The 72,089-nt window shown below is 41.9% G+C and overlaps 2 protein-coding genes across 3 annotated transcripts; both read left to right on the top strand.

Annotated features, from left to right (window-relative positions):
- The first annotated feature begins 43,320 nt into the window (after nt 1–43,320).
- On the top strand, nt 43,321–48,887 carry LOC147465684 (obtusifoliol 14-alpha demethylase-like). 2 transcript variants are annotated; one of them, XM_086521402.1, is made up of 4 exons: nt 43,325–43,482; nt 43,614–44,123; nt 44,853–45,298; nt 48,058–48,887. In XM_086521402.1, the coding sequence occupies exons 2-4, from the start codon at nt 43,629–43,631 to the stop codon at nt 48,614–48,616; spliced, it is 1,500 nt and encodes a 499-aa protein (XP_086377528.1). In that variant the 5' UTR covers nt 43,325–43,482; nt 43,614–43,628; the 3' UTR covers nt 48,617–48,887. The 2 variants fall into 2 exon arrangements, with proteins under 2 accessions (XP_086377521.1, XP_086377528.1); XM_086521395.1 differs by having other exon boundaries at nt 43,321–44,123.
- On the top strand, nt 45,305–48,021 carry LOC147465685 (uncharacterized). The gene is made up of 2 exons (XM_086521383.1): nt 45,305–46,053; nt 46,150–48,021. The coding sequence occupies exons 1-2, from the start codon at nt 45,447–45,449 to the stop codon at nt 47,643–47,645; spliced, it is 2,103 nt and encodes a 700-aa protein (XP_086377509.1). The 5' UTR covers nt 45,305–45,446; the 3' UTR covers nt 47,646–48,021.
- Nucleotides 48,888–72,089: the final 23,202 nt, after the last annotated feature.

Here is a 72,089-nt window from a genome sequence, read left to right as displayed (position 1 = left end):
CTACACCTTCCATGTGCACTAGTGAAAGTTATCACAATCCAAAGGAATTTAAAATCCAAGATGTGCCATAGCTTAAAATTGTTAAAATTCAAGCTATCTCAAATTGAATCATGGGAGGCCGTGGGGCATGCTTGGAAGAATTGAACATGCAACTTTAAATTAATTAAGCCGCTCTTGATCAATGAAAATAAAAAATATTTCATATTTGATTGTAGTTATGCTTTTCCGATTTGCATTAAGATCATTGATTGAATATGTTCGTTCTTGCTATTGACACAATGCATTGGCATTCGACCATTTACATGGTTTTTAATAGATGTATTCCATACAAAAGCCCCACAATTTTTCATACCAATGCCGTGGATACTCCTCTCAAGAAGAGATTCAAAATAAAAATTAAAAAAATGATAAATATCTGAAACCTGTAGCTTTTCTCATGCGTATGCACACTCGATGGCCTTGTTTGCTGGCCCACTTGCTCAGAAAAAGACGCAACACACACATGTTTTCAGAAACAAGACAAAGCGCGCGCGCGCGCGCACACACACACACACAAAGTCTTTCATAGAACAAAAAATCTTAGCTGATAATTATTTCAGGAGACCTTCATCTACATCTCTATTATACCGCCCATTACATGATCACACAAACAGCTGTCACAGTAGAAGCATATGTTTGGATGATCGGCCAAAGGTAGGATACGAGTCGCCAAGACGACCCCATACTCCCGAGTATGGAGTAATGTTAAAATGTCCTCTTAATTGATGACCATAACTACGGTACAAGAAAATCTTATGAGAAGGTAGAAACCGGGCTAGCAGGTATAACCGATCTGAAAAACTTGGCTTTATTGAATATTCTATGTGATAATATTGTGGACCTAGGTCCAGTACCTCAGAAACCATCACCAATCGGATATTGTTTTTGAAATGCTCTCGACCCCATAGAGTCACTCGAATTACTCGGTCCTGATAGGTCCACCACTTGGTTTGAGAAACTGAGGTTCCTAACTTCGGAAATAAATGAAGTTCATAGCGTAGTAAGGTTGCTCTCCGAGTAGATGTACTGGACAGATAAAGATGTGCAGTTGCTATAGAAAAAACCTGTTCTTGATTGTATGCCATAATTTAGTAAATACGACTGGTAAGCAGATTAGCTGAAGATGCTAAACTCCGGAAAGGGTACTCTGGACTTTGTTTTCTGTAAATATATCTCCCATCTTATATAGACCCACTGGTTTTTACTCCTAGAATAGAGAGAATTTTTTATACTCTCACCATTATGATAGGTGGATTTTTTACCCTAGTGATAGCTGAATGACATTAATCTTACTATAGGGTTGGGAAGTAGGTGTAAAACTGCTATGTATGATCATCCGAGGCTTAATACATAAAATTCTCAACTTATTGACGGACCAGGTATCAACTATGGAATAGTTTGGTATACATTACAAATTAGGTATTTGGTGTACAATATGAGCTGTCCGTGCATTCAAACTTTATACTATCTTATCATTGTTCAGAAAATGCTCTGTAGCATGGTTTGTTTCACCAAGTATGCAATGTAGCTGGAGTGGCTTAGGAAAATTGAATTTGGACTTGGTTTTTTTTGAAAAAATAACACTTTCTCTTTTAAACACACTGTATGACCCCGAGACCAAAAGGTAAAATTAAATAGAACTACCCGAAGGGTGGTTTATCTCTCACCTTTTAGTATACCAAGAGCTTATCATATGGTTCGGGGGAATTATATGATTATAGACTCGAGGCCGGTTGCAATCACTCCGACTGGGTGGAGACTATGGAAATGCCTAGTTATTTGGGGGGGCCATAAGGTGGCAGGCACTGCTAGTCCTTGCATGTAACTTAAATCTTTACCTTGTATTAGGGTAAAATTGGGAAATACAGTATGGTGGCTTTTACTCTGAGTGAGCGGGCCTCCTACTACACGCTACCGCGTGTACTGTGAGGGGGGTGTCTGCAGCCGATTAGTGCAAGCAGGATTAGCGCGTAAGGTGCCTGATTCTGTCGGATCTCGTGCTTGATTTAATCCCTAAAGACTTGCCCGCATAATGTGACCTCGATTAGAGGGGCTGGTACTACTGTGGGTCGTGTCTTCTACAGACGACTTCAACTTGTATAAATAAAGGTGAGTACTCATACTCACTTAGCAGCATCGGTTTCGGTTCACCTCTCTGCGTGTGTGAGTTCATTACTGTGTGTGAGAGAGTATCTGCTGAAGCTGTGGTCGCATCATGCCGAAAAAATCTGAAAAATCGATTGTGGAGGTTCCATCGGCTCCTAATCTACAGGTTAACTTAAATTCTATTCTTCTCTTTGAACTGGTGTATTGCCAGAAGTTCTGGCTGTATTAGCAGGTTTTCTCTGTTAAATGGAATGTTTTGGATGGTGTGGAATTTAAAGGGAAAGTGTTTGTATATGGCTGATGATGCGATCTTTTGTAGAATTGTTACGCAGTAGGTGTAATGCAAAGGATACTGTTGGTTTTGAAATATATCAGAAATTCAAAAAAAGTGTGCTGTATTGGGTGTATAAGATTGGTATGAAAATTGTTTGGGCAGTTGTAATACTACAGGTCTTGGTACCATGGGTAAGTGGATAAGACCCCGGACTGTTTTGGGTCCTAGCTAAGGTGCATATTTTTGAATCGGCTAAAGAGGTCATTATGTACTGATTTCGGAAATTGGTGCCCTGTCTTTTGATACTCTGTATGACATTACATATCCTAGTGTGGGAGTAAATATTGGTTTGTGCAAATTGACTCGACCTTTCTTACCGTATTCGTTGCAAGTGAAATCGGACATAGAATCTGCAAAAGATTCTGCATAGTTTTATTTCTCAAAATCGTAGGTACATACTAGTGAGATTGATTTTTTCTAGTGCAGATACCTATCTTACTGTACAGGCTAATAGTTATATTGAAGTCGCAAAAAACCGGCTTCGGATATGTTGACCTGCCTTTAGATATTCTGTAGAAAGTGAGTTGCATCTCAGACCGGACTGTGGTAGTAAAATGCTGGTATCTAATTTACTTGATTTTTTTTGTTGCATCACATGCTAGGATGTTTAGTGAAAGATTCGGGCAGATGGTCACTGATTTAGCATGTAACGTATTTCTGCTGGCCTTGGTTAGCTTGAACCTCAGATATTCGATGAATTATGCTTGCCATCATCTGCTCGCTTCTTAGTATCACTCAAGTATATAAGAGCTGGTCTTTACCTAACATCTAGCAGTACATATAACTAAAAGCTTCTAATTAGTTGGTGTAAAATGGTCTTGATACTATGAGGAAAGTTTTTTTTTTTTCCTTTTAGCTGGTCCGGGCTGTTACTCTTATGTCTTGTCATTCTCAAACGAGGGCTGAGCTGGCTCTAGGTACTAAGTTGTCTATGGTGATTAAGGTATAAAAGAGAAGGTATAACTGGCTTGAGCTACAGTATGTTAGACATGACATAATAACATGGATATTTCTTTAGAAAAGGAAGTGAATATAAAATGTTTTTTTTTAACTAGGGGAGCTCTGGTTTGCAAATTGGTAAATTCTGAGTTTTTTGGAATATCTCAACTTGTTTATATAAGGGTTCTTAAAGGAAGATTTGTTCCAAAAGATAGTCTTTTATATACTTTAAACTATATGGAAGAGGTGGTCCTTAATTAACTAAGATTTGGCTCGAGATTTCTTGTGCCTACCTCTATAGAGGAAAATTCTCTCCAGTCTGATTAAAGTAGAATTTTCTTTCATTAATCTACCTAAAAAATCTCCTATAATCTTAGGTTTGACAAAGAAAGTTTTATAATAAATAAATAAATATATATATTCAAGAAATAACCTGATATATAGCTGCTCTAAGGGGTTTTTTACTCTCCTTTTTCAGTTTGGCAAAAAAGCCAAGGACCTTTGTTTCCAAAAAAACAACAAAATACAAGTTAAGAACTGTGTGTTTTTTTTATGGTGACATGGATAACAACTGGGATGCCCAAGTACATCACCTGCATACAGCCACGTGCTAACGAATTGTTTTCTTGTGGCTATGGGTGCAGGTGAGGGCTACCTTCCTTGATTAAAACGTTCTGTTCTTAACAAATGGTGGATCTCTTATTGTGATGCAAAATTTCCCAGACTTTGGGTTTGAGGATTCCTGAGCTATATTCTGTTATCTTCATTACCTTGTACATAATTTATTTCAACAGCAAAGAGATTACTGTACAAATCCATTGTACTTTTCTAGAATTGTTAGTCTGTGAACAGTTAGTGTTCGTTTGTGTATATATATAGATTTAGAACTACTACACACACAAAATGACAATCGTGTGCAGATTTTCTTGCAAATTGAAGACACACATACCCATGATGCCTGGCTTGGTGGCACACCCCACACATATAGGCACTACGCTGACCGCTTCCCAAGTTCCCTGTTTCTTGCTTGAGCCTTGACACACACACACACACGCACCTCCTGCAAATCTGGCACACACGCACTGCCCTCCCCACCGCTCGACTACAATTCTCGCCACTCAGTCCGCCACAAGCGCGCACACACTCGTGATCATGCAGCTCGCCAACTATGGTGCATAACAAACCATGCTACAACACTATCTCTCTCTCATGCACCCACCATTCCTCCCACGCAGTCACCTTCGATTCGTCTCCACAGGCTGTCACCAACAGGAAAAATATATATATATTTTAAAAAAGAAGCTTAGCATTTTTTGACATTGATACGTGATCCCACCCTGAACCCATACAAACATTTCACCAACCATTGCTGAGGCTTTGATCTAGCCTCATGATTACACTGCTTTTACAAGTAGTAATCATTTGAGTGAGTGGAAGTCGAAGCCCTCTTTTAAGGATGAGGCTATTTGGTTATGTATGCCAAACAATGCTAGGGTAGGAGCTAATCATTTGGGTGAAATTTTTTTGTACCAATGCTACTTTGTCTCTCTTTTCTTGCCTCCAATGTCAAAACTGCTACTTAAGAGCATGAAAATTTCCATTGTGATGATTGTTTGTTTGGAATGCATAAACAATGTGGGCTTTGTTGGTCATGACATCTTTAGTGCATATTTTGGACGCCCAATGCTTTTATCACTAATGGTTGAGCTCTAATTTGAAGGGGTATGGTGAATGGCCTTGCTTGAGCAATTGAGAGAGATGAATAGTCACTTCATCAATTGATATGTATGCCATTTTTGCTATGTAAGAGCAATGTGTGGGCATCGAGTAAAGCGATGATTGTGTGATGATGGCATACCTGGCACTAATAATTTGGATTGTGTGTGGTTTAGTGCTCGTCTTGATTGAAGTTCTCATTGCACTAAATGGCAAGCTCTTTTTGAAATGCACAATTGAGCTTCATTGCCTTGGGTTGAGCATTATGCTAGTGCCTATTTGATTGATTAAAAGGAAAAAAACCTCCCTCTGATATGCATGTAGGCATGAGAGTCACATTGGTGGATGATGAGTTGATGCATGCTTGGGATATTTTGTGCTTGAACATTGCTTGATACATTTCCAGTGCTTGAATTGAATGTAAAAATCATTACATAGCACTAAAATTTGAACTTCTTGAATGATAAAGAGAGAGCAGTAAAATTTCGGGCTTGTGGTTGATTGTGCATTTTTAGTGCTTGTGTTGAAATTCCAAATGCTTAAGAGCACTAATGATTTGAGTTGTTTTGAAGGGATGTGGCAAGTTTGAACTTCTATTGATCCAAGAAGGGATCATCATTACAAAATATTACAAAATTTGGCTACTTAGAGCCATTCCAATTCTTCGAATTAAAAGTTGTATACATGCTAGATCGATGTCGGAAGTACATCGATCAGACATTGTTACTGCTTTCTTGAATGGTGACATATTTGAGGAAGTTTATGTAACACAGCCTCGCGGTTTTGTCATAAAAGGACAAGAGGACAAAGTGTACAGATGTAAGAAGGCTTTGTATGGGTTGAAGCAATCTCCTCGTGCTTGGTATGAGAAAGCTGACACTCATTTGGTCAAACGAGGCTTTCGTAATAGTCCAACAGAAAGCACATTGTATATAAAGCGTGAGGGTGATATACTTCTCATTGTGGTTCTTTATGTCGATGATTTGCTGATCACTGGACCAAATGAGAGACATATTGCTGAATTTAAGGCTGATTTGAATGCTACTTTCAAGATGAAAGATTTTGGGCTGTTGCATCACTACTTGGGTATACAGTTTAAGCAGTGTGATGGTGGTATTGCCTTGTGTTAGAAAAGTTACATAGAGACATTGCTATGTAAGTTTGGACTTGAGGATTGCAAACCTATTGCCACTCCCATGGAAACACGTTTGAATTTGAGTCTACATGATGCTGTTGATCCTGCTGATGTCACTCTTTATCAAACTGCTGTTGGCTGCCTCATTTATGTATGCAACACGAGGCCGGATATTCAGTTTGTAGTCTCACAGGTAAGCAGATTTATGCGTAGCCCAGGGTCTAAGCATTGACAGGCTATCAAGACGATCTTCTGCTACCTTAGTGGCACTTTACATCTTGGCTTGTTTTATCCCAAGGGGGGATCATTGCCGCCAGACTTACATGCTTTTTTGGACTCAGATTGGGCTTGGTTGTTTTGACACGCGAGTGTCCACAAGTGGTTTTTGTTTCATGCTTGGCAGTTCATGTATATCATGGTTGAGTAAGAAGCAACCTATTGTGGCCACTTCGAGTTGTGAGGCTGAGTACAGGGCAGTCTTCACAGCTACGATTGAGTGTGTATGGCTCAGACGCCTTATGGCTGATTTGGGTGTTGGACAGGACACTGCCAACACTATCTACACTGAGAGTCAGAGCGCATTTGCAGTTGCGAGGAACCCAGTTTTTCATGCTCGCACAAAGCACATTGAGGTGCATTACACTATGTCAGGGAGAGGCTTTGAGCAGGAGAGATCAGCTTGGCTTATGTGCCAACACAGGAAAACCTTGCAGATCTTTTCACAAAGGCATTGTCTCGTGAGAATCTTGAAGCTTTTCACAAAGCTTTGGGCTTACTCCCCTTTGTGGGCTGATCATGTCCTCAGGGCATGGCACTTCCCTTAATCATGTGCCAGCTCTCGTTCACCGCATCACTCCAAGGGGGATTTGTTACCATATACATGTGGTAGTGATGTGTGTGAACACAGTAGGACCGCCGGGGCATTTTTCCCCTCTTTAGGAGGTTTTTCCCCCCCAGCATTTTATTTGCGCCCATCACTCTAGGGCTATCTATCTTTGCATTGCACACTAAGTAATGCACTCTCTATTGTGTGCCTTGAGCTTCTTTTTTCTTCTCCAAGCTGTGTGCGTTTCTCTGCAACCCTAATTCCAACACTCATGATGGAAAAAAAAGAGTGCTTAAAAAATGAAACAATGAAGCAAAAAAGTGTCAAGAAAAAGTAGCAAAAATGCTACTAGACACATGAAAAGAAGATTTCTATGTTATGTTGTGTCTATGTGAGGCCTAGTGCCTTATTGACACTTGGTAGGTAAGGGGAATCACCTTGGCTCGCTTGGTCAAGGCACTAAACCAATGCCCTGGGCTGATAGGGGTTAGTCATCGCCTTTGTGGGCTAGTAGGCTTTTGGAACACCTACTTGAGGGTTCAAGGAGCCAAGAATCGTACGTAGACTTGCCTTGGGGTGGTAGCTTTGTGATGTGTTTTACTTTTTTAAGTGTTTTACTTTTTTCAGTGAATGACAAAAACAAACTTCCATGAGCTTCAAAAAAGCTGTGACAATGTACTAATAGATTAGGAGCTTTTTTATAGCCCACAGACATGATAGACTTGAATGATTACCAGGTGATGTTTCCAGATCCTATAAAATTACAGCAATTTGCAGCTACCTTGGAAGGCAAGGCCATGAGCTGGTAGCCAATATGGAATGGCTCACTTTCCTACTTATGCTGCACTTAGTTTGGCTTTTCTACAAAGATTTCGGAAGGAGAAAACTCCTACAGATATTTTAAGCAAGTTACGATGCATCAATCAGGGGACAATGTTGGTAGAAGATTTTGCTCAGAGATTTAGAATATTTGTTGAGAGATTGAAGGGAAATGAAAGGCCAACTAATGAAATGTTGGCAGGCTACTTTCTCAAAGGATTGAGGAGTGGTATTAAAAATGCAGTGGCTAACATTGACATTGGAGGAGGTTTTGATAATTTGGTACAGGCTGCTTCTAGAGTTGAGAAGAGGCTGGGAATGACAAAGTCTAGTAAGAGAGGTGACAAGGAATCGGAAACAGGTTCAGAATCAGATACATCTTCTTCTGAAGAATCGAATACTGGTAGTTCATCTGATGAGGAGGAAATGAAGAAAAAGAAGAGTCCTAAGAAGAAGAAGAAGGACAAAACAGGGGGTGAAGTTGATATAGTTCAGCAATTAAAGAGTATTGGCTATTCAGTCATAGCACCTAAAGAGAAAAGGTACTGTGAGATTTGTGAAAGAGATGGACACACCACTGCTCAATGCTGGTACAACCCTAAACAAAGGGGTAAAACAGGTACAGGTGCTGGGCGGGGTACTACTTCAGCAGAGGCAAATCAGGTGGCTCCATTTAGAGGAAGACCTCCTGGACAGGGATTTCAGAGGGGACCTTGAAGAAACCAGGATAATAACCAAAGAAGGCCTCAAGGAGTTATGCCTTGTGTATATTGTGGTGACCCTACACATTGGGTTGGCCTTCGTTGTGCCTTATGGGTAAAACATCGTGAGGAGAGAGGTGTTCCTGTTGTTCCATTCAATCAGGAGAACCAGCAAGCAGGCCCTCCACAACCACCTCCAAATCAACCACAGGCACAAGAAAATGTGATTATTATCGACATTCCGATTTATCAGGATACCCCTAATAAAACAGCCACAATACTTCCGACTGAGGAGTATGACAATGTGGAGAATGATTGTCAATATCCAGATAATATGGAAGATGAAATTGATGTGCTGGCTGTGACTAGATCCAAGGCTAAAGGTCCTATTGATTGGGAACAACAAAAAGGGGTTAGGTTATCAGGTACAGAAGCAGGTTCAGAAGGAGCAGCAAGGTCAACACTTGGAGGATCATGCAGAATCTTCTGATACACCAGTACAATATAAAAAGCAGGTTGAATTACCTGTACCAGATTGGTTTGAGGTATTAATTAACTCTCCTTTACACTTGTCTTTAGACCAAAAGCTTTCTATAGTTCCAGCATTTAAAGAGATATTGCTACATAAGTTACTGGGTAAGCACTATGAAAGTTCCATACAACAGAAAGAGGAGCCTGGGGTGAATAGCATTCATCCTTCTGATGTGGATTTCATGGTTCCAGTTATCAAGGTGACTTTACAGGATAGGATATTTGAGGAAGTATTGCTGGATGGAGGATCTGGTGTCAATATCTTACCCGAGTCAGTTTATCTCACTATGGTCTTAGGGAGATTGGATCCAGCACCTTTCCAAGTGAAAATGGCTGATCAGAGGAGGGTTCAACCAATTGGAATTTTACGGAACTCTTCTATTCAGATTGCAGGGATGCAATTTCAAGTTAATTTTATTGTTCTCAAAATGAAGGAAGGTGATGCTTCCTATGAGATGTTGTTGGGAAGACCTTGGTTTAGGTTAGCCAAGGTGAAACAGGATTGGGGTGAGAATCAGGTGGTGCTTACCAAAGGGAAACAGATAATCATCATACCTATGTTGGGAAGAAAACACATTCTTGGAAAAGAAAGACCCTTGTTTGCTTAATCAATCAGTCTTGCTGAAGAAGTAGAGGATGATGAGGAGGAAGACTTTTTGCAGGCTAATTCGACGGTCATACCTGTTTTTGAAGTTGATATTGAGGGAATTTTGCAGAAGGATCAAGAAACAGAGGAGCTTTTTGATGAACCTGTCATGGGACAGGAAATTCAGGGTTCCGACATACTAAAACTGATGGATCAGAGTCTATCAACTAGTGTCAAAGAGGAAGTTCAGTAGGAGGAGAAGGATGCCAGAGATATGGTGGAGAAAATTTACAACAAAAGATTTGGAGGATCTAAAAGGGTTTAGCAAGATGAACTAAAAGAATTGAATTTAGGGACTGAAGAAGAACCAAGGATGGTCAAGGTTAGCATTTATGTGGATGGGGAATTCCTACAAGACTTATGGCAGTTATTGTTGGAATACAAAGATGTTTTTGCATGGGATTATGCATATGTAAAAGGTATTGATCCATTACTGCATCAACATCACATTAATCTGAGAGAAGATGCCATTCCGATTGTCCAACAGAGATATCAGATTAATCCCAACTTTGCACAGTAGGTTAAGCAGGAAATTGATAAATTACTGGCAGTTGGGTTCATCAAGCCTATTCATGAAGTCACTTGGCTATCTCCAATCATTGTGGTACCAAAGAAGAATGGGAAGATTAGGGTTTGTGTGGATTACAAGAAGCTAAATGCTGCAACTATTACAGATCCTTTCCCAATGCCCTTTTGTGATGCTATCTTAGATGCAGTAGCAGGGAAAGAGATGTATAGTTTCCTTGATGGTTTCTCAGGGTATAATCAGATTCAGGTTGCTGAGGAGGACCAACATAAAATAGCCTTTATTACAGATTGGGGAGCCTTTGCATCTACTGTTATGAAGTTTGGCCTTAAAAATGGACCACCATCCTTCAATTTTACAGCTTATAAGACATTTGAACCTTATTTGCAGGATTTCATGAGAGTGTTTGTAGATGACTTTTCAGTTTTTGGTCAAAGGGCTTTACACCTTGAGCATCTGAAATTATGTTTTGAAAGATGTAGGATGTTCAGATTGTCCCTGAATCCCTACAAAAGTGTAATGGCTGTCAGGAGTGGTGTGCTATTGGGTCATGTGGTCTCTCAGGACGGGATGTCAATAGATGTGAAGAAGATTGAGGTAATACAATCAGCACAAGCACCTGGCAATATCAAGGAATTGAGCAGGTTTGTGGGACAAGTTAAGTGGCACAACAGGTACATCAGATATCTGGCTAATGTCTGTATGCCTCTTACCCATTTAACCAAGAAGCATGTAGAGTTTGTTTGGTCTGAGACACAGGAAAAAGCATTTCAGCTTCTCAAGAAGATGCTCTCAGTTGCTCCCATATTACAACCTCCAGATTGGGTACTGCCATTTCATGTGTTTGTTGATGCCTCGGATATAGCCATTGGAGCTGTTTTGATGCAGAAGAAGACCCAAGGGTGGTTTAGACCTGTGTACTATGCTAGTAGGGTGGTTACATCTGCTGAGAAAAACTATGCAGTGACTAAGAGGGAGGCATTAGGGATGGTTTATGCTTTAAACAAATTCAGACATTACCTCTTGTGCAATAGGGTCATATTCCATGTGGATCATCAAGCATTGCTCTATCTTATTAAAAAGCCCTTACTTACAGGTAGATTGGCAAGGTGGATGCTATTGTTGCAGGAATTTGATTTCCTTATTGTGCATACACCGGGCAAGCAACATGCAATAGCTGATTACCTAAGTCGGATTGAGACAGGGGAACAACCGACAGGGATTTCGGATCAGTTGCCAGATGCAGATTTATTTGAAGTTCAGAGTTCCCTTTCTGATTCATGGTATGACCAAATGCTGGTGTTTCTAACTGATGGTGTTATGCCAACAGGGTTTACAAAGGAGGAAATTTGCCCTAACAAGCAGACCCTTTTTAGTGATTGCTGGAGCATTATATAGAAAAGGGATTGACCAGGTCATTAGAACGTGTGTACGAGATTATGAACAATCAGTTGTGTTGCAAGAAGCCCATTATGGAGCAGCATGAGGACATTTCTCAGGGGACATTACAGGAAAAAAGATACTCCAAGCTGGTTTGTGGTGGCCAACTGTGTTGAAGGATGCTCATTCATATACAGAAAGTTGTGTGGTGTGTCAATAGTTTGGTCAACCTGATTCTATAGATAATGACAGATCATCCTATACTGCCATTGGAGCCATTTCAAAAATGGGGTATGGATTTTGTAGGACCATGAGTCAAGCCTGCAACAAGTAAAGGATGCAAGTACATTCTAGTAGCTACTGATTACTGTACAAAGTGGGTGGAAGCTGTGGCATTGAAAGATAACAAAGCTCAGCGTGTGGCAAAGTTCTTGTATCACAACATTATGACCAGGTTTGGATGTCCAGTAGAGTTGGTCAGTGATAGAGGTACACATTTTTTGAATGAAGTGATTTCTGAGTTAACAAAAACCCACATGATAATGCATAAGAAATCTACATCCCCAAGCTAATGGACAGGCTGAGAGTACTAATAAGACTCTTATAAAGATTCTGAAAAAGATTGTACAAGAGAATAAGAGGGATTAGGATGTAAAGCTAGATTCTGCCCTATGGTCATTCAGAACAGCTTTCAAGGTAACAACAGGTATGACCCCATTCCGATTGGTGTATGGCTTGGAAGCTGTAGTACCAATGGAGTTTGTGGTCCCTAGTTTGAGGATTACTGCTGAGAAGATGACTCCAAAGTTGTCAGTTCAGCATAGAAGCAAGTATTTAATGCAGCTAAAAGAAGACAAGTTGATCAGCTCCTATATAACAGAAGTCATTCAGAGAAGAAGGAAAGCCTGGGTTAGCATGAATGTCAAGTTTAAGGTTTTCCAGGTAGGTGACTGGGTAATGCTTTACAACTCAAGGTTAGGTCCCCATCCTGAGAAGCTTAATTTAAGGTACAAGGGGCCATATCAGATTATCACAGACCTAGGTCAAGGAACTTTTATTGTAGCAGATGTTTTTGGCACAAGGGTAGAGAAACCTGTTAATGGATTCAGGTTAAAAAAATTTCAGGGCAAGCCACCCCATTTAGATTGGCTCAAACCTACTATACCAGAGGTTGCATTTTGTCAAATGGTGGAGTTCTCTTCAGGTACTATGGACCAGGATACTGTTGATCAATCATCAGCTTACACAGGCTTTGCATTCAGGTCAGGGATCGGATTGTACTACATCGGAGTTTGTTGGCTCGGAGTCTACTGGGTCGGAGTTCACATGATCTGATTACTTAAACAATAATTAAATTTCAAATTTTGCGTCGAAAAGGGTGCAAAGTTCCTTCCACTTAACACCATCATACGAGTAAGGGACAACATCATTTCCTCACACACTTTTAGAGGCCTTAGCGCTTGTGCGATTCACGTAATTAGTGCGCACATGCATACTCCACAACTTGCTAAGCTTTCTCCTACTTCTGCTTCCGCTATGCCTAAGCCTAAAACTATTTCTATCATGAGACCATCGCCGGAAGATGAGTAAGGAGAAGTTGGTAAGCTGCGCCCTCACAGAAAAGGAGTAGTGCTCAGAGTTGATGTATCTGACCTAGAAGACGAGGTCGACGTGCTACCTGAAGAAGAATCAGCACCGATGTCATCAAGCAAAATGCTACAAACTTTAATGGAGCCTTTCACTGATTTCAGGGTGGAAATTGACTGTCAGGCAGAACGGAATGAGAAGTGGTTGAAGGCAACAGGTTTATATGAATTTGCTACTCTACCTTGGGGCCAGTGGAAAGGGACCATTTATGCAAAAACGCAAATGGAGCTATTACGAAAATCCAAAGGTGCCATTTCTGAGAAGGTACATCTTAGTCTAGGAGTGGTAGCTCAGGTATTTCAGCTTCCCTTTACCTCTGTTACTGCAGTACCAAAATGTTCAGATGAAGATCTGAAAAACGAATTTGGACCAAGAGAAGGAGGTAGGCAGTACTTTATGTTGAAGAATGTAGAGTATTGGAGGAGAGAACAACTGAAATGGTTTTTGGAAAGAGTTTGTTTTCTAGCTAAATATGATTACATGTCTAAGGAAAATTGGGCACCATTGTATTTTGCTGAAAATGGGGGGAAGGTCAGTTGGGCACATTGGGTGTATGATAGGATTCATGCAGAAGTCTTTACCTCGGATAGAAGAAAGACCCAGTTGAGTAGCAGATTAGCAGCCTTTCTGTTTGCTTTGTTTGATTTTGCTGAGAAAGTTGATGTAGGGGAGGTCACAATTTCTCTCATTACTCCTATCAATGTGGTCAGTCCTGGGCCGGAACAGGGGAGAATATCTGACAAAGCAGAGTTCAGTAAAAGCGTGGATGAAAAGATGAGGACTATACAGGATTTTATTGAAGCACGATACACTGAGGATGAGGCCAAGATGGCATTGGCTAGTCATGAGCAAAAACTGCTTATGGGGAATTTGCTCAAGAGTTTGGATGTTGAGACACAAACTCCTAGTAGGGTTATAGGCAAAACTTTTAACATGCCCAAAAAGAGGAAGCTGGATAGTGCTTTGCATGAGGTGGCCAAATCATTAGATTTCTCTCCAGCTGGTCCTAGTACTTCTACTAAATCTGATTTGCTTATTTCTGATGTACCAACAGCTCTGAAGATGTTGCAGGAATTACAGGGATTTGTAAGGTATCAGCAGCACAATATGGAGGAACAATTACAAAATATAGCTGAATCTGGTATATCTAAAGCAATGCTGCACCAACAGTCGGAGTTGGTGGAATCCTTGAAGCAGGAATTGGTAGAGCAGAGGGAGAAACATCAACAAGAGATGCAGGATCAGCTGAAACTACATCAACAAGAGATAGCAAAGGTTAAGCTCTCTTTGGGAATGTTTCAAGAATGGACTAAGGAATTGGAAGGCAGAGTCAATTTTGAGTTGGATCAGGTGTTTGGCAGAAATATAGAGTTGCAGGTGGAGAATGAAATGTTACAACAAAGGTTGAAACCTTTGGAAGCTTTGGAAAAGCAGGTATTAGCCCAAGAAGATATCAATGTTTCTGGAGTACTCATGGATGAAGGGGATCTCAATCTGGTAAGGCAACAATTGGTTGAGGGGATGCAGGATGTTTGGAAAGCAATGAGAGAAAGGCTGACATCAGTTATCAAGTATCCCTATGAGGCTGTGAGATCAGGCTTCATCAGTTCTCATGAAGCTACCTTATTAGAGACAATTGAATCTCTGAAGAAAGAAAAAGATGTTTATCAGGAGAAGCTTCAGGAGTTCAAGGATAAACAGTTGCAGGTGGATGAAGAATTTATGGTACAAGGTGGTTCTGCACTTAATAAACTAGTGCATGTTTCTGTTCAAACACTACAAGCTGCTGAGGAAATTCAGAAGTCAAGTGGAGAAGGTTTGCCAATGGAGGTTGAATATCAGAAGGAGCTTCCAGATGCTGCAAATATTGAAGTTCCAGAACTCAGTCCAACAAAGAATGAGGAGACTGTGGTGACTACAATCCAAGAAGTTGATACTGAAACAGTTCTCAAAGATATGTTTTCAAGTTTAGGATGATCAGGAATTCTTTTGTCTATTTCTTACTGATCAAGGGATATGTGGATTCGAGTCAGATTTCAGAGAAATCCACCACCGGGCTGTGCCATGTGTTGACAGGCATATTAGAATGTCAATTTAGTAGTTAGTCGGAAGTGCTTCATCGGATATAGTTAGTCGGATGTTGGTTCGGATGTTGGTTAAATCGGATATTTAACAGTTATGATATATCAAGACTGAGGTTGTTATTACCAGTTTGTTTTGTATGGTGGTTATAAGTCGGAGTTGTGATAGCGCAGGGAGATTCAGAGATGTTGTAGCTCTTCTTGATCAATGAAGCACTCTTGTCATCTTAATTCTGAGTTATCAATTTCTTCTATCTCTTACCTTCAGTATGATGTTAGTACTTCTGTGTATTATTTCCGAGTTATGAGTTGATGAAAGATTTGTGATGTACTAGTATTTCCTGTGTTGATGAACCACAACATGTATCAAGCAGGAGATATGCTATGGTTGTGCATAATATTTTCAACTCACTTTGTATAAGTCTTGGGCTCATTGTGCTACGTAGAGGGCTCAAACTTAAACCCATAGTAGAAGGGATTGTGGTGTACCCATCGTAGTAAGATCCCTGCTCTCCAAATCTAACTAAAATCGATCATAACTAGAGTAAAGATCACCCATAGAGTAGATTGATCTACCTGCAAAGGCCTTACAAAATTCATCCACGATTGGGCCAGTACCCACATTGCGGATTGTTACCTTGTTAATCAGAATGTCCTGTATGAACCTTAAAGTACCATTTTTCTTTGGGACAGTGAACCATCGATTGGAGTGTGGCGCACACGATGGCTCCAAAATTCCCATTTGTGTCTTCTCATTAAGCAAATTAACAAACTTTGGCAAGTGAGCTTTAGGAATTGAAAAGGGACATAAGCTCCGTGGCATGTGAGGAGCAGTGAATATAACCATAGGTGAAACAACACTTGGATCCACACATCCAATCTCTCAAAAGAAAAAGCTTTACCGTGTTTTTTGAGCATACCTTGAAAGCACTTGATTTCCTCTTTGTTGAGAAAACCATCTTCTCCAACCTTAAGATGCTGCAATGTCTCCATAGTTAATTTATGCCCAATGTTCTTTGGATCCCTGAGCATAGGCTGTCGAGAAGCTTCTTAGATCACTCTTTCACTTCCTTCTGGTAGAGATGTAGCCATTGGTCTCACTTTCTTTGCAACTGTCTTGTACTTCGTCTCTACCTGTGCTTCAATTGCTTTACCCAAGCCATCTTCAATATGCATAAGTGCCTCGTACATGTCCAGCTCTTCATACATGTCCACTGAGTGCACTTTAACAACTTCAGTTCCACTTTGTAATCTGTTTTGCCTAATTTCCTCAAGCTCTGACATAGTGTCAACATAAGAAATATCTTCAAAGATTTCTGAAATCACATCATCTGGTCAAGCTCATCACATCCTTGCAATTCACTTGGAATACTTGAAACATATTGTTTCTCCCACTTAGTTAAATAATTAAATTTCCTGTGAGATACTGAACCCTCAGATGTCAATCCCAAAAACCTCGAAGAGAACTTCTCCTCCCGCTTTATAGTGGCACCCCATGAAAATCCTGAGCAAATCTGTGTTCTTTGAACTCTTTTCGTATCTTTGGCATTGGATGATCACGTAAACTGTCTTTATTCCTGGCATGGTCAACACATACAATAAAAAATTGAAGTGCTTTCTTACCATGTTTACTACGAACCCTGGCATAGGCCGATCCATCATCTAGCACCTTGGTTTCCATTCGCACAACCGTAATGTAGGGCTATCCTAAAATCAGTGGGTAGGAGGAATGCTCCTGTATAAAGAAGTTTTGCTCATCACAGACATCCCCAATAGTTACCTTGACGTTTGCACATGCACCATAAAGATCACCTGGAAGCATGTTGGCAGCTCGAATCTGCCACCCGTTGTCCGCATCAATAGGCCACTTCCCCTTCTGGTGCAAATTCTTTGCCATCAGATTGATTTCTGAACCATGGTCTATAAGGGGTAAGACCGGCTTCTCAATGTCGCCAAGCTTTACCACAGTTTCAATTGCTCTTGCCCAATGAGTTCTTGAAAAGTGAATCTTGGGTATAGTTTCTTCATCTTTCCCATATTAAAATGCATGTTTCTTACCTCGGGCACAATCGGGTTTGAAACCACCACAGGCTTTGACTCTTCTTCTTCAAGATCTACCAAATATTCTTTATAATAACCTAAAATTTCTTCAATGTGTTGAACTACTTGGCTCCTAATAACTGATTCTGGCTCTTGCTCACTTGGTATCTCCTTCCTTTTAATGTCGATGATATCCTCATGGAACTCGCACTTGGAAATTCCTAGAATATCCCCCAATATGAGCTCCACTTTACTATTTAGGATACGCTCTTCAAAAACCTTCTTCAGATCTGTAGCCAATTCAATGTCAGATTTAAGCTTATATGACGATCCTTTAGGCTTACCTTGCTTTTTGTACTTTGGAGCCTCCTCCATAGCCACTTCAGGGGCGGGCTTAGGAGCAGGCCCAGGCCCTTCCTCTTTCTTGCTACTGGATCTTGTTGGCCTTTTTGACTTCCCAACAACCTCTGCATCTCTTTTCTGCTTCTCTTCCACCATAGCTTCATTGGCTTGAGCTTTAGCAATATATGCGTATACTGAAAGAGAATCTATTGGATTGGTCCACCCAGTAGTTTTTCAAATTGAATTCGCTACCTGTTGTTGTAACTTCCCATACGTTACCTTACCTGCTTCTATTGTCTTTAAAGAATACGGCAATAGTTGGCCCTTTGTACCTGTACCTTCATCATCTCCCTTACCACAAACCTGCAGCCCATATGTAGCCGCTTCCACAACCACAAGAGCAACATTATGCTGTATTTCTTCCACTAGCTTCTTCATGCCGCCCCTGCCAAAGTTTAAGCGGAGCATCTCTCCTGTTGCCCTGAGATGAATCTTCCTGTCTTTTTAGAAAAACACATTCTTCTTGTAAGCTTCATCAAACTCATCACACTCTTTCACATAACTATGCTCTTCACTATCCACCGCATGCATCGATTATCCCAATTTTTACGTGGTGGTTGCTGCTGCTTAGGTTCAAAAGTAGACGCCTTTGCAACAGACCTTTCAAATTTAACAGTTATGAAATTTAAATTTAGCTCTTGAATACCTTTTACCAGATCATCAAGAACATGCCCTCCCACCTTGGGTAATGTAGAGGATGGATTCTCTTTAGTTTCTTCTTCCATAACATCCATGACATCTGCCACAATCAGCTTATCAACTCTCTTCTGCCGTTTCACTATCATGTTTACCGCTTCAGTGACTATCTTCCAATCAGACGTAAATCCCAGTTCACCTGTTGGATCCTCCACCAGTTGTACCAAGCCTTTTTGAAGTCATTGATCAGTAGCTTGAATAAACAATTCGACCTTTTGGTCCTTCATCAAATGCGGCTCTACTGTAGATAGCTGGTCAAATTTCTATTTAACTTCAATCTCTAGCTAATGATGATGATGGAAATTTTCTTCAACTACCCTTGGATTTTGCAACCTTCAAGTCTGAAAACGGCCTCTTCCTTCATCTCCATGCTTGTCCGAGAATGAGAGAGAGAGTGTGGCTACCCCTTGGTCCTGCACGCCCTCACCCTCTTCCTCTGTCCAAAAAAAACTCTATATCACCCTCACCCTCTTCTTCTGTCCAGCTGGTGTTGGACACTGGACACTGGTGTAATGGGCACTGAAATGACCGCACCACTGACTCTCGAGACTCTGATGCTCGAGACACTGGCACTCAACACAAGCCTGACTAGAATTGACACTAACACTGGAGCTTTTGTAGATGGCACCAATCATAGAAGAGGGTAGTGATAATGATACCTCTTTTGACGAATCATATCAGTGTGGATGGCTAACCAACAACTTGGAGGTTTCCAACAGCAAGGGACTATGGGTGGTAGCACCTCCCAAAAACCCTTAGATATACCAAAACACATAGCAATCTTCCTAAAAGGAAAAAACAGCCATCGAGCCCTAGTGTATGCTGATGTTTGAGGATGTCAATGCATTTGTACTGAAGAACGGCCAGCAAGTGGATTGGCAGTAATCATGGTAAACAACGATGGTGATAGGTTCCGCGATGAGGAGAATCACTACCTCATTGTCAAAGACCCAAAAAATTACAATTGATATGGAGACAATGTAGCAAAAGCGAAGATGGTTATGGAGACCCAAGAATTTCCTCCTAAGCTCACTCTTCTTGCAACATTCTACATTCATGACAAGAGAGTAGTGATAGTGGCTACAAATAACAAAAATATTGGGATTTACAAGCACGTGGAGGGAAGAGTCGCCTCTTACTACCATTGCATGGAACCCCATGTGAATGAATTAAGCAAATTCAAAGTCTTGTACTTGTTTTCGTATGATTATGCAACTGGAACCCATATCATTTTTGTCAATAAGTATGGACGAGAATGAAGCCAATTCATCCAAAAGATGTTGGGAGAGGGATAATGCCAAAACCGTTGGTGTAGGCTTTTGAGGAGAAGCAAAAGTTCGTAGAAACCCCTAGTGAATCTATGAATCCCTTCTCTGATGATTATGACACCACATTGCAATCAAATAGGCAGTTATTGCCCAACCCTCAGAACTCTCAAACATCACCACTATCATTTCAAGCATGGCTTGAATAGTTTGCAGCACCGGACCTGAACACAAAAGGAGGTGGATATCAAGCCATGTCAAGGCTAAAAGCACCACCAAAACCACCACCCCATCAACAATACCAAGATGAGAGTAGAATGAGAATGTCAAATCCGACCAAGACTGAAGCACCACATACACAATGAGAATGAGAAGAAAGGGGTCGGGCAGAGGATCGATCGCTTGCTAGGCCAATCAGGAATTATGGATTAGGATCTCATAGAGGAGGAATGGGGAATCCTATGCTTAGATTGATGGATCAGCGCAGGATCAAACCATCTCAACTTAAAAAACGTGTTTACAATTTTTTTTTCAAAAATTGGGACCCAAGGGATCATGTGGCAGCATTTGTGCGTGTCATTAAAGCTAAGGAAGTCCTAGACTTTCCCACACAGTTCATAGGATTCGGGTTAACTCTAGAGGAGGATACTGCCATATGGTTTGATTCTGTTGAACATAGAGACTTTGAGTCAATGGAGGAGGTATTTGATGAGTTTATCGAGGAATTCTCTCAAAGAGGGATAGCTCACAATACGGTCTCACAAATCCATAAGTTCAAGCAAAAAGAAGGAGGATCTGTACAAAAAGCAACTTTAAGGCTGAAATGCTACGTAAAATTCTTCGCTATGGAAGACTTACCAGCACAGTCCAGACTCATATTGATATTCATCCAAAGACTGAGGAATGCAGACCTTCAGAAGGATCTACATATGAAGAGGAGCACAACGCTAAACAAGTTGACCAAAGAAGCTTTATACCTAGTAGACAATTGTGTTGTCTAGAAGGAAGGTGATTATAAAGACTTAGATGATGATTTTTCATCACAGTATAGTGGCTCTAAGTCCACAAAATCATCACAAAAGAGCGAGGTAGTCGTAAGTCAGGAGCAACTTATTTAAGAAGTGCTCAAAAGGAAAAGCTCATTTGCTAAGCCACTGCCTAAGCAACCCAAGTGGTGTGTCATCGAGCAAAAATGGACTAATCATGAGATAGAAGAGTGTTACTACAACAAGGGCTATGTGAGAGAGAGACAATATGCCCCACCAGCCTAGGTATCACCTCCTCACTGAGTACCACCAATGCCTAGGTATACAAAAGTGATTTTTCCAAGACCAGTAGGGTTTGAACGACCATAAGCAGTTCTGGGGAAACAACCACCTCTTCTAGGAGCAAGACCAATAGACATTAGGTATGCACCCACTATAAAAGAACCAAAGGAATAAGCCTTGGTGCCTGTGCCCCATATTACAAAGAGCCGAGTGGATATATGGCTAGTTCAACATACTATCCACCCAAAGAGCAAAAAGCACCAGAACCTTGGAGCATGATTGGGAATGTTGGACCATCAACAACAACTCAAGCTGCATGAGAAGGTAGATACATCTTAGATGAGAGAACATTATTCTTTATAGCCAATGGTGGATTAACAGAACAAAGGCCATCCTATTAGCAAAGAGCGGCTCCAAGAGCACCTCGACAACCATTAGGACCGTGCTACAAGTGTGGTGGCAACCACCTTATGGAAGATTATCCTCATACGGAGATCATTAGAGTGAATGTATATTGTCCAGATTGTGGCATCACTCATTTGATTAGTGACTGCTCAAAAAACCCAAATAAAACGGTGGAGACAATGTTGAACATGTTAGAGGCGATCCCGTCAAGTAGTGGTTCAAAAAATGAAACGATGATACCTATACATATTATCACAAGAGCACAAGCTCAAAAAGAAATGGAAGGACCAATAATTGAGGAACGTAAAACAGATACACCTAGTCTTGAACCAATAAGTCATCGCAATACTTGGAAGGCTAGGAAAGCACGCATGAAAGCTAGAAAGGAACAAGAACAAACTTCCTTAGATGAGGAGCTGAAAAAAACCAAGGAAAAACTGAGAAAACTAGAAGAAGAAGCCAACAAGGAAAAGGAGACCCCTAAGAAAAGCTTGAGAAGAATGAGGAACCAAAAAGTGCAACTTTGGGAGGATCTGTCTGTTAACCCTCACGCACATTCCTATCACCTACGACGGACATTGTATTATTTATTTGGTAGAGTCAGGGACCGGGCTTGTCGCTCCAATAGGAGAAGGGTAAGAGTGATCGCCGATGAGAGGTGAGCTCATATAAACGTCAACTAAACTTAAATTCACTCATTCTCTCATTTGTGCAATTGAAGAGTGCTCTTGCTCCATCTCCATCTTCTTCTTCTTCATCTCCTTGTGTGTGTGTATGTATGCATGAGAGTGAGAGAGAGAGAGAGAGAGAGAGAGAGAGAGAGAGAGAGAGAGAGAGAGAGAGAGAGAGAGAGAGAGAAGTCTCCCTCTTCTTCGCGGTGAGGAATCCTCCACGAAGCAAGCGTAGAGCGGTGAGTGACACACCATCTCCATCTTTGAGCTTACTAGTTTAGGCTTGTTGTGTGCTTGGAGCCATTTGTGGCTACATGGTGTATCGGTAAGTACCTTGCATTGACACGTGCGACATACGCACACATTTTTGGCGCCGTTGCCGGGGAATGCCATACACTAAGCTTGAATGGCACTCTGTGCTTCTTTTGTGGTGCAATTTCAATTGTAGGAAAGGTAAGGAAGGAGGGTGTGTGTGTTGAGAAGAAGGATTTTGTGTATATTGTATATTTTTTTTGTTAATGGAGTTTACAAAGGTACTGTGTTTATTCTCTGTGTATTAAGGTTGTTAGTTTTCTTTTTCAATGGAGTTTTCAAAGGTACTGTGTTTATTCTTTGTGTATTAAGGTTGTTAGTTTTCTGTGTACAGTAAGTAGGAAGTAGATCTGTGAGAGCTAATAGAGTGTGTTAGTGTGTAACAGTAGGTGTATTAGTTAGAAGTAGGTGGATAGAGTGTGTGTGCTCTCGCGCAGGCCGCGGCAACCTTATCATTTAAAAATAAAAATAAAAATAATATATATATATAAAATTTAAAGGTAGGACCGGGATCAGGAATATCTCCCAGACCCAAGCCCAGACCCAAGCCCAAGCTCACGCTCAGGCTTAGGCCTCAGTCGCCTTTTAAAATTACGAATTTTAGCTTCACACGTAGCTAAAAATCGTTTTTTTGAGGACCAACAGAACTTCAGATGCTCGAAAATTGTGCTGTAAAGCACACAACGACCCTCTAAGAGATACGCTCGTTTCGAGCTATCACACACTTTAATAAAAAATCAAACATTAAAAAACATTAAAAACATAAAAAACACGAGTGAAAACGGACGCTTAAAAGAGATAAGCGGTTAACCTTCGAGGTTATTCGCTGACGCTTGTAGGGTGCCAAAGGCACATGCATCTGCGCTCTGGTCGTGTGCTAGAGATGGAGCAACTAGAGAGAATTTTGACTTACGTGAGGTCTCAATATCCACCTACTTTAGGTTCCGGGCCCTCGGCGGGGACCCAAGGTAGTACAAACCAAGACCCGAACATAGCGGCAAGTGACTCTTCCTCTGACTATGACGTCATGGAGGGTTTCCCATGCCTAATCCCAATAGCTCAAGCCAAGACATGCATGCCACGAGCCGACGGTCCAGGCCGAGCGTGCTTAGCCGCCTGAAGGAAACCTTTAGTAGAGCCACTCGCTTCGAACATGGAGCTAATGATGTAAATGAAGGGGGTGGGGAAGTAAATTCTCCATTCGTGACCAATGTAGACCCTATACGGTTAGAGAATGTGCACGTGAATACTTCATTCACTGCACCTCCTGACTCTTCAGAGTTATTTCCCTCCGAGGTCATATTACCCGATGGTAGAAGCCTTGCCGAAGTGCAAGATGTTGAGCGATATATCCTTGCAGCGAGGGAAAAGTAAGTCGAGAGCTTATGTAAAGTGGAGCAACAAAGAGAGTTAAAAGCGAAAGCCCCTATGTCATATCCTTGCTAAGAGAGCAATCAAGTGCTCTTGACTTAGCAACCGCTAAGGGCCAACCCCTAGAAAGCAACATTGCATCTAGCTCAAAGGACACCCCTAGCACCTCAATCCTAGATGGAGTGTTCTTAAATGAGAATTGGGAGTACGAACTAAAAACCGACCTATACACAGATCACACCTATCACGTGGGTTGGTTAGATGTTCTACAATCCACAATGGGTGCTACTAGTGTGGAGGATCAACAACAAAGAGTTTGTGAGGTCATCCATAGGGTCATTGAGTTAGAGAGACAGAACAAGGGGATCAACATGCCTTCAACGGGTCTCATGAGATTCTTGGATACAGGGAAGGCTAAACAACCGACCTTATCGCAAATGGAGACTCGGTAAGTCCGATGGATCCCCCATATGTTGTTTCGCCAGGGTTCTCAGTGCAATCTGAGCCCACAAGTGATAGCTTCACCTTTCCAAGTCTAGCTCATCTTTCCCTTGATGACACCACGGCTACCACGCCTACCCCAATGATGGGCATTCCGAGAAACACGCCATGGACCTCATTTGTTAGTAAAGCACCACTACATGGTAGCTCAATGCCTGCAACAGTACCTACAAGTGTGTACCAATCGTATGCACCTATGGGTCATCGCACTCATGTAGTCCCTACCCCTCCCATTGTTTCAACAACGTATGCTCCACAACCACAATACACAAGTTCTCATTTCCATGGGACTATACCGGCTAGCATTAGCATGTCACATCCGACGTCTGCTATGCCTAGGGCCACTCATATGAACTATGGACCACCACATGGCACAACATCGTACCCAACGTGGAACCCAAGGGCTTCCTATGCGCCAAGCCCAATGCCAATACCTACTCCACATGTAGTCTCTGGAGTGCCTTCACCCATGGTACCTGCTCACTTAGGTGACTTGGAAACATTTGCTCAAGCTATTGGTCAATCTATTGCTGAGAATATGCGTAACACGCCTGATAGAGAGCCTAGAAGAAAGGCAGTACAAATAGCCAAGCTCACACAAAAATTTAGTGGAGACGGGGATGTGAGAAAGCATATCGAAGTGTTTGAACAAATATGCGATTCTCTAGGAGAACACAATGACCTACATAAGAGAAATTCTTTAAGCCTAACCGTAAGTGGAAAGGCTGGGGATTGGTATAGAACCCTAAGGGTGGAAGAAAAAACGATTTACCCTACTCTTAGGAGACCGTTCTTAAAAGAATACATACGAGAGGGAGTGCTTTGGGGTGTAGCCTCTCAGCTCCAGAAAGCCCAACGAGAGGAAGGAGAGTTGGTGAGAGACTTTATAAGTCGCTTGAAGCATTTGAATTCTCGTTGTAATCCAAATGAGCGCTTCAACAATAACCAATTGCTTGATAGATTCATTAGGGGGTTACGACATGAGGATATCTACAATGGCCTAGTCATTAGAGGTATCACCACTTGGGAAGCAGTCACCACCAATGCGATCCAATTGGAGGATAATTTAATGATTCAAGGAGAAAGAGTGTCTGTTGAGTCTAAATCTATAAGCTCACAAGCATCGGGGCATCAGCCAATGACCCTAAAGCCTATTGCTAAGGAGCCAAAGATATCTGAGATGACTTTAGCAGATCTCACCAAGGCTATTCAAGAGAGTCTTAGAGACAATCATGCTCCGTAGAACAATCATATGTATCGAAGAAGGGAACAACAATGGTTCTCACTATGCTATGGACTGCATAGTACCAGTGAATGCCCTACTTTTAGAGTAAAATTCAATGGGAATTGCAATGCATGTGGAAGGTATGGTCATCAAGCTAAGGATTGCATAGTATTTAAGCACGCGATGGCCAATAAAACAACCTTAGCATGGACAGACACACCTCGAGTGCCTGCATTGATGCCGGCCCCACCTCTTGAACAAACATCACAACACATGGTCCCTAGGGCCCAAAATGTTTTTCAAACAACACCCTTACCACCTCCAGTGCTAGGACCGCAACCACCACATCCGAGAATCACTTCTGTGAATCAAGTGGGTTGCGAGTCATCTATTGCTTGTTTGGAAGGCTATGAGGAAGATATAGATCCTAATAATGCCTATGGGATGGATGTAGTTGAAGAAAGTGCACAATACTACATGGAGGACTATTGGGGACAAGTTAAACCTGTATATCAAGTAGCTGCTCTTGTGGCAAGAGGCCAAAATATCAATTACACTGCTAAGAGACCACCTCTTCAATGCTATGAGTGTGGAGGTCCACATCGTGTAACCGAGTGTCCTATTAGGCTACAAAAGAACGCCACACTAATGCAAACCAATCAAGCGAGCACGTCTACAATGACGATACTCATGTGTAATCGATGTGGCATACATCATTTGATTGCCCAATGTCCAAATAATCCAAATGCACCAAAGATCATTCCATTAAACTTGATTGAAGTTATCGAGGAGCCATCACAACGTACACCTGTGGTACCAGTAAACGTACTCACACGATCGATGCTCCAAAAAAAAAATTATATTCTTGAGGAAAGAGACACGACATCAATTGCCCAATCTTAGAAAAAGAAGAAAACACAAAGAAATTGATCGCAAAAAGCAGCGAAGTCAGACCCCAGTTCAAAGACCAACATAGGGACTAGTGACGACCCCGCATATATGAATGACGCTGAAGAGGATTCTGATTTAGGAGAAACCATGGAGACCAAAACGACCACTAAGATAGAAACCAACAAGGAAGATCTTCATGAGCCACAATGGCCAGGATCCAAGAAGAAGATAGGAACTTATCCAAACCCTACAGAGGAGATTGAGCGAGTCAAGCAATTAAGGAGTTTGGTAGAAGATACCCAAAGGGATCTAGAACTAGCACCTAGGAAGATCCAGATTACCGACAACGTGTTCCCTATGCAACAACAACCTCACCAAGACCATAGACCCTTAGCCATACCTAGTGTCATCCAATAGGAAAGTGACTTAAAGTCATGGGAAAGTGGTCGTACTCACTTCTTGATGGAAAGAATGTTTACAAAGGGACTCCTTGATCTTATCGAAGAAATGGAGATCCCATCTTCCCCACGTCAAGGGAATCAAGGCCAAAAGGTGCCGTTAAACATTACCATGTCATTCGAGTGGATCTTGTGACGGGTCGAGCACATCCCCTAGGAAATAGGTTTATAATTGATCATAGATCTGACACCATAGTTCACTCGTCCCCATTGCAGTATTGTTACACGTGTAAAGCGGACACTAATGTTGGGGAATATTCTCCTTATATGGATGTACTACCTGGGATGACTGAGTCAGACAATGTGGATTGGGTCCACCTATCAGCAACCATAGACACTTGGGGAAATAGGGGGACGACCTGGGTAACACCTGAGGGGGATGAAATGCCCGTACCCTTAAATATGCTACAAGCAATGCATATAGCTTCTGACAAGACTAGTTCTAATATAATGAAGAAAACATACAAGTGGGTCCCTAAAGCTTCTTTAGCGACCATAGCTAGTGCTAAAAAAAAAAGCCTTGTAAGAAACGTCCCACTCGCTCCAAGAAAAGTAAGAAAATGTTGCGATGGATACCTAAACGACTATTGGAAGCCCAAGGCTACTATCAAGGAAATGATCAAATCTGGGTGCCAAAACGTAAATTGTGTTCTTACCTATCACTTGATCCATGTGAGCCCAATACCGTAGCTCCAAAACGAATCAATGATCACGGAAAGAAAGAAATCACAGAATGCTACACACCCGCTCCAGAGCTAGTTTGGGTACCGAAGAAAGAACAATTTGTTCCACCTAGCTCAGGAAGGGGGGAGTCCCTTGAAGCTTCTAGCTCCTCATGTAATGCATCCATAGATGTAAAAGATTCTCCACAGCGTCCACCTACAATAGTGGACCTCCATAAAGCTACAAAGGAATCCACACCTCCCAGTGTTCAAGAATTACCTGATGAACCACTTCAAGTTCGATCCTGGGAGAGTACCTTACTACCCTTGCAACTCGACGAGGCACCTAAAGTAATAGAAAACTAATGGCAAAAATCCTCACCTATTACCAACTAGAACAATTGGTTTCAAAGGCTGACGAGCTCATTTCAAACGGTATAATCTATCCAAGGAAGGGGGGAGTGTTTGCTAACAGTCATCATTCACTTGCTTCTCGCTCAACCTTCCTCCCTGACCTCTCAATCTCCAATTTTAGGGAATGTATATATAAATCCTTATACCCATTAAAAAAATAATAATAAAGAGCAAGAACAATTAGCAAACGAGTGTGCACAATAAAAGTCAAAACATTGACCCAGACCTACACATTTACATCCGGTACATTGAAACAGAAACCTATGTTATCAAACACCTTTGATCCTCATCACTCGAGTGATGGAGGGTAGGTAGGATTAATACGATAGGAGTGTTTCTGTTTTAGAGTTTAATGATTAGCAAAGTTCTTTCTTCCCACTGATGTGCCTCCTAGAGGTATTCTTTGTGTTTCCTAGTGTGTACAAGAACGTGTTGCTGTGGTTAGGATTTGGACCTTCATGGGATATTTCTCTCGTTCACACTTCAAATCAAGCGCGACCATCAACACAAACAGGTGTTTCTTGTCCATTAGCATTGCCCCTTATCTTTTTTGCATCTATGTTTGTCTGCTTTGATTGTGATTGGTAGCATAATATTTAGTGCCTTTGTTTAGCACCAAATATTAAATTCAATGTAATTTTTTGTCATAATCACTTGTCTAGGTTTAAAAATCAAGCAGTCCGACTAAGCTAGTTTGACCAAGCTAGGTGTTAGAGATCTTCTCTTAATACCATGGGGAATGCCTTCCTAATTATCAATGGTTACTTAGGTTCTTAATCCGATTTAAGCAGCATTGTGTGAAATGTACTAGGGATTTCTAGTGGGCTTAGTCCCTATTGACCTTTAGCTTAAGTATATGATAAAGGGAGTTTACTAGTGTGATGAGCCTTGGGAGGTGTAACAGTATCATATGACCCCCCAAAGTTACAAAATTAAAATGCTGAAAATGAACAAACAAAAAATCAAAGTGCCACAATGTAAAATCTTAAACTGGAAGAGAAATCTCAGCTTGATTTGGTACTTCACTCACATGTATCGCCTATGGTACTAGAGCCCTAGAGGTTCCCAGTGTGGGCGCTTTTTCTTGAAAAGCAAAAAACCCAAGGCATACAAAATAAGCACACACATCAAAATTGAATCACTGTGAAAAGACTTTGGGGGGTCAAAGAAAAGGTAATCAGTCAGGTGATGATTTCATGAGAAATTCCTTTTATTATAGCTTAACTACAAGGTCTTCTAGGTATAGCCTCTACCAACCCTCGATAAAAATACTTGGCTCTCGTGATTAAACAACTTAATTGACCAGAGAAAATTAAGAAGCTTACCCATTGTATTAATAGTCGATCTCTAGTGCCTTTTGACCGTTAAATTAGCGACCCCAGACTTGTTTAATTTTCTACCTTTACAACTGTTTATGCATTTGATTATATTGCAATTTAATGTTTATTGCTGACAAATGGTTTAAAATTCTGTTACCAATCAAATTGTCTGCCTACAAATGCATATGCTTTTTAATTGCTTATGAGAATGCAAGAACTGTGCCAATATCGTTTGATTTTGCAGTGAGACTGAAGGAGGCTAAGGACGTTCATCTCAAAAGCTCTTCCACCTCGATGAATGAGATTCAACTCAATAGCTTCTAAGGACGGAATCTACATCAGGAAGGGGGGCATGTTAACCCTCACGCACATTCCTATCACCTACGATGGACATTGTATTATTTATTTGGTAGAGTCAGGTACCGGGCTTGTCAGTCCAATAGGAAAAGGGTAAGAGTGATCGCCGATGAGAGGCGCACTCTAACTGGAACATTCAAGGGATTAGTTGGCTAAGCATGGGCGCCCAAGTGTGAATGGGGTGATCTCATATAAATGTCAACTAAACCTTAAATTCACTCATTCTCTCATTTGTGCAATTGAAGAGTGCTCTTGCTCCATCTCCATCTTCTTCTTCTTCATCTCCTTGTGTGTGTGTGTATGCATGAGAGAGAGAGAGAGAGAGAGAGAGAGAGAGAGAGAGAGCATTGCGGCGGCAGGACGGCGGTGAGGCGGTTGAGCGTGGCGTAGCGGCGTCTCCCTCTTCTTCGCGGCGAGGAATCCTCCGCGAAGCAAGCGTAGAGCGGTGAGTGACACACCATCGCCATCTTTGAGCTTACTAGTTTAGGCTTGTTGTGTGCTTGGAGCCATTTGTGGCTCGCACACGGTGTATCGGCAAGTTCCTTGCATTGACACGTGCAACATATGCGCACACTGTACTAGTTGAAAAAGTGAATGAATCTCTAGACTCACTTTTGAAAGATTATGAAGCACGGCTTAAAACTAACCAGACCTAGAAACAAAGATGGATGATGCAGACATACTTTGAGTTGGAAAATCAAAGGCTAGAGATGTGTCAGAAGATAATCCAAACCTCCCAAGCTTTGTTAGAACCATCAGCAAGGAAACGAGATGGTTGGATGGAGGTTCCAACTCTAGCACTAGTGGTTCCATCAAGATACAAGATTGAAAGGATAACTGAGATTCCCACAACTGCATTAGAACTCATGAAGTTAATAAGAAAACCAAGATTAGTGATGAAGCCATAGATCAGGCTTCTAGTGGTTTCCATCCTATCATACTTGAGATATGCAGAGTAGAAGACGGCTTGGATGAACTTTGGAAACAAATACAAGAAGAAAGCCAAAGCCAATGAGCTCAGTCACAAAGTTAACCAGACCAGTAATGGGGGGGATGTGTTTCTTCCTCATATTGAGGAATTTTAGATAGGATCTCAAGAAGATCTAGATATTCGCTCATATTGGGGGTTAAAGGATCTGTAAGATCTTTGGATAGCCAACCTAAATCCTTGAAAACCTTACCCTCTTACATGGGAGAGTATGAAGCAAAGTCTATTTGAAGGCAGTACCGTTTCAAAGACTCTCCTTAGAAAAGATGATGGACTCTAAAGGATTGATAGACATATTGTCTGCACCTGTGACTTGCACCATTACCTTAGACGAGCTTCTTCAAATATGACCAAACATGTGGGTGACAATTGGAAGTTGGAAAATTTTGGTGTAAAGGATTCGACTTCACAGATACAAGAAGGGATAAGAGAGCTAGAAAAACCTTAGTTATTAAACATGCGACAAATACCCTTAAACAAGGTAGGGGAGTATTGTGAAGGAAAGGATGACAATAATTCACTTCTTGTTGAGTTTCAAGGTGTTACAACCATGGAAATCCTTGCCAAATGAGCGGGTGTGGCTATTGCAACCAAAAAGATATGGAAGAAATGGGGAAAACCTGCCTTGAGAGCCACAAGGATGAAATTGCAGCTTGCAGATGTGTATATGCAAAAACCCCTAGGGCTTCTAGAGAAGGTAATTGTTACTTCTTATGGCATTGAGTATGAACATACCCTTTCTATACTAGATTTTGGCAAGAAGAACAACTACGGCATAATACTTAGACGGCCATTCATGCGACAATTGATGATGGTCCAAGATTGGGGATATGATCATGTATACCTCAAGCACATGGAAACCACTACGTGCATAAACCTTAAAGACCATAGTTATAAAGATGTAACCAGAACACCGATTGAGGAGTTTGACTCAACTACATTAGTAGGGTCAACAATGATATAAGGAGAAGAGAATTGAGTGCAAGGCGCTAGAGAGAATCCAATGCCTAGAATAAGAGGCAAAACACAATTTTTAATGTTTGCAAGAGCAGAACATCGTGTTAAAGACAAGGTTTACCAGAGATTCTCTAGAGCTCAAGATCCAAAGACACGAGAAAGCATAAGCAACCTGAGAAACAAACTCAGAAGTCTAAAACCAAAACAAAGCCCAAGAAAACAAAAGAACCAAAACCAAACGAGTTCGGAGAAATTAAATGGACCAAGGGTGAAAGAAAGAAGAAATAGAGAGTGGTGAAAAAGTGCGTGAGAAAAATGATGACAAAATGAGTGTACCTTCCCACTACAAGGAATTTACTATCCAAGACAAAAAGATAGTGATGAAACAACTCATATGAGAGCGAAAGGACAAGGAGTCATATGACAGGCCACAAGACGCAAAGAAAATAGACTTAGTTGCACCAAAAGAAGAGCTAAGGCCGGTCTATATAGCAATTGATATGAGTCCGGATGAAGAGGAGAAGATCAAAAGTCTTCTCAAGGAGTACAAGGACATGTTTTCTTAGTCATATAAAGACCTAAAAGGAGTAGGTCCATCAATATGCCAGCAAACAATCCCATTAAAACTTGATGCAAAGCCTAGCCGATAGAGACCGTACACGTATAATGATACATTTGCTAAGCGCATCAAGGAAGAGACCGATAAACTGAAAGAAGCTAAGTTCATCTATGAGGTAGAACACACTGATTGGGCATCTCCAATTGTGTTAGTGCCTAAAAAGAATGGTAAACTTTGAGTGTGTGTCAATCTAAATAAGGTTAATGTGTCCACAGTAAGGGACAATTATCCCTTGCCTATCACTAACCATGTTCTCGAACGAGTGGCAGGCAAGTGGGCATATTATTTCTTAGATGGATTCTCTAGCTACAACCATCTTACAATCACTCGTGAAGATCAATATAAGATGGCAGTTCCACAAAATGGGGAATATATGTGCATAGAGTCATGCCCTTTAGATTGACTAATGCCCCAACAATGGCACATGCTTTTAAAGAATACTTGAGGATATTCCTGGAAATTTATATGGATGATCTATGTATACACTCTCTCTTGAGAGGTGAACATACATCGCACATCAAAAAACTATTCCAGAAGTGCATGACGTATAGGATCTACCTTAACCTAAAAAAGTGCATATTCATGGTGAGACAAGATAGAATCTTGGGACATATTGTCTCAAAAAATGGCATATCCATGGATACATATAAGATGAAAGTGATTATAGGAATGTCTAGACCAAACAACACAAAGCAGGTACAATGCTTTATGGGACACTGTGGTTATTACAGGAGGTTTATACACATGTATGTAGCACTCATATCTGCTCTTTTATTAACAACACCAGATTGGGAAAAGATCTTTCATGTTCAAATTGATGCTTCAACATTTTCTATAGGATGCATCTTCGCTCAGTCAGGAGAAGGAAATTTAGATTTCCCAATCTGTTATGCAAGTAGATAGCTTAACAGTGCTAAAAAGAACCACACAACAACTAAGAGACAAGGGCTATTTTGATGATATATGTTGTTAAGAAATTTTGGCATTATCTCCTTGGAAACCAGTTTGTGTTTTTCACTCATCATCAAGCCCTCTTATACCTTGTAAACAAACCATGCAATACCTGAAGAATTGTACTATGGTTCATCATATTGCTGGATTTTGATTTAACAGTAGTGGTTAAAAAGGGGAAGGCACATATTCAAGCAAATCATCTTTCTAGATTTCCAAATGGAGAAGCTCCAGAAGGCATAGACGATGACATCTCTGATGCATATCTGTTCAATGTTGTCTCAAGAGATAGTCAGTTTACTGTCCTATGGAGGAGAGTTTGATAGGACTGAGCAAGAATTTAAACGACAGACGGTTTGGCAATCCAATAATTTTCAATTAATTGGTGGACATTTGTATCATTTAGGCTCAGATAACATTTTACGACTATGCATAAGTCCAGAAGAGTACGATTGCTATCTTTTAGAAGCACATGTTCAGGACTTAGCATTTCATTTCTCGCAAACAAAAACATATCAGCACTTAAAACAATTAAAATTTTATTGGCCAAATATGTGCATTGATGTTCATGAGTATGTTACTAATTGTACTATATGCAGATCTACACCATTTGTAAAACATGCAATGCTGTTTCATGTGACAATTGCACCAAAATGGAGTCAACATATAATTGACTACTTAACAATGTGAATGTTTCCTAAAAATACCTCTAGAGCACATCAACGGGCTATAGAGATAGAGGCTCAAGACTTCACATTGATTGAAACTCAGCTCTATAAGAGAGGAAAAGACAATGAGCTTAGGGTATGTGCAGCGGAAAGCACATACTTGCCAATCCTAGAGCACGCACATGGAGGAATAAGTGGATGCCATTTCTCAGGGGAGAAGACAAAAAAAATTATCGTAACCATGGAAATATGGTGGCCTACCTTACTATGGATGCTGAAGAATACATTAAAAGAAGTGATGCTTGTCAACATACCAAAGTGCCAATCAAGATGGATGAGATTCCTTTAAGGCCAATGACGGGAGCTAGAGATTTTGCTAAGTCGGGCATAGGCTTTGTAGGACCAATTTTACCGCCCACTTACAGGACTTGCGCCCAACATATCATTGTTGCCACGGACTTAGCATTTCATTTCTCGCAAACAAAAACATATCAACGCTTAAAAAAATTAGAAATTTATTGGCCAAATATGTGCGTTGATGTTCATGAGTATATTACTAACTGTGCTACATGCAGATCTACACCACCTGTAGAACATGCAACGCTCTTTCAGATGACAATTGCACCAAAATGGAGTCAACATATAATTGACTACTTAACAACGAGAATGTTTTCTAAAAATACCTTTAGAGCATGTCAATGGGCTATAGAGATAAAGGCTCAAGACTTCACATTGATTGAAACTCAGCTCTATAAGAGAGGAAAAGATAACCAGCTTAGGGTATGTGCAACAGAAAGCACATATTTGCCAATCCTAGAGTAGGCACATGGAGGAATAAGTGTACACCATTTCTGAGGGGAGAAGACAATAAAAAAATTCTTAACCGTGGGAATATGGTGGCCTACATTACTATGGACGCTGAAGAATACGTTAAAAGATGTGATGCTTGTCAGCGTACCAAAGTGCTAATAAAGAGGGATGAGATTTCTTTAAGGCCAATGATGGGAGCTAGAGCTTTTGCTAAGTGGGACATAGACTTTATGGGATCAATTTTAAGGACCGCTTATAGGACTCATGCCCAATATATCATTGTTGCCACGGACTATCTCACTAAATGGATTGAAGCAAAAGCCACACAAAAAGCGGATGCAAGGACCATTGCACAATTTCTTTATGAACATGTCTTTCTTAGATATGGTCTATCAATAGAACTTGTCAATGATCATGGCACACATTTCACTAAATTGAAATTCTTTTAGATGACTTCATCGTAATTCACAAGAAGTTATTGAAATTCTTTTAGATGACTTCATGGTGATTCACAAGAAGTTTGCTACATACCATCCATAGGCAAATGGACAGGTTGATGCTACAAATAAAACCCTCTACACTGTAATGACTAAAATAGCATCTGATTCAAGCACTGATTGGGATCAAAAGTTGCACTCTACATTGTGGGATTATAGAGTAGCTTATAAGACATCTATTGGAACAATAGCTATAACACGGTGTTTGGTGTTAACGCTATCTTGCCCATGGAGTATTTAATCCCAATGCTAAGGGTAGCTAAGCAACTAGAATGGATAGGCCATGAATTGTATTAAAAAATAAATGACCTTGAAAAGCTAGATGAACTCCGCTTATAAGCCGTAGCTTCTATCTGCGCTCAGAAAAGAAGGCAAAAGCAATTTTTTGATAATCATGTACGTTCAAAAGAATTTAAAACATGTGATTATGTTCTGGTCTATACATTGAAACAACATGCCAAGAAACTTAAAAAGCGAGGGATGGGACCCTTTGTGATCAAAGATCTATCACCAAGTGGGGTTGTCAAGCTTGCTACATTAGCTGGTGAATGCCTAACTCGATTAGTGGATGTAGGCTGAAAAAGTATCATTTGCCACTAACCCAAGAAATGCTTCAAAGAATCCATGAGGAGAAGAAACAAATGCAAGAAAAATAACAAATAATCAAAGAAGCTCAAGGAAAAGCAAAGGAGAAAATGGCAAAGAGGAATCTTCTATGACAGAGGCAACAAGAAGGACCACCACTACAGATCAATGCACTCAAAGTAGCAAAATTTGATGAAAAGGATATGGTGGATCAGGCAATCAAAGTCAAGGTTGGAGTAACCAAGTGGAAGCAAGTGCACTTCTAGATTCAAGAGCTAAAGGAAATCTTATTTCCTACAAATTATATAAGCATCTTGCACTTGAGGAAAAGCTCCAATCCACACAACAAAACATTCAAAGCTAGGATGAAACAATTATACTCGTGAAAATTAACCAATATGTCTACCCGCATCAATTTTATGTGGTAGAAGATCAGCCAGCGCAGTATCCATAATTGCTCGGTTAGCCATGGCAGAGATAATACAATGTACAGATTGATTGGAGCTCTGGTATAGTCCACATTCAACATGCAAAGGAAAGCCAGGTTGTTCCATTTGTTGTACACAAAGCTGACAAACCATTGGTAGTGGAGTCAAGAGATAAGGGCAAACAACCCTTCCTTCCAGAAGTTCAACAATGGATACCAAAGAGAACTTCAAAATAGATCACTTCTGCATTTGTTTCACCCAAGGAAGTTACGGCCAACAGAGGAAAACTACTAGTGAGTATGTCAGGGAAACAAACAAGGCAAAAGCCGTTGTCACAGTCCACAATAGTATACCTAAGCATGTCTGGATCAAGAAGGATGAAGTCAAAAAAATTCGGTAGACCATGCTCAAAGTTACCTCTCCAATGACATATGATACACCTAGAAAACTAGACCCACAACATATCACAAAAGTATGGGTGCCAAAGAAGTTGCTTGCAGTCTAAGCCAAGCACGAAAAGCTTTGGATTCCAAGGAGACAAGAGCAGGGAACTCCCTTCATTACAAATACCTAAGATACAAACAAAATCAAAGCCCATCAAAACATAACGAGAAGAAGATACCCTCCTCTCGCACAACATTAATTTTTCCATGCATTGATTGCGTATGCATATAGGGCTACACTACATGTCCTGCATTAGCACAATGTTGATACCCATGCACAACACATACCCTAGGGTGATACAAAAGTATTTGGCACATGTCAAAATTCAGGCCAAGTTACGACGAATCAAAATTGCAAAACCAAGAGGAAATAACGATTAGGTGTCCAAATGATGAGACGTCTAAGCCACAGGTCGTATGACATGAAAAATGTGGTCAAGGTAAGTATGCACATTGCACTCAGGGTAAGTCGGGCACATATAGGCAAAAATGGGCAAATTAGACCTCATTTGCACTCAGTCTCAATCAGAGAGAGAGAGAGAGAGAGAGAGAGAGAGAGAGAGAGAGAGAGAGAGAGAGAGAGAGAGAGAGAGGCCATAGGGTTTCTAGCAAACAAAAAGAGCAACCGTGGCTTTAGGGTCGTAGGGTTTCTAGCTAGCAAAAAGAGCACCCCGTGGCCTTAGGTCCATAGGTTTTCTAGCAGCAAAAAGAGCACCCTGTGGCCTTAGGACCATAGGGTTTCTAGCAAACAAAAAGACCAACATGTGGACTTAGGCCATAGGGTTTCTAGCCAACAAAAAGAGCACCATGTGGACTTTTGGCCATCATGTTTCTAGCTAACCCCTGTGGCCTTAGGGCCATAGCGCTTTTAGCTAACACAAAGAGCATCTATGTTCTTAGCACCATAGGATTTCAGGATATGGGAGGAGGAAACAACCACACTAGTGGGTGGTATTGCCATCTAAGTGCCCCATAAACTATGATGAAGAAGGCCCCTCATTGCCAAAGATGCAGTAAGGCCTCACGACGATCCCACATGCAGCCAAAGCTACCCTGAAGCCTCTCAAACTATCCTCTAAATGTATGGATTGACTCCAACCAAATGTCACATACACACTCTGCCAATGGGACGTGTTGAGTGTCAAAGATGCACAAGCATAAGTCTCTCTAGATGAGCCAAAGCATCAGGCTATAAATGAGCTCTTAACAGTACTCTCTATCTTTGCTCCACTTTTGAGGTACACGCTCTATGGTGGGTGCCCGCTTGTATCATAATCATCTTGCTAACAGAATCCATCTTAAAACAAAGTGATGGGCGTGTGAGGGTGGACCAAGCTACAGTACCAATGGCTAGTTGTCAAAAGTGCAAGCATCAACCAAAGAATTCAAAGCCAAACCTACTATGCCATGGGGCAATCCAGCACACAATGGTGTTGTGCCACAAGTGGGTGGTCACAAGTAGCACATAACGTCGAGTAGCCACTATGCACCAATCAACTCCCAACTGAAGTATCTCGATTGGTGACTAGCCACTAGAACATGATGACTCTCCTTGGCTGTCTACTATCCCATAGGTGTCCCAAAAGTTTATAAAGGACTCGGACATGAGACCCTCCTCTTGTTAATGATCCACTATAGCAGGGGAGCCTCTCTCCGAGCTGCCAGTATGTGATGGCCCAACTATGTTGTGTATTTTAAAGGGAGTCCTTGGGTAATCAACTAGAGTAAAGGGATCCCACCAGAACCACTCCCTCGTGTCCCACTACTTTCACACATGAGAGTAGTTATCCCAAGCCCATAACCGGCGACATATTGTCTCAAGAGTTGACATGTCAAGATCTATCACACAATTCCTCCCACTGATGTCCACAACTCGGATCCGCAAAAGGCAACACTCTGTAACCTTTGGTGCCTTGATAATGACTCTGTGGAGGCACCACTCTCCATGACCCTCACAAAATATGAAGAAGCATGTGTCTGTGCAATCCATAACTCCATTTCCAGCTCCCCCATCTAGCGGGGAGCTGCAAGCTAAAAAGGGGTGAGCCACTCTATGGGTATAGTCTCCTCTAGAATATCATGACACATGCTTTGCACCCCCTAATGTCTTGCATTTGAAGACTTGACTCTCCTCAAGAAGTGCTATAAACTGCAATCAATCCCCAAAAGTGTGGGATGGACCCGTTGTCAGAGGACCCCAAGAGACATGAGGTTGACTACCAACTATGTGGCCTCGTTGTCTGCTGACTAGATGGTTCCATGTAAGTGGATGCCTCAAGCACCCCTCAATGCATGGGGGCTAGTGTTGGTCAAGGCCTCTCTGTAGGTGATCCCAAGAACAAAGTAGGATCAAAGAAAAAAGGTCCTTCCATCTCTTGTTCAATCCCACTGAGGAAGACAAAGATAGGATCTCTGAGGGCCACACAAAGCCTGCATGGTGCCATACACCCAAAATTCTCAAAGTAATACATATGCGCTCCCAAGCAACCAACTCAGCCCCGTGTATCATACCATGGCTATCCCCAATCCAATCTGAAGGGTCCTCAAGAATGTTGAAGTCCATCCTAATGCACCATTTCTCTGCATGAGGCAAAGGTTTCAAAATATGTGACCAAAACTCAACCTGTGCACTTGCATGATTGGGCACATAGATGTTTGAAAAGCCCACAAGTCTATCATGAAACTACATGGTGAACCACGGATGATCCACTTGGCACAATGATACCTCTGTCCACATTGGCCTTTTGCCATGAGTCCACAATAAGCATACATACACCTCTGTAAATGCCTCTAGGCCCAAAGGCAACTGACCAAAATGTCTCATAGCTACCACGCAAGATCTATCCACAACACTGAATATGACTCTCATAAAGATGATGCTCCTAAAGCATATCTATTGTGCAACCCACAAGGCATCTCCATAGCTCTTGACCCCTCTGACAAAGAAACAAGGATTCACCTAGCCTCTACACATTCCATGAGACAATCTACCACGTTCCCTAGCTGCTGCGTCATTTCCTCCTCATCGTCCTCTGTGATGAGCCCAATCTTCTTCCAGCAAGAGAAAGCGAACTATCCCTTCTCGACCAAACTGAGTAAGCTCCGCATAGTGAGTTCCTTGCGGCATTGATAGAGGCGATACACATTGATTGTTGCCTTTAGAGCCTCCCTAAACCAGTCGGCTCCATACAACGCCTCTCCGTTGGGAATGGCTTCCATGGCATCCTACACAGACTTGATTTTATTCTCAAGATAGTCGGTCATCGTGAAAAGTAATAGAGGTGTGCAACGGAAGCTACTGGAAGCTTTCACAAAAATAGATTCAAGCAATGGTAATTTATAGCCATTGTGTTATTCACAATTTGACAAATAAACAACAATTTCCCAAATTAAAAAAAAACTGCAAATCAATGTACCAAAATGTGGCCATCATAAGATAAATTTAGAAACTAGTACAGTTGTCCATTTTGTGAAGCATACTAACAAAAAGTGAGAATTGACAAATGCTATGCATCCATGCCTGGATAGGTCCGGCTTTGGCTCAGTGCCCTGAAGATATCAACATCTGCCAGGATTGGTTGATGGATAAACATGTTCTCATTTTGGCTTAACCCTAGCACACGCAGATAAATAAAATACAAATGTTTACATGCAAGATATGGTTTTTGCTTTGACACTCGTTCCATGAAGTCTAGACATGTGCACGATGGTTGCAAATACAAACTTTGTACACCCCAACATGACCATCTTCACTTTTGGCCTCTACTTTGAAGACCTCATTAACACCATCTGCTGCACATATCTCTTCTACGACCTTCGCTCTCAGGGCTAGTGCTAAACTAATCTTGCGAGTAGCATCCTCAGAAATGGAAGTCCGATACCGTACACACACACCATCTCACACTGTGGCTCTTGCACTGCCTTCAAGAGTGGATGTATCTTTTGACTTGAAAGGAGAGTTGGTCATATTTTGTGCAGGAGAAACCAGCGTTACATTAGATATTCCTTCTTTGCTGAGCTCCACTTGATACCCCCCTTCATGCAATATTTGCACCTCATCCTCCGATAGGTTGGTGCCCACATGCACGGGCCAAGTGTGTGGTGGATGCTGAGGCTGTGGCTCAATGTTATGGTCTACTATATGGCAATGCAAGACATGATCCAGACAAAACCAAAACCATTGACACACCACACCATTTGGATGCTTTCGATATCCTTCAAAAGATGGGGCCGGTATACCAAGGCTAGAACCTGCAACACTGCATCCACACCTTCGTCCTCCTCTTGGCGTGCCGCTACATGTGACCCTACTACCTTGTGGAGTTCGGCGTATGGCCCACATTGCCTCATTGACCTTGCACTCAACTACATACTGCCCACCAGAACCTGTACTTCGTTTTGGGGTTTGTGATATCCCTTCTTCTGCAAAGTTGATCTTATGTGGTCTTCCACACTTCTTGCGATCTTTGGGGGCCTATGCGATGCATCACCTTCCACGTTGATAACCTCATTTGGCTTGCGTCTTTTTCCTTGATGTCTCCTTATCTCCTGTCAATGGAATTGGTTGTTTATACATTGGAGTGCCCTCAATAGCCTCATTCACTGCTCTTATCACTTGGCTGGGACGTTTTTCATGGCGTTCCACAAGCTTTTGTATTGATGGACCCTTCCCAATGTGTTTTCCATGGCTGTATGAAATGGCCTTTGTGCTTTGTAAGATGGGATTTGCAAGGTCGGTTGTACATGCATCATATAAAGAAAACCCTCCCCTGCTAGCCAGCTGCCATGCTTGCTCTCCGCAAGGTTAGTGCGTGGAGTGTTTGGTCCATCAGAGCTACTTTCTACGCGTGTCATAATGCCACCCCAATGTGCAATACGAATTTCCCACCAACTAAGCCATGAATCCATGTATGGAATGTTATGGTCTATGCAATGAACATTACGCCACAATTGGCGTATCAGACGAGCCTTTGTTGCTGCAACCTCTTTTGTTGGTGCTTGCCTCCATTGAGTGTCAGAGCTCAGGTAACTGAGGAACCGAAGCAGGTGACAGAGCAGCTTCATCCGCTGGAGCCACCTTTCCCGACACCACTCAGCAGTCAGGGCGGGGCAGTAGCAGCTCCGTATCCCACTTTCACGGCCCCACTTTTGGCATGGCGTGCAACTGGACCGTCTCCCAATGCATTCATTGCCTCCACATCTGAGGCCCCGCTCGCAGTTGATCCATTGCCTCTTTCACTACCTACACCCCCCCCACATATAGTTCATACCCTCTGCCATTCCCCCCACCGCCCTTCTTTCATCCACCTCACCCATGATGTATCCCCCCCCCATATGTATTTACTTTTGATGCAATGGAACACATAGATTTGGGGTTTGCTATATGAAATAGACCATAACTGTGTGTAAGGAACTTCTGTTTGTCTTATTAATAGTGTATTGAATGCATCCATGGTGTTTTTTGTTTGAATGTAAGTTGGCCGTGAACCGACAATCAAATTTTAGTTAGAGAGAGAGAGAGAGAGAGAGAGAGAGAGAGAGAGAGAGAGAGAGAGAGAGAGGGAGATAGATGGGTACATTATCCCTTCTTTTGGGAATCTGCTCGCCCGATTTTTAAAAAGCGCTCGCCAGAAATTGCTCGCCCAAAAATTGCGCCCGCGGCCAGCTACTCTTTCTTGTTGGTGGCTATGCACGCTATCAACAGAGTTTTGTTCGGACGGCCAAGAGGTGTGCGTGAAGCCGCACCTTTGTGTCCTTGCATGCTGACAACTCAGAAGAGAGAGAGAGAGAGAGAGAGAGAGAGAGAGAGAGAGAGAGAGAGAGAGAGAGGCCACACCTTCCTGTTCTAGCATGCTAACGAACTCACAACCGACACACTAAAACACACACACACACACACACACACACACACACACACACACACACACAAAGCGAGATGACTACTTGGAAATTGTTTGCCAGAGATCATCATAGAGTCAATTATGGCTGTTTGTACGACTACGTGGCAAGTACTTGCCACATATCATCACATAGTCGATTGTGGCTGCTTGTACTGCTCGAGCAAGGACTCTCTCTCTCTCTCTCTCTCTCTCTCTCTCTCTCTCGCGTGTGCGTTGAGATGGTGAGCCGAATTGGTGAGCCAACATATAGCACTAGCCATCATGGGAGGTGAAGAACCGCTAACTGGCGGTTCTTCACCTCCCATGATGGCTAGTGTTGCATGTTGGCTCACCAATTTGCTCCCCTAGTGGACCTTCCCGGGCTCTGTAATAACTGGGGGTTCTTCACCTCTCATGATGGCTAGTGCTGCATGTTGGCTCACCAATTCGCTCCCCTAGTGGACCTTCCCGGGCTCACCACCTCAACGCGAGAGAGAGAGAGAGAGAGAGAGAGAGAGAGAGAGAGAGAGAGAGAGAGAGAGAGAGAGAGAGATTCCTAGCCGTTGCAATCAAGTTTTAGCAGCAGAAGCAAGCGGCCAGACTTCTCATTACAACTGAGAAGAAAAAGGAGTAACTTGGATTCACGCTTTTGTGCTACGTGACCTGCGTGAATTCCCTCTCCATAATAGAGTAGTATAAATAGACACTTCTATGTAAAAAACATAGACGCTTTCTTGATAATAAAAGGTGTCCATGGTTATATTTGTTTGTCACTTTCTGGAGGTGCCCCATGTGGTGTGTTACAATAAATAATGCTAAGGGGGTATAACTGAGCTTGTGGGCTTCACGAATCAACAACACCACCTTTGCGCCCCTGGATTCTTGCTATCAACGAACCATTGTTGCAGGCTCCCTCCTCCATGCATGTTCAGACCCTTAAGAGCAAGATGCAGAAAAAGTAAGGCCATTTAGAGGTAAGTCTCTCACCTGCAAATCCATGGCTTTCGCCTCTTTCTCTAGAGATGGTGATGCCTCTTTAAACATGCAAGCAACGCAATTCTGCAATTTGAAGGCTTGATTCCGATCAAAATTTGGGCTTGTGAAGATTGTAATCCTTGCCATGGATCTCTTCTCCTCTCTGCCGTTGCCTGCACTTGGAAACATGAGCCCCGCCTACAGAGTGGTGCTCCTCATTGTCTCCACTCTTTTGCTCGCCAAGATACTGTCCACCCTCTTTTTCAAGAGTGCCCGCAAGAAGCTGCCACCAAAGGTGCGTGCATTACCTCTTATTGGTGGTGTACGCAAGTTCATGAAGGGTCCCATCAACATGATCCGTGAAGAATACCCACGTCTTGGCAGCGTGTTCACCGTGAAAGTACTCAATCGCAACATCACTTTCCTGCTTGGCCCTGAGGAATCTGTTCACTTCTTCAAGGCCCCCGAGTCTGAAATGAGCCAGCAAGAGGTATATCAGTACAATGTGCCCACTTTTGGCCCTGGAGTTGTCTTCGATGTTGATTATTCTGTGCGCATGGAGCAATTCCGCTTTTTCAGCGAGTCTCTTCGAGTTAGCAGTCTGAAGAGCTATGTGGAGCACATGGTGCATGAGGCAGAGGTATGCAACAATCGCATAACTCTATCTATGTTCTGAAGTCTGATTGTTTGAAGATAGTGGAAATTTAATACACCTTGTCATGTTTCCCCATACTGTTTTCTATTTTTTCTTCTTATAAAATGGTGCATGAACTCTGATGTATGGTATTTTTTCAAGGGGTCTGAATCATACTTTTTCCATAATTTTCGTACTTGTATCTGTATGTCGTATGGCTGGTGTTTGAGAAAACTATGTGTAGGAGTACCAACTATGCAGTGTTATAATGCTTTCTCAGGTTACAAGTTCCCACATGATTGTTTATCGACTTGAGGAGCTGTAAATGTTTATCCATAAACATCTTTGCATTAAATTTTTTCCATAAAATGGTGTATGACTCTCTCATACCGTATTTTCAAGAAGTCTGAATCATACTTTTTTCATGCTTTCATATCTGAATACGTACCCCATATGATTGGCATATGAAAAAACAGCATGTGACACTAGGAGTACCGACTATGGAGTGTTTTAATTCTTTCTCAGGTTACAAGTTTGCATATCATTTTTTATTGTCTTGAACATCTGTAAATGTACATATCATATATATCTTTGCATTGAATCTTACTCGCTTGTCGTAGAACACTTATTTTTGCAATTTAGTCAGATTTGCCACAGGTATCCATGTTTTTATATACATGTTTATACATTTGTTCTAGAATTCATCATTGTAAATCCTGTGGTTATTATGGGCAGAATTTCTTTGCTAAATGGGGCGACGAAGGTGAAGTGGATCTGAAGAGTGAGCTAGAACATCTTATTATCCTCACTGCAAGTCGGTGTCTCTTGGGTAGAGAGGTAAGGGATCAGCTATTTCAGAATGTGAGCGACCTCTTCCATGACCTTGACAATGGGATGCTACCCATCAGTGTTTTGTTTCCTTACCTTCCAATCCCTGCACATAAACGGAGGGATAAAGCACGTAAACAGCTAGCAGACATATTTGCAAAGATTATTCAAAATCGAAGAGCCTCTGGCAAGCGCGAGACAGACATGCTGCAAGCGTTTATTGATTCAAAGTACAGAGCAACAGGGCGTTCTCTTACGGACTACGAGATAACTGGGTTGTTGATAGCTGCTCTCTTTGCTGGCCAGCACACAAGTTCGATTACCTCCACATGGACTGGTGCTTATCTATTAAAGTAAGTTGTTCTCTTCAATAATTTTTATCACATCTCTCTCTCTCTCTCTCTCTCTCTCTCTCTCTCTCATCATATGCTCTTCTTGTCTTCATCTTATCAATGGCTTTTTCCACCATTTCCGTAGTAAAGAAAGTACTAGTAGCAGGGCATGGCTCTAGCGGATCTGGTAGTGGAGGGTCTAGTAGCAGAACATTTGATTCATGCAAGGGATCTACTTTCAGTAGTCCTTGCTCGTCTGTTTAATCGGGTCATGTGTGAAGGATTACCTGAATCTTGGAAATTATATACTATCGTACCTATTTTCAAGTCAGGGGATCCTATGATACCCGGGAACTACCGTACCATTATGGTGGGCCACACATTGACCCGACTGTACGCATCCATTCTGGAACAAAAACTGAGTAGATGGGCAGAGAATGAGGGCATAAGGGCAACAGGACAAGCTGGATTCAGGAGGGGTTATTCCACTCTAGATCATATTCTTACGCTCAGAGCCATTATTGAGGAAGGAAGAGCAAGCGGGAGAAGGATGTATTGTTGCTTTGTGGATTTTCGGAAAGCTTTTGATACAGTACCAAGGGCCAGATTGATGCGCAGGATGCAAGAGTTAGGGGTCCCCAAAGAGATTATCTGGGGGATCATGGCCTTATATGGGTCAGTAACTGGTTATGTACATACTCCAGAAGGGGATTCCGACATTGTTCATTCCACCGTTGGAGTAAAGCAGGGATGTCCATTGTCCCCTACTTTATTTGGTATGTATATAGATGAGGTATCAGATTACATTGATAGAGAGGGTGACAGAGGTGCTCAACTTGCAGGGTCATGGATCCCTTTGTTGTTGTGTGCAGATGATATTGTATTGATAGCAGAATCACCAGATGGAATGCAGAGGCAGCTAGACGCATTACATAAATTCGCGGAGGACAGCGGACTGTCGGTGAATTTGGGTAAAACCAAAGTTATGGTGTTTAACACCACACTGCAATGGGTTAGGAGATCAGCACCTACATTTGCATATGGCCAGGATACAGTAGAGTACACAGATGCATACACATACCTTGGTGTGGTATTTGCAGGACCGAAGTTTACTCTTAAGAAAGCAGCAGAGGCTAGATTGTCCAGAGCCTCTGCGGCCTTGGGAGGGCTGGAGAGGATGTGTTCACAAGTGCAATTTCAGGAACCACGAACAAAACTTTGGCTCTTTGATACTGTGGTGGCTTCGGCTATGCTTTATGGGGTCCAGATTTGGGGACCATCTGTGGATCAGGATAATTGGAAGCCAATGGAGAGACCTTTGGTATCTATGATTTCCCGAATGATTAGAGCCAAGGCCTCCGTACCACACGCGATTATCCGAGCGGAACTAGCTGCCCCTCCGATAGAAATTGAAGCTCTTACCAGATCAGTGTCCTTTATACATGGTTTGTGGGATACAAATAATTGCCGCTATACTAGATTGGCCCTCGGATCCTCTCGACAGTTAGCAATGAAAGGGGATACATCATGCTGGTATGCGCAACTGTCTTCGTGGTTTCAGAGACACGGGTTCAGTATGGAAAGATTACCCCCCTACCAATACTCTCTTGAGGCTCCATCACTGGCAATTACACGAACGGAGATTAATAAAATTATCCGTCAGGATCTTATACAGTTGGATACTAAGAGGACATGGGTAGACCCTACACAAGAATTGGGCACGAAGATGGCCGACTACAAAGAAAACTTCCTACAGCTATCTGAAGATGGATTTGTGACTCGCCCAAGCTACATGGATACCCACCCGTCTCATGGTTTGAGATGTGCTATTGGTCAGATTCGTACATCCTCACACCAGCTGGAAATTGAATTTGGCAGATTTAGGGGAATCCCACCTGAGAGCAGAATTTGCAAGTTATGCGGAATGGAGCCGGAGACAGAATTACACTACATATGCCATTGCACCGTATACTATGAGATACGTGGGCGTTTCCATTGCCTATTTAAAGAAGGCTTTGGACCTCTAGATAGAGTCATGCAATACCAAGATCAAAGATGCTTAGGTTTGTACCTATTGGAAATACATCGGCACAGGGATAATCTAATGAGAAGACAAAGAGCACTACAGCCTCAGAGGCAGATCACAGATTTCTTCGGATCGAGAGAAGCAAGAGGGGAAGGAGAAGCAAGAGACCAGCAGCCAGCGCAAAGGAGTACCCACATCCATACCAAAGGCACCCTCATTGACAGGGCGATTGAGCTTAGGAAATCGAGACGACCACGACCGAGATGCAGAAGCACACTCCACCGGAGGAGGCTACAACAAAGGATTAGAAGCATTCTAGCTAGACACCCAGAATGCTCCTAAGTAGTTTATTTAATACTTTGTATTTAGTTTTCACATTTATTTTCACACTTTCACACTTTTCACACTTAGTACTTTAGTACTAAGGTACCCAGACTTTGTAACACATTCACCACTTTTGTATCAGTTTGGTCTCATAGGTCATTCTGGCCTTTTTGAAGACGTTAATATAACATTTCATTTCATTTCATTTCTCTCTCTCTCTCTCTCCATATACATACATAATACATATATATTGAAAGCTTATCCTCAGCAGGGCTTTCTGTATGTATATATGTATGTATGTATGTATGCATGTGTATGTATGTCGGCTGTGTTGATCCTATGTTTGTATGTTGAAACCTTGTCCTCAGCAGGGCTTTTTATATGTATTTGAATTTTACATTGGCTTGCCTTCTTGTTTTGGATTACGTAGGCATAAGCAATTCTTGGGACCAGTTCTGGATGAGCAGCGAGATGTGATAAAACGCCATGGAGACAAGCTTGACTATGATGTTTTAGGTGAGATGGATGTGCTATACCGGTCTATTAAGGAGGCCCTTCGTCTACATCCACCTCTCATTCTTCTGCTACGCTACACACACAAGGACTTCGCAGTAAAGACTAGAGAGGGTGATGAGTATACCGTGCCAAGGGGGCACATTGTTGCAACATCCCCCGCATTTGCAAACCGATTGCCTTATATATACAGAGATCCTGATAATTATGATCCTGACAGATTTTTGCCAGGTCGTGAGGAAGACAAGGTAGCAGGGGCATTTTCATACATTGCCTTTGGTGGTGGACGACATGGTTGTCTAGGGGAACCCTTTGCGTATCTACAGATAAAGACAATCTGGAGTCACCTTTTTCGCAATTTCGAGCTTGAGTTGGTGTCCCCATTTCCAGAAATCGATTGGGATGCAATGGTTGTGGGCGTGAAAGGGAAAGTAATGGTCAGATATAAGAAGAGGAGTCTGAAGTCTGAGGAGTAGTATGGAGGTTTTTTTAGCAGGTCAGAAAGGGAGGGTTTTTGAAGAGATGGCAGAAGTCTTAGTTTGCTCTGCCTCAGTGCAATAGCGATTGAAACACTGAATTGTTTTATGGTTTCGAGGGCAGAAAGCCCAAGAGCAGCTGAGCGTTGCTTCGGTTTGCTGAAGGGATGTGCCTTTTTTGTAGAATTAAGAGGGCTACTGATATTTTTGACGCAGAAAGGGCTACTGATATTCTTGAAGCTTTCTGCACCAAACAAATTTCTTTGATGCAGGGCATGTGAATCTCTCTCTCTCTCTCTCTCTCTCTCTCTCTCTCGCGCACGCATGCATGTACTTGTGGATATAGGCTGTCCACGTATTAGTATACAAAGGCTGTGCTGCATTGGCTCATTATGTCTCTAATTACAGCTACAATTTAGCTTCCATGTCCTTAAAATAATGCAGGTGGTGTCTTGTTGTGGTGTCTTGTTTTCATGTATAAGACATACTCTATCCTCTTAGCGCCTTCAGTGGAAGGTATATCAATGTTTTTAGATTGTGGTTATGCTGTGTTATGAGGGTAATGAAGAGTTCACAATGTATTGTGCCAACTGGAATGGGTTGTCTAAACACTCACAGATTGCTTTTGAACAACAAAAAACAAAAGCAATCTGTTAGTGTACAAAGTGGAGTGAGCTTTTTAAGTACCAATGCATGTTCAATGGGACAGTTTCCACACAGGTTTAGAACTCTGGAAATGGTCATGGTCTGAGGGTCTCTCACTCCTCATTGACATGTGAGATGTTTGGAAGCCATCTCCGTTCCTGGTGCAGGCAGGAGAATTTTGTGCTGGGAGCGTACATCGATTAGAAACTTGCTCTCATGTATGTATGTATACATACATACATACATACATATACACGTGCCCGTGCACACTCACACACACTTGTCTAACACTAAATAAACCATAATAGGAAAATTCGTATATCAAGGGTTCATCTACACTGATCATCCTTTGCTCACAAAGTCTACCCACAATATAATGCTTCCAAATGGTCGAAATCTACCATAAGCTTCTCCTCAAAGATAGCGACATGCAACTCAAATCTGCAAGTTGTCAAAAGAAACCACTGAAAATTCATATAGCCCGAAGGTCGTGCAAAGGGCTGCCTTATGTACAATGCGTATTTGATGGTAACCCCTCTTTAAATCTATCACAAGAAGATATAGAAATTTTCTCATGTAGGAAAACGGAGTCTTTTCCAGTGTTTTTCATACAATGAATAACATCATGAGCTTCTGCTCGAGAGGCACCGCATACCTAGCTAGGTATGCAGTGCCTTCCTCACAGAATCTCATGATGTTGAGGTAAGTCGCAATGTGGGAATTATTGTGAGAATTTGTCCAAAACTTCTTGTGTATATGGGGCTGAAGGTACCTTTTAGCTTATCAGGGTATCGTTGATTTGTGGAGTTGAAAATTGGTTTTTGATTGTGATCTTGTTTAAAGATCTTTAGTCTACACACACATGAAATGTGCTATCCTTCTTTTGTACCAGAAGAATTGGAGAACAATGCTCAGAAGTACTTTGTAGTACCAGACTCTTCTCCAAAAGTTGCTTCAAAATTATTTCTTGTTGAGTCAAATTCCTTGTATGGGGGTTGGTTTGGAGGACAATGGCCTAGAACTACATCAATGCAATGATCTTCCGGGCGTTTCGGAGGTAGCTTAGCTGGTACTAACTCTATAATACAATCTTCATCAAATTGAAAACAATTTTTATCAATCCTCAAGTGCAAACTCTTGTAGAAATCTCTCTCTCTCTCTCTCTCTCTCTCTCAAAATTCAAATAAGTAGAAAGACACATTATAATTTCCTTCTCAATGAAAACATGGTTTACACTAGCAAATTGTCAATCTAGGGATTGGTAGCATAAGTCTTTATCTTTTTGTCTCTATATCCAATGTGAGGGACTTTTCAACGTAAAAAGGATCTTGGGTATGGCATTCCCAAAAGAATGTCATGTCCTCCAAGGGTTCCATAAAAAATGTTTCTTTGTAATTATACTCGCCAAGCAAAAGATTGAGCTGGCCTTACATTAGAGTTGCATAAGTAGTCAACCCCTCAAAAGGAGAACCTCAAGCAATTAGAGTATCCAACTTTTCGAATATGAGCCACAAATGCTTTGCAATGTTAAGGGATTTTTTTTTAAAAAAATGTGTATCTAGGGACGTAGAGGATCAGAACTCTTTGGTTGCTCAAGCATCCCCATCCTTGAGAAGTTGTCTCTTGCCCTTCTTTTGTCTTGTGTTTCCTTGACCATTAGGGATAGAGTTGGAACTCGCCGGTTTGGGACCGTGTTCCTTCTCTGGAGGCCTTTTTCTTTTTGTTGCTGCTAATAAGACAAACTTGATGTGGCCCTTTTCTCCACATAGAAAGCATCTTCCTTCTCTTCTGAAGGTCTGCAATTGTGCTAATGAGAGATATCGTGATTCTCTTGTTGTTATCTTTGGCTTCTTAGACTATTTTGACTCTCCTAAAGAGCATACACTGCTCTTTGTCTTGCATGGTAGGTGCTTTGCCCCATCTTCCTTGGAATCCTTGTGGATTGTAAGTCCTCACCTATGATCACTGACTCCATCCTCCTCCTAAGGGTAGCATGCGGATACACCTTTATACTCTGGCAAAGTGGGGGTTGAAGACCCGCTTTGAACTTCCTCTTCTTTCTCTTGTCGGAGATGTTTCTAAAGCTGTAACCTTGAAGAGAACTAACCACAAAATTTCCACATAAGTCGTAAATTTCTCATGCTCCTTCTATGCGAGCTAGTCCCATTTCTTTTGAATGTTACTCATAAAACTCAAACTTGAATCGGCTTGTGTGCTTTTGTGAATCTTGGCAAGCCACCAATTTCTTGTTGTCTACTTAAGGTATATTGCTACATGCTCAAATTTGACTTCATAGTGAAGTTTCCATTGACAAAGGAAACCTCAAACTAATTGATGATAGAGAGAGCCTTAGAGACATCTGGTCTTACAATATACCTATCACCTTTTGCCCTTAGAATTGAAGACTTCTCTTGCTGTTGTGCTTGCGCCTTGTCTTCTTGAACTTGGGCTTAGATTGAAACTTATGTAAAGAGATAGTAACAGTAGTACGAGTAGTAGGAGCTTTATAATAAAATAGATAATATATGAGAAGTAGAGAGCAATCTTTGTCCTTGCTTTTGTTCCTCTCATCTTGAGCATTCTCCTCTCAGGATCTCTTATGTTCAAGGGAATTTTCATCACCATTTCTTCCTTGCCATTGGTTTCCCGATCAACAAATACTTGATACTCATTGTCATCCTTCTCTTGGGGATTTTTGAGAGCATCCAAGACTCTTTGAATATGTGGTAGAGCAAACAATTGTTGCACCTTTGAAAATTGAGCTTGTACTTGTTGCTGAAGTACCTCTTTAATGGTTCTATTTTTATTGCAAATGGGAGTGTGCAACAATATCAATAACCTCACATAGAATAAACGAGAGAATAAGAAGTATGAGAGAATATTGGGGAAGAGAAGATTATTTCTCACCCTCTTAAAGAGATACCTTAATTGATAGGAAGAAGCCTTTTTGCAAGCACATGAACCAGGGTGGGGTGCTTCTCCCATGCTCCGTTCTAAATCTCAAATTTGATGGAGTTGATCTACTTTATTGCTTCCCAGTGTTATAGCGACTCACCACTCCCACTACACATTAGGAAAAATATGAACCCTCTAGGGGCCCTTTGGGATTAAGGTTAATTAGAGGCCAACCAATGAGAAGAGGGTAATGGACACACTCTACTCAAAACTATTCCTTAGTCAAAAAGTGATTTTCTCTCTCTAGGACCCCTTTTCTAACCCCTCCTTGGTTGCAATCATCACACTCACCCTCTACTCCAACACTTCCTCTTTACACCATCTCCATTGCTATAGCAAGGAAGCTTCTCTCTCCTCCCCTACCACCTCCCATTGCCACACCAATCAAGGGTTATCCACCTTCTCCTATCTCGATTGCCATAACGCTCCTCCCTCCCCTCTATCACTACCAAATCCCATTGGCACACCAAGCAAAGTCATTCACTTTCTCCCACCTACATTGTAGCAACAAGCAAGGTCCTGCTCCTCCTACTAATTTCCTTTGTTCATCCATGGTCAACTCTACTCCACAAAGGCGATCAAAGGATGAGGTCACATCACTTGCATGCCACAATTCACAAGAAGTATAGATGATGAGTGGGTGCCACAAGAGTTCACCAAAGGTGCTTGGGTGTACATGCAACCATCTGCTATTGGCCCTCATCGTGTGTGAAATCGTGCAAACTTGAATCATTATTAGAAAGGGAAGCTTTTTGGCTTCAAGAATCGCAAAGACAAGGGGACCGTAGCCATTATGCAACATGCTTTCTCAATGTCAAGCATGCAATTGCAACAATTAACTCGATTTCCAATACATTGTAAGTACAGAATACAAAGCTAGGTGTGAAATCACAATGGAATGTTTTTATGGATTCATACTTAAGATTTTCCATGCATTTATATTCATATTTCCATCCACATTGATGGAGGAGAAACCACTATATAGTCTCTCCGACACATTCAATGCTATACATGCGAATATTGGAGCAATAATTTTTGTACATCTTTGTCCAACCAAATTGGTTCAAAGAAGGATTTTCTTCTACTCTCACTCCTATATTGTGCCCACTTCTACACAAGAGTTTGGAAATTTTAAACCCATCAAAGTATCTTCCTTATTAAGTATGGAGTGGCCACAACGAGATTTGTGGTTGGTAGCATCTTTCAAGCAAAAGATGATACTAGATGTCCAAAATTCCTTGAAATATTCTAAAGCTTCTAGGTTTGTGGGCTTGAGTGGGTGTTTGCCTATTCATTGTTTCATGCATATTTTTAAAGAGTTTGGTTTTTTAGAGACTACCACAATGCTTGTATGTAAAGATGTGCATTGTGAGGATTTATGGAGGCTTTTAGAAGAGGACTGTGGTATTTGTGGAGGGTATGCACAATGGGGATAGGTATCGTTGTAAGGTTGGATACTTAGGTATTGGGATGTGCTATTTAAAATCTTGCAACTCGTTATACATACGATTTCACTATGATTGTTGGATGTGAAAGCTTGAAGTGTGGACTCCCGTATAGAGTGTAGATGGCGCTATTACAAGCTTGACATTGCAGTGAGGATGCCCAATGATGCTTTGGAGGCTGTCCAAGTGAACAAGCATTGGACTCTCAGTAATGTTTGGCTATTATGGGTTTTGAGTACCTTCAACAAGCGCAATTTTTTTTACAAGGTCACAAGGTGAGAATGCTTCCACTACATTTTCACTCCATCATAGTTTGACAATCATTGGCTACTTACTGTAATGAATGTCCGCAGATTGGGAAGAGAATGGAAGACAAATTGAAGGTCGAGGAGGATTGGGGCATGGATGGAACTATGCTATCGCTCTTATAGCTTTGTAACTCTTGTAGTCTTGGAAATAATCCCCTATGTAATCAATATGGTTTGCTTCGGCAAATTTAAGACTTTGAATATAATTTTTCACATTGAGATGAAAGTTCATTTATTGTGAAAGTGCCTTCTTTAAAAAAGGGACCATTATAAAAGGGGGGCTTCATAACTCATTCAAACCTTTCACTTTTGCAACCCTTGAGATCCTCCACTCCTATCTGCACCCCGAGCTAGATATAGATGCCTCCACAGCCTTTGCATCTGCACCCACATCCACCTCTTCCTCAAGGACACCAACTATAGTCTACAAAGGGATGTTGGACCTTTACACCTTCTTTACTCGTCTCCCCAACCTTGACGCTACAATTGCCCTTCACATGGATGCATTTGCCAAGATTTCAGTGTTCATAGAGGAGCACATCATAAAATATTCCGAACCTATCTCCCCACATGCAGGGATCTGGGTGCCTTGCGATCTCTTGTGCTACATACACAAAGGTGATCGCCCATTCTCCAAGTGGTTGAGACGGTTCCAAGAAATTGCCACCGATACATGCCATTTCTTGGACGAGCAAGCCCCAGGGTTGTCAGTACTCAAGAAGCGCAAGTTGGGGGTGGAGTACTTTTCTCGACTGGAAACATTCATCTTCTTTGTGAGCGAGGAACCTGATTTGGAGGAGCTCTGCCTACCACACCTTCAGGTTGGGTCCGTTATCAAGGACACCAAGGAGCAGGAGGGTGTCCCCATGAACCTTGCAGCGGAAGGACAGGCACTTCGACTCGAGTACCCCAGCGGGCTCGAGGTGGTGGTTAAGAAATCCATTGTTGTAGCTAGCCCCAGTGACAGTCTAGTGGATGCGCCACTGATGTATGAGTCTATCCCAGAGGTAGAAATCAGTTGCTTCTCCTCAATGGTAGTGGAAGGGAGGAGTATGTCTTTATGCATGACTTGGGGAAAGCATTTGCTATGCGCATGGATGAATGCTTGAGCGTGCTATGCACCAACGCCCAATTTCCCTTAGACAGTGTTCCATATGTCCTTGAAAGCAAGCTCTTCCTAGTGCGTAAATCCCATGAATACACAACATTTGGCACTGGCTTCCATGGCAAAGTGCTTGCCCGCTTTCGTTGGCTCAACTGACCCTCAGGTAATAGCGCACTTCCTCTTGGCCGGGGAGCTGCCTTATGTGTAAGAGAGGAGCTAGGAAATGGCAAAGAATTATGAGCTCCTTAGATGTATGATGTAAAATGAACTTTTTAAAAGTAATAGAATTTATTTTGAATTGCCTCTCTATCTTGTACATTCTTTTCAATGTGATCCCTCAATCTTGTAAATTACTGAAATTGGTGATGTGTTTTAATAAGCAGTGTCCTTTTTGCTTAAAACAACAACTCAGCATAAGTGGGATGCACATGATCACTCACTTCAACTTAACTCAATATATTAAGAAACCAAAAAGGAAAATAATTCTGGGGACAATATAAAAATCATCTGCGTGAAAATAAGAGAAATTTATACAGTCATGTTGCATAAATATCTGCTTTCATTAAATATTAACATTTTTTGGTATCCTAGAGGACAAATAAGCCAAAAAATGCCAAAAAGGGGGTTGCCACAAGGACGCGCAGATGGCCCAAACAGAAGTCCTGGATGGCTCATCTGCGCGCCCTTGTGGCTACCCCCTTTTTTGGCATTTTTTGGCCTTTTTTGCACTTCAAGACCCTAAAAATGGTGAGATAAACCTTAAATTTAACTTTTCATGCACATGATCACTCCCTTCAACTTGAATTAATACTTAAAGAAACTAAAAGGTCAAATCATTTTGGGTACAATATAAAAATCATTTGAGTGAAAAGAAGTGGAATTTCTAATGTCATGTTGCATAAACACCTGCTTTCACTAAATATTAATATTTTTTGGTATCCTAGGGGGCAAACAAGGCCAAAAAATGTCAAAAACGGGGTGGCCACAAGGACGTGCAGATGAGCCATCCAGGAATTCTATGGCCCTTGTGACCACCCCCTTTTTGGCATTTTCTGGCCATGTATGCCTCCTAGGATACCAAAAAAGTTAATATTTGGTCTAAATTCAATTGTTCATGAACATAATCACTTAACTTAAAAACACATGAAGAAGCAAAAAAGGCAAATGAATTTGGAGACAATAGACACAACTCTCAATCATTTTTTCATTGCAAAGTCATCTGAGTACAAAAAGAAGGGTGTGCAATACAAAAAGGGAGGTGTAACTTCAGCTAATGCTCGAAGTTTCACCGCAATCGACATGCAAGCTGCATGTCCTTTGGTTGTATTGTCACTCATTTGTATGTATGGCGCATAGGTTGGTATCTTCCAACACCAAAATGATGTGGGCCTCTGCAGCTTCTTGAATAGCCTCCAACGCCATTGCTTGCATCCTATCTTGATTTCCATAGCTTTGAAGCACCTCCTTCACCGTGTGAGCAAAGGGGGCACTTCAAATTAGAAGCTCGGTAGTATTCTAGTAGTGCCAGATTTCTGCAAATACCCTTGCTATTTTATGACGCCTGAGGTTATCTAGGGGGCACTTGCACATTTGCTGGTGGGCGGCGTTTGGGCCTCTTGGAAAACTTAGATTTGCACATATTTACATACTTTGACGCTAGATGTGCCGCCTCTTCTGAGTCATCCTCCTCTCTTGCCTCTTGATCTTGTGTTGTGGAGAGAGCTCGCTAGTCACGAGGCAACGTCTTCCCCCCCATTGGCACCTGGTGTGTGAGCGGTATTTGAGATCGCTGCCATGGTGGCTCTGTCTCTGATTCAGTATCTGTATGAACCACTTGAGCTCTGGATGGTCCTGCTTGCAATTCATGGCGTGGTAGCTCCTCCCTATCAGACTCTGATGTCTGTTGGCCCTCGTCTTCTTGCCAGCATTGGGAACATTGCTTCACTCTATGTCGACCGAGGTATTTGTTGTTGTACACGTGAAGAATCTTCTGTCCTCGATGACTCTTGGCCCCGACTACCATGCCCACTGCTTGAAGAGTGCATAGAACGGCCAGGTGTTCACAGCCGTTTTCTGTGCCTTTAAGTGATGCCGGCTTTTCACATTCTTGGAGGGTGTTTCTGTTGGAAGGCAAATGCTCTTTGGCGATTTGTTTGATGCACACCATTGGGTATGATAAGAGCTTACCTACGCTTAAGAAATAAGTGGTTTATGAGAGGATCAAATATTTATAAGGGCTCATTTTAAAAGGGCCCTGTTCACACTAATTTTTGCAAAAAAAATTATTATTTTTTAAAAGGATGCGCTAAAATTTATTAAAAGAATATGTAAAGACAAGGTGGACCCTGCGTTCAATCGCACTCCATTGGCGCCATGCAGCATGCTTGGTGGGGCCTTGCGACATTCACCACTTATTGCTGTGATCTTGACCACTCAATTTGCGCACTTCCCTAGCAATCTTGGATTATCGTGCACGCTCCATTGTGAGCTTACGAGTAGATGTTGTGCCAAAAAACCAGTTGAACATCTACTCCAAATAATTGGATTGCACCATTCCACCACCATGTTGAATATTTTTGAAGTACACCCCCCTTGCTCGATAATGGGTCTTCTCCATGCCTTGAGTGCTAAAAAATCTTAAGCGAACCATATTTGCGCATTAAAAAAATGCACTATACGCAAACAAGATATGATGTTCACATGAGAAAATGATGCACATTATTTACTGAAAACAATCCCTTGTAATAAGTTCACTACGTAAAATGGCTTACCATGTAATGTGTGATGTTATTTTCACCCCAAGAAAGGGTGAAGACCTTGGTGAAATCCGCCAAGGCTTCTTGAAATGATTGGCATTGTTCTTCTATTGTGTTGGTAAGGCCCATAAGCTTGACCATTTTATCAAAATGTGCCCAAACTTGCGTGAACTTGTTTACAAGCTCGCCATTTAAATCATTGTCAGTAGTAGCTTTGCATAATTCCTTCTAAAGTTCCCAAAGGTTACCTGCCTTGTGGTTGGAGCTGTTTTGAGCATCATATCGACCTGGCTTTCCTTGGGTTACTTTCTTAAAAAGTGTCTAGCTTTTTGTCCACTCATCAACACTTGTTGGGCAATTTCATGGGCCTCCCCTGTGTTATTTGCAGCAACGATAGACACATCTCCACTGTGACAGCCAATGGAATTCAAGAGTGTCTCCACCCTTTCGATCGCTTCCTGGGACTTTTCCAATGGCTTCATTGTGAAAGCATAGTCAATGTGGAGTTTCAATAGCCTATTAAAAATGCACATGAATACGTGTAATGTACAAAAATGTACATTTGATAGAGTAAATGGAAAGACTGGATTCCGAGCCTGGTCCTTTTGTGCACGATATGGGGCATTGAGCATGTGACATCTCAAAATAGACACTTTCCATTCTCTGCCTTCATCTCTGACATCACGATAGTCCAACCCTTCTTCTCCATCCCCTTGCCATGGAAGCATTGAACCTCCCTTTGCAGAGTCAACCATAAGCTTTTGTGCATCTTCTAAAGTGTTTGCTAGAAGCACTACATCATCTGCATACAACAAAAGCATGATTACTGCATTGCAAATAGTGACCTCTTCAATGCCTTCTTCTTGCATAAAGTCAAGTACCATTTGTTCCAATTGATTGATGCATAGACCAAAGAGAGTTGGTGACAACGGACATCCTTGTTTAACCCCAATAGTGCTTACAAAAATTTCTGAAATTTCTCTTCCCATGCACAATTGACAAATCACCTTTTCAAAGATTCGAGAAACCGCAAGCATAAACTCACTTGTCACTTGGAGTTTTTCCATATTTCTCCACCAATTTTACGTGGAATCATATAAAAAACTTTCTTAAAGTCCACAAAACAACAATACAATTTCTTGCCTTTCAACTAACTTTCCTCCATGAGAACACGAAGAGTGACAAGATGATCAATGGTGCTACTTGTCCTTTTGCACGCTTGTTATTCTCTTGAGCCCAATCACTCAATTTCATCTCCATTATGCACCCAAAAAACTTTTTCATAAGAGACCCAATCATTATAGTCCGGTAGTTGTTTACATTCTTTACATCCCCTCCTTTATGCAAAGGCTTAACCCAATTAGTACTCCAAACATAAGGCATACCATGTTGAAGTGAAAGGTTGAACATATCACACATCCACTCATGGATAATATCTCCCGTCCATTTGATCATCTCCTGCTTGATACCTTGAAGATCTCTCGGTTTACGAGTGGCCAACTTTTCAAGCCCACTACATACATCCTCAATAGTAAAAAAACAGGGCATACATAGGAGTGAACTATAAAATTGTATTTTTTCAGCATTTGCTTGCTACAATTGCCTACAATATGTATATATATCCACAAGACTACAGCTATCAAAAATCTCAACCCGCTTGCCCCTCAAGTTTCTCCAAAATCTTCCACATGCATATGCCTTTTCTTGGACTTGAACAAGTTGTTGCTTTACTTTCCATCTTCTTCTTTTCTTTTGAATCAATGCCTTGTATATATGCAAATGACTTTGATAGTTGTCTTTTGAATCAGTGCCTTGTATGTATGCAAATGACTTTGATAGTTGTCTTTGTCCATAGTTGCATCAAGTTTTATCAAGGACTTTCGAGCATCGTGACATTCTTTATCAAACCATCTTTTGCATGATCTATAATTGTTGATACCATGGAGACGCTTTATGGAAAAGCATTCTTCGGCACAATATAAAATAACTTCCTTGAAAGCTTCCCATTTTGTTCTCAATGATGCGTCATATTGGAGCTTTGTCATCCATAACTTTTGCTCAATCGTTTCAATGTACATTGGTGCCCGTTTGAATCCATACATAATGATAATTTCTCTTCCCTTTGGCTAACATTATCATGCTTAGTTGCTTCTCCACATGAAAGGTCAATACATAAGGTCCGATGGTTGGATCTCGGAGTCCATTGGCCAAACATAAAACTCTTTATGCGATACATGATGGCTTGCGTCTTCGTCCCTCCATGTTAGCCTCATTCCCTCCATGTTGACGAGGATCATTCAATGCAACTGAAAAGAAGAATATCCCTCAATCATTACGAACGAATGTTCAAAAGAGTAAAGAATCTACTTAAAGTACACTTTTTGAACTTTTACCATGAAAGACCCACCTCTATTATTTGCCATATTTTCTAGAGAGAGAGTGCAAAAAATGCATTTTCTTAGAAGGCCCTTGTTAACCCTCACGGCTCACGGACACCTTATCACCTACGACGGCGTTGTAACCTACAGCGGACATTGTATTATTTATTTCGTAGAGTCAGGTACCGGGCTTGTCAGTCCAATATGAAAAGGGTAAGAGTGATCGCCGATGAGAGACGCACTCTAACTGCAACATTCAAGGGATTAGTTGGGCGCCCAAGTGTGAATGGTGTGAGCTCATATAAAAGTCAACGAAACCTAAAATTCACTCATTCTCTCATTTGTGCAATAGAGGAGTGCTCTTGCTCCATCTCCATCTTCTTCTTCTTCATCTCCTTGTGTGTGTGTGTATGCATTTGAGAGAGAGAGAGAGAGAGAGAGAGAGAGAGAGAGAGAGAGAGAGAGAGAGAGAGAGAGTGATCGAGCATTGCGACGACGGCACGGCGGGGGCGAAGCGGTTGAGCGTGGTGAAGCGACGTCTCCTTCTTCTTCGCGATGACGAATCCTCCACGAAGCAAGCGTAGAGCGGTGAGTGACACACCATCGCCTTCTTTGAGCTTACTAGTTTAAGCTTGTTGTGTGCTTGGAGCCATTTGTGGATCGCACACGGTGTATCGGCAATTTCCTTGCATTGACACGTGCGACATATGCACACATTTTTGGCGCCGTTGCCGGGGAATGCCATACATTAAGCTCGAGTAGCACTCTGTGCTTCTCCGTGGTGCAATTTCTATTGTAGGAAAGGTAAGGAAGGAGGGTGTGTGTGTTGAGAAGAGGGATTTGGTGTTATACTGTGTGTTTTTTTTTTTAATGGAGTTTTCAAAGGTACTGTGTTTATTCTCTGTGTATTAAGGTTGTTAGTTTTCTTTGTTAATGGAGATTTCAAAGGTACTGTGTTTATTCTCTGTGTATTAAGGTAGTTAGTGTTCTGTGTACAATAAGTAGGAAGTAGATCTATGAGAGCTAATAGAGTGTGTTAGTGTGTAAGAGTAGGTGTATTAGTTAGAAGTAGGTAGATAGAGTGTGTGTGTGCTCTCGCGCAGACCGCGACGACCTAATCCTTTAAAAAAATAAAAATATTTTTTTTTTAAAAAAAAAGGTTGGACCGGGATCGGGTGGACCGGGATCGGGAATATCTCCCAGACCCAAGACCAAGCTCATGCTCAGGCCTAGGCCTCAGTTGCCTATTAAAAAAATGAATTTTAGCTTCACACGTAGCTAAAAATCGATTTTTTGAGGACCAACGGAACGTCAGATGCTCGAAAATTGTGTTGTAAACCACACAGCGACCCTCTAAGTGATACACTCATTTCGAGCTATCACACACTTTAATATAAAAAAATCAAACATTTAAAAACATTAAAAAACATTAAAAACGTAAAAAATACGAGTGAAAACGGACGCTTAAAAAAGGTAAGCGGTTAACCTTCGAGGTTATTCGCCGACGTTTGTAGGGTGCCAAAGGCACATGCATCTGCGTTCTGATCGTGTGCTAGAGACGGAGCAACTAGAGAGAATTTTGACTTATGCGAGTTCTCAATATCCACCTACTTTAGGTTCTGGACCCTTTGCGGGGACCCAAGGTACTACAAACCAAGACCCGAACATAGCGGCTAGTGACTATTCCTCTGACTACGACGTCATGGAGGGTTTCCCAATGCCTAATCCCGATAGCTCAAGCCAAGACATGCATGCCATGGGTCCTCGGTCCGGGCCGAGCGTGCTTAGCCGCGTGAAGGAAACCTTTAGTAGAGCCACTCGCTCCGAACATGGAGCAAATGATGTAAATGAGGGGGGTGGGGAAGTAAATTCTCCATTCGTGACAAACGTAGACCCTATACCGTTAGAGAATCGGCACGTGAATACTTCATTCACTGCACCTCCTGACTCTTCAGAGTTATTTCCCTCGGAGGTCATATTACCCGATGGTAGAAGCCTTGCCGAAGTGCAAGAGGTTGAGCGATATATCCTTGCAGTGAGGGAAAAGGAAGTCGAGAGCTTACGCAAGGCAAAGCAACGAAGAGAGTTAAAAGCGAAAGCTCCTATGTCAATATCCTTGCTAAGAGAGCAATCAAGTGCTCCTGATTTAGCAACCGCTAAGGGCCAACCCCTAGAAAGCTACATTGCATCTAGCTCAAAGGACACCCCTAGCACCTCAATCCTAGATGGAGTGTTCTTAAATGAGAACTGGGAGTACGAATTACAAACAGAGACTCCGACTGACCTATACACATGTCACACCTATCATGTGGGTTGGTTAGATGTCCTACAATCCACAATGGGTGCTACTATTGTAGAGGATCAACAACAAAGAGTTTGTGAGTTCATCCATAGGGTCATTGAGGTAGAGAGACAGAACAAGGGGATCAAATGCCTTCAATGGGTCTCATGAGGTTCTTGGATACAGGGAAGGCTAAACAACCGACCTTATCGCAAATGGAGACTCCCTCGGTAAGTCCGATGGATCCCCCATATGTTGTTTCGCCAGGGTTCTCAGTGCAATATGAGTCCACAAGTGATAGCTTCACCTTTCCAAGTCTAGCTCATCTTTCCCTTGATGACACCACGGCTACCATGTCTACCCCAATGATGGGCATGCCGAGAAACACGCCATGGACCTCATTTGTTAGTAAAGCACCACTACATGGTAGCTCCATGCCTGCAACAGTACCTACAAGTGTGTACCAATCGTATGCACCTATGGGTCATCACACTCATGTAGTCCCTACCCCTCCCATTGTTTCAACAACTTATGCTCCACAACCACAACACCCAAGTTTTTTTTTCCATGGGACTATACCGGCTAGAATTAGCATGCCACATCCGAGGTCTGCTATGCCTAAGGCCACCCATATGAACTATGGACCACCACATGGCACAACATCGTACCCAACGTGGAACCCAAGGGCTTCCTATGCGCCAAGCCCGATGCCAATACCTACTCTACATGTAGTCTCTGGAGCACCTTCATCCATGGTGCTTGCTGATTTAGGTGATTTGGCAACATTTGCTCAAGCTATCGGTCGATTTATTACTGAGAATATGCGTAACACGCCTGATAGAGAGCCTAGAAATAAGGCAGTACAAATAGCCAAGCTCACACAAAAATTTAGTGGAGACGGGGATGTGAGAAGGCATATCGAAGTGTTTGAACAAATATGCGATTCTCTAGGAGAACACAATGACCTACATAAGAGCAATGATTTAAGGTTAACCTTAAGTGGAAAGGCTGGGGATTGGTATAGAACCGTAAGGGGGGAAGAAAAAATGATTTACCCTACTGTTAGGAGACTGTTCTTAAAAGAATACATACGAGAGGGAGTGCTTTGGGGTGTAGCCTCTTAGCTCCAGAAAGCCCAACGAGAGGAAGGAGAGTCGGTGAGAGACTTTATAAGTCGCTTGAAGCATTTGAATTCTTGTTGTAATCCAAATGAGCGCTTCAACAATAACCAATTGCTTGATAGATTCATTAGGGTATTACGGCATGAGCATATCTACAATAGCCTAGTCATTAGACGTATCACCACTTGGGAAGCAGTCACCAACAATGCGATCCAATTGGAGGATAATTTAATGATTCAAGGAGAAAGAGTGTCTGTTGAGTCTAAATCTATTAGCTCACAAGCATCGGGGCATCAGCCAATGACCCTAAAGCCTATTGCTAAGGAGCCAAAGATATCTGAGATGACTTTAGCAGATCTCACCAAGGCTATTCAAGAGAGTCTTAGAGACAATCATGCTCCGTAGAACAATCATATGTATCGAAGAAGGGAACAACAATGGTGCTCACTATGCTATGGACTGCATAGTACCAGTGAATGCCCTACTTTTAGAGTAAAATTCAATGGGAATTGCAATGCATGTGGAAGGTATGGTCATCAAGCTAAGGATTGCATAGTATTTAAGCGCGCGATGGCCAATAGACCAACCTTAGCATGGACAGACACACCTCGAGTGCTTGCATTGATGTCGGCCCCACCTCTTGAACAAACAACACAACACATGGTCCCTAGGGCCCAAAATGTTGTTCAAACAACACCCTTACCACCTCCAGTGCTAGGACTGCAACCACCACATCCGAGAATCACTTCTGTGAATCAAGTGGGTTGTGAGTCATCTATTGCTTTTTTGGAAGGCTGTGAGGAAGATATAGATCCTAATATTGCCTATGGGATGGATGTTCTTGAAGAAAGTCCACAATACGACATGGAAGACTATTGGGGACAAGTCAAACCCGTATATCAAGTAGTTGCTCTTGCGGCAAGAGGCAAAAATATCAATTACAGTGCTAAGAGACCACCTCTTCAATGTTATGAGTGTGGAGGTCCACATCGTGTAGCCGAGTGTCCTCTTAAGCTACAAAAGAACGCCACACTAATGCAAACCAATCAAGCGAGCACGTCTACAATGCCAATACTCATGTGTAATCGATGTTGCATAGATCTTTGATTGCCCAATGTCCAAATAATCCAAATGCACCGAAGATCACGCCATTAAACTTGATTGAAGTTACTGAGGAGCCATCACAAAGTACACCTGTGGTACCAGTAAACGTACTCACACGATCGATGCTCCAAAAACAAAATTGTATTCTTGAGGAAAGAGACACGGCATCAATTGCCCAATCTCAGAAAAAGAAGAAAACACGAAGAAAGAGATCACAAAAAGCATCGAAGTCAGACCTCAGTTGACCCCAGTTCAAAGACCAACATAGGGACTGGTGACGACCTCGTATATATGAACGACGCTGAAGAAAATTCTGATTCAGGTGAAACCATGGAGACCAAAACGACCACTAACATAGAAACCAACAAGGAAGATCTTCATGAGCCACAATGGCTAGGATCCAAAAAGAAGATAGGAACTTACCCAAACCGTACAGAGGAAATTGAGCGAGTGAAGCAATTAAGGAGTTTGGTAGAAGATACCCAAAGGGATCTAGAACCAGCACCTAGGAAGATCCAGATTACAGACACTGTGTTCCCTACGTAACAACAACCTCACCAAGTCCATAGACCCTTGGACATACCTAGTGATTCATCTAGTGAGTCTTCACTAGAAATCGATCGTAATCGATAATTAAACAAGAAGAGTAAGAGATATAGGAGGCGACGATATCGAGCAAATGTGCATGCTAGAATAAATGAAAAGAAATCTATCACAAAATGGCTTAATTATATAGGGGCATGTGATGCTCATCGAAAGTTGGTAGATAACTGGGGTGAATACCTTCAAAGCGTTATGTGGTGTAGTCCACAACCCATTGACATCTCACAACTAGAGAATACACAGAAGCCAAAGTTGAGCCGTACCGTAAGGAGATGAAAAAATCGAGAGTTAGCTCAACAACAAAAGGAATCAGAAGTTAAATCACAGTCCACAGAACAACAGGACCCCACAGTCTTACACCCTGCACCTGAACATTTCAAATCCTATACCACAGAGGAACGTAAGGTTATGTATACAAAGGCTCAAAGAAAACCTATTGATTGGAGCAATGGAGTCTATGATGGTCCAGCGATAGTTAAGGAAATAGAGTTAGCATACCCATGAGAAGAGTCTAAACCTGTTTTCATTGCCCAAGATCTGACCGAGACTGAGGAGTGTGTACTTAAAGAACTTCTCAAGGAATTCAGGGATATATTTGCCTGGACTTATCATGATATGAAAGGTGTTCCACCTTCCGTGGTGCAACACAATCCCTATGAATAGCATGGCTAAACCAGTTCAGCAACGACCCTACCCAATGAATCCTAAATATGAAAAAATCGTTCAAGAAGAGATTGAAAAGCTTGTGGAATGCGGATTCATATACCCTATTGAGCAGTGAGAATGGGTGTCACCAATAGTGATTGTGCCACAAAAGAATGGGAAACTCAGAGTGTGCCTGGATCTCAAGAAGGTCAATGCTGCCACTAGGAGGGACCATTACCCCTTACCATATTCAGAACATGTGCTTGAAAGAGTTGCAGGGAAGGAATCTTATAGCTTTTTAGATGGGTACTCTGGCTATAATCAAATCACAATTGCGCTAGAGGACCAAGCTAAAACAGCCTTTATAACCGAATTTGGAGTGTTCGCATTTTGTGTTATGGCTTTTGGCTTAACCAATGCCCCGGCTACCTTTCAAAGATTAATAAACACTGCTTTTAGAGAATATTTGAGGGAGTTTGTGAAGCTTTCTTAGATGACCTTTGTGTTTATTCCTCTTGGAAACAACATCTATCATGCTTACGAAAAGTGTTTGAGAAGTGTAGATTGTATCGTATCTCCTTAAACCCTTTCAAATGCCAATTTTGGGTTAAACATGGAGTCATTTTAGGGCATATAGTGTCCAAAAATGGGATTTCCACAAATGAGAGAAAAATTAAAGCCATTGCTGAATTGCCACCACCTACAAACTATAAAGGAGTTCAAAGGTTCATGGGCCATGTTGGTTATTACCGACGGTTTATTTTAAACTTTGCCGAGATAGCTCGTCCTTTGTACAAGCTTCTTATTGAGTTCCAATGGACTGCGGAGTGTGACCATGCTTATGAGTCATTGAAAAAGACCTTGAATAGCGCTCCTATTCTACGAGTGCCCGATTGGAATGTAATTTTTCATGTGCATATTGATGCATCGAACTTTGCTATTGGGTGTGTTCTAGCTCAACCAGGAGAACATAAAGTGGACTACCCCATTAGCTTTGCAAGTCGTCAGTTGAATGATGTCGAAAGAAACTACACCACTACAGAGCGAGAAGGTTTAGGTATGATTTATGCAGTGAAGAAATTTCGCTACTACCTTCTGGCCAACAAGTTTGTGTTCTATGTTGATCAGCAAGCCTTGTTGTATCTAGTAAATAAACCTTGTTCCACGGGAATAATTACACGATGGTTGTTAGTTCTCCTTGACTTTGATTTTCCCGTTGTGGTGAGACCTGGTAAAAGACATGTCATGGCTGATCATTTGTCTCGCATACCAAATGGTGAAGCCCCTACTGGAGTCGATGATGAATTGCCTGATACTTCTCTATTCCTAGTCGAAACCATACCTGAATGGAGTGAGAAGATTGTGAACTTTCTAGTTAATGGTTTTCCACCCAAAGAGCTTCGTAAAGACATAGCTCAAAAACTATTAAAAGAATGTGAACCTTACTCTCTCATTGCGGGAACTCTCTACATGCTAGGAAAGGATGATATTCTTAGACGTTGTGCCCGTGAGGACGAGTATTTATACATACTGCAAGAAGCCCACATGGGTATAGGCGGAGGACATTTCTCAGGGGAACTAACAGCTAGAAAGGTGTTGCAATCAGGCTATTGGTGGCCAACCTTATTTAAGGATGCATCACTTTTTGCAAAAGGATGTGATGAATGCCAACGTTACAAGATCACACAAAAAAAGGATAGGATGCCCTTATATCCTGTTAAAGTGACTCAACCATTTGAAAAATGGGGTTTGGACTTTGTAGGCCCAATTAGTCCGGCAGCTCGTCGCACTCAATCTCGATATATTATCATTGCCACTGACTATGTGACAAAGTGGGTGGAAGCAAGGGCGACACGTAAGGCCGATGCAAGGTCAACTGCCAAGTTTCTCTTTGAGAACATTATTACAAGATTTGGTTGTCCCTTTGAGATTGTGAGTGACAATGGTACTCATTTTATAAATGGAGTAATAAAAGAATTCACTACCAACTTTATGATAGCTCACCATAAATCCACACCTTATTATCCACAAGCAAATGGCCAAGCTGAGAGCACCAATAAGACCTTAATCTCTATCTTAACCAAAACGGTGGAAGCTCATCGCGCAGATTGGGATTTAAAGCTTACATCAGCTCTATGGGCTTATCGTACTGTGTATAAAGTTGCCATTAACTGCACACCATTCAAGATGGTGTATGGCCAAGAAGCGGTTATGCCATGGGAGTTTGTCGTTCCTAGTCTTCGAGTAGCTTCTCAAGAAGGTTGGGATGGTAACCCCTTAGTTGAGCGATTATATATCCTTGAAAGGCTAGATGAAGAGAGGCAATTAGCTGTGTAAAATGCACTTATGGAGAAAGATAGGAGGAAAAAATGGTTTGACCGTCATCTAAAGAACAAAGATATCAATTTTGGTGATAAAGTCCTTATGTATGGAGTGAGTAACGAAAAGAAAAAGTTGAAATATGCGGGAAAAGGACCATATAGAGTATGTGAGATCACCCCACAAGGAACCATTCGTGTGGAGACTTTTGATGGAGTTGAAACCATTGGATTCCTCAATGGGAGAATATTTAAAAGATACTATGATCCTTTAAGCCAAGAGGAGTTGCGTGCCATCCATACAAAAAGGCAGCCAAGGCACAACTAGAATTGAAGAAGATACAAGCTCAAGCTGAGGCTAAGGAGCGACAACAACGTATAAGACAAAAACGAGAGGCTAACCTTGGAGTCACACATGCATTCCATGTTAAAATCGACGAGGATTGGTTGGACTCTGATACACCTCTACGATACCCTATTGAGCTAAAGAGCACCTATAGAAAAGTGCTATATAACGCCTTATTGGACATGGATGCTAAATATAATCTGCTATTATATGGGCTGTGGCGTCAGTTAGGGAAGCCACCTCTATCTGAGAGTATTATCCAAGTCAAGGGTGTCAACAAGAAAAAAACTGCAAATTTTGAAATCTGGCACACTTCTGTCAGTTATGACAATGGGGTTGTAGCTCAAGACTTTTTGGTCATGCTTGTTGGAACTATGGAGGGTAATATAAACCTAGGACGCACGTGGATGATAGCCACCAAATGCACTATTGATTGGGGGATAGGGGGTGGCACAACACAGAAACCAACTCTTAGCCTTGCCACGCAAGCCATAGTCCCTGAGATATTGCTTCTTAAGGAAATAAAACCCAAAACATTGCATGTCCAAGAGGTTGAACCATATGTCCCCATAGCCCAAGTCTCTAGAGCTTCAACTGATGTAGCTGACATAAAGCTTGAGACACACAAGAACCATCCCAATATAACAAAGAAAACATACAAGTGGGTCCCTAAAGCTTCTTTAGCAACCATAGCCAATGCTAAAAGACAGGAGCATGGTAAGAGACATCCCATTCGCCCTAAGAAATGTAAAGAAATGCTACGTTGGATTCTTAAAAAACTATTGGAAGCCCAAGGCTACTATGAGGGAAATGATCAAATCTGGGTGTCAAAATGTAAATTGTGCTCTTACTTGTCACACCGGGCCCATGTGAGCTCAATCTTGTGGCTCCAAAACAAATTGAAGATCGTGGAAAGGAAAAAATCACGGAATGCGACACACCTGCTCCAGAGCTAGTTTGGGTACCAAAGAAAGAACGATTTGTTCCACCTAGCTCAGGAATAGGGAAAGCAAATGAAGCTTCTTGCTCTTCATGTAGTTCCTATATGGAAATAGAAGCTTTGACACAACCTCCACCTACCATTGTACATATCCATACAAGCAAGAAAGAGTTTACACCTCCCGTTGTAAGTTCACCACCTATAACGATGTTGCAAATAAAATCATGGGAGAGTACCTTACCACCCTTGCAACTAGATGAAATGCATAGAGCGGTCGAAAACTATTGGTTAAAGCCTTCACCTATAACAACTTGGAACAACTGGTTTCAAAGGGTGACGACATCATTTCAAACGGTATGATTTACCCAAGGAAGGGGGGAGTGTTTGTTGACATCCATCATTCACTTGCTTCCCTCTCAACCTTTCTCCCTGACCTCTTAATATCCAATCTTAGGAATGTATATATAAAGCCTTATACTCACAAAAACAAGATAAAAAAGTAAAAGAGCAAGAGCCATAACACAAAATCATAAAAACACATTATGCACAAGAACACGACCCTTGTAATATTTGCACTCTAACCATCATCTATTTGCATGTACAGATATGGCTAGTATGCTAGAGTCATCCACTCCTGCCTTGGGTGAGAGGTACCCTCGTTACTTTTCACAAATGTTTCACATGGTCTTACCGGTGCTTGCATGTGAATGGGATTTGGTAAGTACGCTAGCATGTGAGAGAAATTTTGAGGAGTTAGAGTGGCTGATACGTCTCTTGACCATGACTGATCCATACTTAGTAGAGAGCGTTTTGTTGAGATGTCGAGCTCTACACCTTGAGCTGGCATCCACTACGGGTCTTGGCCGCTTACGGCATTTACTCATTGGCGCGTTAGGTGACCGACACGGAGGATCTCTGCCAGTGATTCTACAGCTGGACTACACATATAGTGCCAGCCTAGTACGCTTCTACCGAGTTCACACTTAGTGACCGCATGTACATATGTGCTACTTTTCAGCTTTAGCACTTAGTCATTTTGTACTCTCTTTTCTGTGAAGAAGAAGAAGAAGCTTTCCATCTCTGTGTGCTTTGTGCTTGTCTTGTTTAGCTCTCTTGCATCCTCATTCTTTACATGGTATCAGAGCCTGGTGCAGGCAAGAGAGGCTAAGAGAGCAAGAGCATCACAATCCCTTCATTCACAATCCACGACCAGATGCACAAGTTTTTAGGGGTTTTTTGCACAAGTTTCTGAACAGGTCTCCAAAGTGCAGTATATAGAGATTTACTGTACAAGTACAGTGGTTGTATGCACGCTTGATTGTGGACACTCGTTGAGTGTAGAAAGCGTTACAGGTACCACGATAGCAGGCTCAACAGATTTGCAGTTTTTGCAGATTGCAACTATTTTGTCTTAGTGCTTCAAGATGTCTGACGGTTTCAGTCAGATTGTTACTGAGAAGGTTGAGAAAAATAACTACCTTGCATGGAAGTTCAGAATAACAAATTTCCTAAAAGGAAAAGGTTATTGGGACTATGTAGAAGGAGACAATGAAAAGGAACCAGAGATTTCCGAGGCAAATGCTACAGCAGAACAAAGGAAAGCTTTGAGGGACTGGCAACAAGGCCAGAGCAAAGTGATGTATTGGCTTTCTATGAGCATCACAGATGGCATGATGGGCTATCTACAGGATGCTGAAACCCCCGCCATTGCATGGAGAAACTTAGGCAGAGTGTTCGAGGTGAACACCAAGGCCAGGAAGCTTCAACTAAAGTCGGAGCTAAATCAGGTTAAGAGGAACAACCTCTCAATCAATGATTATGCCTTGAAGATCAAGAGTATCATTGAGGCTCTTGGATCTATTAAAGTCTCAGTGGAAGACGATGACATTGTCCGTGCATGCTTGGATGGTCTAGGAGATGAGTATGTACATTTTAGGTCTTCCATGAATACAAGAGACGACATCCCCGTGTTCCAAGATTTGATTTCTATGCTTATTCTCGAGGAGAAGAACCTTGACACATCTTCTTCTCATGGTAGAAATAATTCTGAACAGGCCTTCTATTCTAACTCCAACAAAGGTAGAGGTAGAGGTCGTGGTCGAGGCCCAAGGGGTTGCAGGGGCCAATTTCTGGAAGGTCAATCAAATCAAAACAATACAGGTGGCAGGGGAAACCAGTCTCAAGGCAGGGGGAGTCAAAGAGGTCGTGGTGCAGGATCAAGCAGGCAGCAACATACTCCAGATAGCAGAGAATGTTGGACTTGTGGTGAAAGAGGTCACATGTCACGTGACTGTCCAAAGGGAAAAGCAAGTGGAAAGAGAGAACAGGGCAACTATGCATCTACTAGCAGAGATGCAGATGACAACAAAAACGAGCGCATGTTTGTTATGCAGCATGTAATGAATACAATGACTGTAGAGAATTCCACCCAAGATGATGTTTGGTATGTGGATTCAGGTGCCTCTAATCACATGACGTCTCGTGGAGAGTGGTTTAGAGATATGCGCAAACCAGATGTCAGGC

Source organism: Adiantum capillus-veneris, chromosome 1 (genome assembly GCF_014529385.1).
Source record: "Adiantum capillus-veneris isolate H3 chromosome 1, ASM1452938v2, whole genome shotgun sequence".
NCBI classification, from domain to species: domain Eukaryota; kingdom Viridiplantae; phylum Streptophyta; class Polypodiopsida; order Polypodiales; family Pteridaceae; genus Adiantum; species Adiantum capillus-veneris.
Note: the sequence above shows the minus strand (reverse complement) of the source record. Positions and strands in the feature narration are given on the sequence as shown.

What these genes read in the sequence shown, in the direction of transcription:
- LOC147465684 (XM_086521395.1), top strand. Translation starts at nt 43,629, where the DNA reads ATGGATCTCTTCTCCTCTCTGCCGTTGCCTGCACTTGGAAACATGAGC. An exon ending in ACATGGTGCATGAGGCAGAG is followed by an intron (nt 44,124 to 44,852) that starts GTATGCAACAAT and finishes TATTATGGGCAG; the next exon opens with AATTTCTTTGCTAAATGGGG. An exon ending in ACTGGTGCTTATCTATTAAA is followed by an intron (nt 45,299 to 48,057) that starts GTAAGTTGTTCT and finishes TGGATTACGTAG; the next exon opens with GCATAAGCAATTCTTGGGAC.
- LOC147465685 (XM_086521383.1), top strand. Translation starts at nt 45,447, where the DNA reads ATGGCTCTAGCGGATCTGGTAGTGGAGGGTCTAGTAGCAGAACATTTG. An exon ending in ATTGTCCCCTACTTTATTTG is followed by an intron (nt 46,054 to 46,149) that starts GTATGTATATAG and finishes TGTTGTGTGCAG; the next exon opens with ATGATATTGTATTGATAGCA.